Genomic DNA, 72,089 nt, shown 5'->3' with positions numbered 1-72,089 from the left:
AGTAAATGAGTTGGCTAAAATAAAGGGTATGGGAGGCTTATACTTTCCCTATTGGATTATGCATTTCTACTACACCTCAGACTTTCTCAATGGATTACATTTAAAATTTCTGTTATACTGTTATCATGAAACAGGCAAGAATGATTTTTCCAGCCTTAAGAAATCTTATGAACCTGAATCTTGATTGGATCTTGTGGTCAGGAAGGCCACTGGAGGCATATTTCTTCATTTTGTACTGTAAGAGAAGTGATTAATTTTTCTGATGTGTAATATCAGCAGTGAAATACTTTTAAATTTGAGGCTTACCTGGATCCTAATGAAGACTTGAAAGACTAAAATTTCGGCAGACATTCCTTTTTTTGACTATGTAATGTGATAGTGGTCATAGTACACAGCAAAAATAACTAATATTTTGTAGATTATTAACTGATCCAGATGGAAACCACACAGTTTGGGTTTTAAGGGGGAGTTAGCTGTAAAGTGAAAAAAAAGAAAAAAAATATCTGGTTATCTGCATGGTCAGAAAGCTGATGGCCAACCCATTGCTGCAGACATGTGAATCTAGAGCAACAGCTCTCTGGGGCTTACCAGGCAAACAAGCATTCTGTTTTAGCAGCATGCTTCGAGTGAGAAGCCAAGGGAAATAGAGACAAGACATCTGTCTCTTGGTAACTAAGCTAGACAGAGTGGAACTCCCTGTTCAACCAGAAAGGTTGTTACAGTTTGTACACTACCAGGGTAAACCAACTGCTGCCTAAAAAAACCTTTGTGAAACAGTAGATTTAAAATTCCCTCTAGCTTTAAACTACCACATGAAAGAGGAGGTACTTGTTAAAACCTAAGGTGCAGCTCTGTATCAAAGTTACTAGCCAGTCTTGAAAAGTTATTTAATTGCTCACTGCATTATCTTAATTTATACTTGATGCAAAACCACTCTTACAGATTGCATTGAATCATAGAAATCAGTTTTGTGTCCAGCCTGGCAATATTATTGTTTCTGTATGAAGAAATCAGCACAAACCCGCATGCCTTTCTGGGAAAAAATAAAGATAAGATTTACAGCAATATTTCTGTACAAATAATGTTTTTTTTTCATGCTCATTGTAGTCTTCAGCTCACCACTAAAGCATATTTTCAGCAGGGAAACGAGTAACTAAGCCTAGTTCACAAGTACAGAAATTCCTACTCTAGCAGAAAACACAATGCTGAATTAGTGTTCTTATTTTACATGTTTGTCTGGCTAATGTTTTCTAGATAATTAAGGAGTAGTCATACTGTTTCTGGAAATGAATATGAATGATCAACATTTCAACATTACCTGAATTTTTCCATACATGTTTTTATCCTTATTGTAGTTCCAGATATACAAATTTTTTTGCTAATGGCTTCTATTCCCTAATGTAAAATTTCTCAAAGAACAGTATTGGGCAATTGACCAACTAAGAAACTACCACAAAGAGTCCAGAGACTGTTAAAACTATGAACTCTTTTTTCATAAATTAGTAAATGTTTTAGAATTGAGAATAATTGCACATGGACTTGTGTAGGAAAAGAGAAACAACAATCAACGAATACTCATATGATTATTTTAAACATGCTTGATTAATCCGAGAAAGACACCAAACTTTTATTGGTATGCAGCCTGTTAAATATCACAACCTCTCTTTGAGTGTACTTGCTGCATAGCTATGGGCACTATTATTATGCTACTCAAACTGAGATTAAAGCCAGAAAATCAAAACATTTTACAGCAGATTAATTACTTCTGTCAAGCAGCTTTGGTACCAATTTTTTCCTGTATCTGTTTTGCCAAATATATGAAAAGACAGCTGAGTGAAAATAAGTAAAGAAAATGGTGCATGGAAACCAAGTTTTTTTGGTCTCAAATAAATAACTCTTTTAATGCTGATGTGTGCAGCAAATTCATCAATAATGCTGGAAGAAGGTTGGGGCAGAAAAACTACAGCAAATGAATGAGGGAAAAAGTAAGATAACCTGTAAACTCATAATTCTGGGAAAAAAGTCACCATCAAAAGATAAAAGAAAAGAAAAGCTAAAAGAAGATTAACACAGTACATCCTATGGCTGTAGAATAGAGAACAGGGTGGTAATGTTTTAACTTCAAGAAAAAATTACATTACAGTTAAATTTTGCTGTCTTATTATGACACATTTTAAGTCTGCAGGAAGTTCAGAATAAAACTGATGGTATGTGTAATGGAAAGAGGTGTTGACAATTAGGCAAAGATTACAAAAGTAAATATGTACACTTGTGATAGATGATGATTAGAGAAGGCAAAAGAGAAATAGCACCTGAAAGGTGTAAAGAGCAAAAAAAGTAGTCTTATTTACATTGTGACATAGAAATAATGTTCAGTGAAATAGAGAGGAATAATAAAATGTGACCTGACAGTTAGGAATCCCATTTTCAAAATAATAACCTTTAAATGGGATAAAGTCTTACTCATTCTCAAGCTAAAATTGTGTTAGTAATTATTACGGTCCAGAAGTAAAAACCTGGCTTCCCTAAAAACACTGGCATAGAGCACACTGACTCGACAGGTATCATTTGCCCAAAGTTTTGCTAACAGCAGGGTGTTCTAGAGGTAGATCCTGCTCTCTGTGCCCAAGATCTGTGCTGCAGATACTAGTAATTGCTGTGTCTGTAAAGATGCTAATTAAATTTTGGGTTTAGCCAAGAGAAGCCTATTGAAGTAAATGAAAAGATTCTGAATGAATGCTCATGAAAATTACACTAAGACTTAACTCTCAGTTTCTAGTTCTCTTGTGTCTGCTTTAGAAAATTCTATAGTGAGGCTAAATGGTGCCTTATAACTAAGAAGACTATAAAATCCAAAGGTTCCTGGAACAGTAAGTTCACAGTCAACATTTTTTATCGGAGGCATCCAGCATATGAATAACAGCATGGGGCTTCCAGGAACAGCTTTGAGCAAGACTCATTTTGCTGGGTTATTGCTTGCTTGCTAACAAGTGTACACTTCCCATAGAAGACATTTTCCTGTCCTGGTACATCACAAATTGCTTATGCTTGTAATTAGTGGGAAGCAATGTTCACTTCATGATTACTGTTCTCTTTCATATTTACACGTTGATCATATTTCATCCTACCTAGTATTGGTAAGGGACACTGTGTCTAGAGAATACTCCTTTCCTCCAGCATTCTGCTGTTTCATTTTTAATGTCAATCTAAAGATCTCATCCTGTGTTTATGTGGACAGGGTGGCAGAAACAAGAAACCCACAGAATAAGATCAATGTTTCTACAAATCACTGAAGGTGTCATGCAGACTCCGGTGTGAAGAAATGAGAGCAAGATTTCTATTACAAGGCCATAAGCGTTGCAATGCCAGCCAACATTGTGACTTTGCCATGTTGCTTCCAAAATACTTTAAATGAACCTAGAAAAGCCTCTAAGGGTAAGTCTAAACCCACAATATATAAATAAATATGATTATTTGGAGTAGTATGATTTTGTGAGTAGTACCTGAGTATCTCTGCTTTTCAATTTATTTTAGTCAAATTAGTTCAGAGTCATATCCACTATACTGCTGAATAAACTTAAACAGAGAATTTTTTGTGTCTTTCTCCATTTCAGTAGAAGCTTTAGTTATTCACTGTCCATCATTCAGTGAATAAAAGGTGGACAAAAGAATACATGAAGTAGTTTGAAGGGGTCTTGCTAACCTCTGCAACAGATTGAATCTGTGAGGTACTAACAACCCACAAAGTGTGATGTGCCATAGCCTGAAGGAATGAAGAAGGTAGCCTGTGCTGCTCTCATCTCAGGGTTAGGCAATGTTTAATTCAGTCAATGCCATTATGGTCTTCCTAGGGTCTGTTATGAGAAATGAAAAGTGTCTTGGTAAAAAAGGGCAAAACTGTACTTACAGAATATTTTTTTTTTCGTTTTGCCAGATTATTTTTACACCCTGAAATGCAAAATTATATTCACTATTGTATTTGAGGGGCCAATAGGGGTGGGTTCTCTGAGAAGCTGCTAGAAGCTTCCTCTATGTCTGAAAGAGTCAATGTCAGACAGGCCCAAGACAAATCCACTGCTGGTCAAGGCCAAGTCAGTCAGTTACGGTAGCAATGCCGCTGTGATAACATATTTAAGAAGAAACAAAAGTTATTGTGCAGAGGTAATTGTGGCCAAAGAAAGGAGTGAGAACAGGTGAGTGAAACAGCTCTGCAGACATCAAGGTCAGTGCAGAAGGAGAGTGACGAGGTGCCCCAGGAGCCAGAAGCAGAGATTTCTCTGCAACCTGTGGTTAACACCATGGTGAAGCAGCTGTGCCCCTGCAGCCCATGGAAGCCCACAGAGGACAAAATATCCACCTGCAGCCCATGGAGGAGCAGGTGGATGCCCAGAAGAAGGTTATGACCCCATGGAACCCCCCATGGAGCAGAGTCCTGGCAGGGATCTGTGAACCTGTGGAAAGAGGAGCCCATGCTAAAGCAGGTTTGTTGGAAGGACTTGTGGTCCCATAGGGGACCAATTTTGGAGCTTTTTCTTGAAGGACTGCATTCCGTGGAAGGTTCCCATGCTGGAGCTATTTACAAAGAACCGCAGTCCATGGGAGGGACTCACACTGAGGAAGTCTGCGTAGGACTGACCATATGCTGGAGTAGGGAGGAACTGCTCTACCTGAGGCAGAAATAGTAGAAGAAACGTGAAGAACTGAATATATCCCCCATTCCCCATCCTGTGTGCTGCTGTGAGGGGAGCAGGTAAAGAATCAGGAACAAAATTAATCCAGGGAAGGAGAGAAGGGTGGAGGAAGGTGTTTTCTAGGATTTATTTTTCTTATTATTCTGTTCTGACTTTGATTGCCAGTAATTCAACTAATTTCCTAAGCTGAGTCTGTTTGGTCGTAACAATAAATGGTGAGAGATGTCTCTCTGCCCTAGATTCAGCTCATGAAACTATGTTGAGGAATACATCTGGTGCAGGCAAGCTGCAGTTTGATCTCTGGGGGGAAGCTCAAGACAAGAGGCCATGAACTGCCAGTGTTTGGTTAACAAAAAGCATGAAGATGGGTGGTGCCAGCCAGGTGGATGGATGTAGGGAGATCCAGCAGGAGCTGTGAGCTGACAGCCTTGTGGGTAATAAAGGGGAAAAAACTGCGGGCACCAGTCAGGTCAATGGACACTGGGAGAAATGCAGGAGCAGAGGATTAGGAGGAAAAGCGAGACTTGAACGTGGTTTGGACTGTGAGGGGAAAAAAGCCTGGCGGTTCCTTTGTTAGGGGTCCCTCCTCAGAGGCACCAGCTCTGTTTCAGTTTAGCCTACAGGGTAAAGCTCATACAGATTTCTTGAGTTTTTTTCTAGCAGCCTAAATTGTAGACAGCCCTGGAGACCCCTGATTTGTTTCTCATAGATTTCAATTTTTATTTATGATAATAAATAGTAATTTTTTTTACATATGCACAAGTCAAGAAATTTTTGAGATCTTTTACCTGTAGGAAAAAAACAACTACAATAGGCTTGTATTTTAGAAGCTACTATGACTTTATATTTTCTAAGGATTAGACCAGGAATATGAAAACTCTGTCCAGTCTGTCTTTGCTAGACCATTTTTATTTGAATTTGAACAGGTTACTTGATCTTTGTGAACTCTAACTCCTAGTAGATACAGCAAGAATTATAGAATTCCTTTTCTTGCACCCTTTGACTGCTTTACTTATTTAGACTGCACTACTTTGGGGCTGAGGAATATTACTTGTTTCTTGCAGAGTGCTTCAGTAATGAAATATTAGTCACTTTTAAGTATTTTTAGGTTTTGCTTGCTCGATCTCCAAATCACACATTTCTATCCTTGCCTTCCATTGCCACCGCAAAATGAAAAACATTTGTTTGCTTTCTGCAAATAAATTCCTACAAACACTGTATGCCTTTCTCTGGGGTAACTTGAAAACCATCCAGACCTCCCCTTAAAAATGACCTTTGCTGTCTGCTTGGGGCAATCACCACAAGGACAAGTGGAATTCATGCAAGTTCCAAACCAAAACCCCAAACAGCTTGTGAATTGTGCTTAAAAATTGTGCTTAAAACAAAATTGTGGGCATCTGAGCTTTTTCCAGGGAGAACTCAGTATGGAGAAGTAGCTATTTTAGCACTGAAACTGCTGTGGAAAGAGTTCCATGCCACAGTGCAAACACTGATTTGAGTCTTCCAGCTATTAAGGGTCTGGTTTAATACCTAAAGCTGTATGAAACTGCATTTTCTGTTTTGTTCTAAAAAATCTCAGACAAACAAACCAACCCAAAAACCTTCCTTGATATCCTAAAATGTGTTCTTTTGTAGCCAAAGCTATGATTCCTCAAACAATGATAATATGTTGCCCAAGCACAGAAACTGTAGGTTTTAAAATATTTATCAAGCACTTTGAAAAAAATTGTATTCCATCAGACAAATTTTATCTAGCTTATTTAGATATTCATGATGGTATGAAATACTCAGTTTGTGATTGAAAATATATTCCTCTCTTGCTGTTAAAATCTTTGACTGCATAATTGAAGGCACAATACCCATGCTTGGATTCTAAGCAAAGGATTGAGAGTACTATCCTATCAAAGTGTATGATGGGAAATGGGCACATATCCTAGGAAAAGTCCTAGAAATTTTATTATTCTTGCTAATAACATTTTTTTTTCTGTATTTGGATGTTTTAATAGCCCTGCAGATTATTTATGCACTTGGATAGCTGAGTAGGTTTTCAGAAAATTCCTTGAGGTGAGGCACAAAATTATAATACTGGTGATTCACAGGGAAAACAGGGTTGATATAGAAATACAAACCAAGTTATAACACCAAGATAACTCTTATTTACAGATAGGTTTTCAGTAAAGATGAAACATTGTGTGAATTTTTCTTCCTTTTAAATATTTCATGAAAACAAAATGGTAAAGAATACCTATCATGCTATTTGGTTTCTTTGTTTACTCAACTGAAAGAAAGCTAAACTAATTCAGTTTACAACCTGTTCATTAATACATACTGGTAAAGAAAATAATTTAAAATTACCAAAAATAGCCTAAGGCTTTTCCTGCAGTATTTCTAATGGTAACTATTGAGTATTAAGAATCAGACAGAAAAGCAAAAGGCAGCTGTTTTTAAAATCCATAATTTCATTGGTAATCTGCCACTGAAAGAGTGCAGCACTCTAACCCTGATGTTTTAAAATTAAATACAGCATGCAAGTGTTAAGGTCTTCTGAGTCTTAATGTCTAAAAATTCTGGAGGCAGTTTGTGTTGTTTTTATTAGCTGTTGGCTAAGGGTCTATTTGGCTGCCAGAATTGTCTCAAGTAAGTGGCCTGAGATTTGTGGTACCAGCTTTTCCTTTTCTGATATCCTGGCTCTTCTATAGCAGCTTGAAATTAGAGGCAGAAGGAAAACTATGTCTTTTTACAAGGAATCAGTAAGTGCTCTTCCATGAGTACAATCCTGAGGAGCAAAATCTCACATCATCTCATGCAAATGTGCACAAGTCTGTAAAAACTCTGAAACCACATCTGTAGTGTAACATATATTTTAATTTAACCATTTACTTATGGAAGATAACACTAACTAATGTTTCTTGACACCAGCACTTTAATAAGCATTGTATAAAAAATATCTATTAATTCTTATAATGTACCTTTGAAGATAGTTACTTTTGAACAGCGAGCACTGACTCCAATTACCTAAATGTCCTGCTTGATATGGTAAATTTTAATCCTTTGATTTGAATTATCCTGAGCATTAGGGAAATGCATTTTATTAATGCAACTTTTTCAGCCAAAAATTAGGCCAGCTGGAATGGAGGTTTCATGTAGGCCACTTCTCTATGCACAAAGCTTGGTCTACATTTTTCCACCTTTAGATTGGATTATACTGTTTTTGAGACAGTCATAGCATTCTCTAATGGTGTAACAGTCAAACAGTTAAGGGGATTTTATTAATTCTGCAAGATTGTATAAGTGCACCTCAAAAAGAACATTTCCGTGTAACAAAAAGAAGCATTTACTCGTGACTTTAAATTGGCTTAAAAATTAAACTTTCCAGGGCAGTCAGCATGAAGTTAGTTCATGTTTTACCATCTTTTCCCTTTCATTTTATTTTTCTTCCATTATGCTGACTTAGAAACATAAATGTCTCTGTGACAAAGGAGTGAAGGATTTCAAAGCAACACTTCCATAAGTTATCAATGGCAACAGATTTGAGTTCTCGAATAATATAGGGTTGTTTGAAAGCAATATGTGTTAAAGGAGTAAATATGTGAGAATATGGGGTAACTTCTGAAAAGCCAAACTGAAGATGAGTTAGAAAAGACAAAATGGAAAGCTGATAGAAACTTTAATCTAACACTGAAGGGCACCACATGGATGTTGTGTTGTTTTTATAGACGTATTCATTTCTAGTTTGTATTTATAATGTCTGTTGAATGTTAAGCCTCAACCCATATTAAATTTTAAGTTATTTTCAGTTAACATATATTTTTAATTACTGATTCATAAATTGGGAAAAAATAGAGAAGGCAAAAAATTACAAAAAAACATTGAAGGAAACACCTCATAGTGGCAATTTTAGTGTGTAGACGTTCAGAGTGTTGTAACATTTTATCTTTTGCAGCTTACAGGGGCTAGGGATGAAGTCTGTAAAAGAATAACCTTTCCAGGAGAAGGGAGTATTCATGAACATATGCCCATGGTCCTACAATGTCAGTCATATTGTCTAGATGAAAATGCAAATTAGCATGCAAACCCATGTTTGCATGCTAAAGCTGTGCTGATGTTCAAAGTAGACTTTGTAATGGATAAACATTCAAAGAGTGTTTTCAGAAGCAAGGTGTGAAATTTATTAGGCATGGGTCTGGCCAGCAGTGAGCTGCCAGATGCCCTGTGTGGGAGGAGGCTATTTCCTCCTCTGTGCCACAATCAGCCATCTCTGACATGGATGGAGTGACCCATTTCATACCAAAATTACCATTAGCCAAAGAAGCATATTATACTTCTGCTCAAACAATTTTCAAACAGGGCAGAAGATGGCAGGGGGGCACAAAGGACACATGTGGAAGGGGACGTTGTGGGGAAACAGATGGAGGCACAATCATGGGAAAAAAAAAAAAATTCACTCTGCTGGGAGACTGCATCTCCTGAAGGTCTCATGTCAGAGCAGGGGAGCAGTAAGAAGCAAGGATCAATAGAAGAAAATTAGTAAGAAGCAAGAAAAGAAAGGAAAAATATCATTACATAATAATCCCAAAGTTCTACGCTGCCCACCACCTCACCAAGGGAATTGGGACGGATGAGGAGTAACTTTTGGTGGGCAAGTGAAGCTGACACATAGAAGAGAGGAAAAAAAATGTCAGCCATGCTAGATTATTGGGTTTAACCACATAATTGTTGGACATCATATTACAATTCCCAGACCTTGTTGCAATCCAACTCACAGCCCAAAACATTACAGCAGTTTTAATATTCATTTATCACAAAGTAAAAAATTTCTATAGCCACAAGGTTATCATCTCGTCTGCTGAAGCAGCAGGATTGGGCCATTGCTTATTAAGTCCCCCCATTGGCTGATCGCAGAGTCCTCTTACCTTGCACAAAGTCTCAAATTCCCCAGAGTAAAGTTTTCTTGAGCCATCAGCTGCAACCCAGCGTCTCATGTTTCCCAGTGATCCACAGCCACTGTGTGGGTGTCTTTGGGCAGTGCCTGTAGGCAGCCTCCATTTAATTAACACCACCTGCAGAAAAGAATCACTGCATGATACTTTGTACGCGAGATTAAATTCATAGGTGTCATATCACACTTTCACTGAAAATGCTGGGTAGTAGAATTATTTTAGGTCCAGGTATTTTTCTGTTTCCTACCACAAACTAGGAAAAGAGGAAAGGGGAAGTATAATTTAAAAGACAAAAAGATTCAAATCCTGGGCTTTCTTTAAAAAGAAACATGCTAATTATGTTTTTAATTATTTGGGTTGTTTTAATACAAAGCTGATATTAGAAAGAGATCTGTCAGTTTTAGCTTATCAGTGACTTTAACTGTAAAGCACAGAGTTGCATTCATCTATTAAAACCACTGTTTGAGATGACCATAACTGATGCTCTAATTAAAAAAAAAAAAAACAAAAACCTATAGAGTAGAAAACAAAATGGCTAGTTGATATTAAAAAAAAGAAACCCCAGCTTCACATGCTCCCATGATCTACCAGCTGCAAAATGAAAGTCTTGAAAAAATAGCACTGTTTTGCAAAGTTGCCTATGGGCTGTGTGTTTTAATATGACTTTACAAAGCAGTAGCATCTAAGTGGGCTAGAAAGATACTTAGTTTTATTTACTCTCAAGCTGTACCTCATAGTTTACTCCAGAGTATGTGGTCTGCTAATAAAAGAGAAAATGGATGATGCCAGAAACTTCTGTTTCAGTATTTAATAGATGCTTTAATGGAAGCTGATTATTGAGGAGGATGCTTGGAGAGTGCTTACAAAAAAGCTCCCAACAACAACAACAAAAGCACAGCTGATGCTTCCAGAGCAAGAAAAAGATATTTTTGTCACCAAAAAAGCCATATGAAATGTCATTAACTTGTCAGGTCCAGAAATCAGTTTGAAAATTACTTAGCTGTACTACGTTAAAGGCTATAAAACCACCTCTTTGGTGAATGTGTGAAATGGGCCTTACTTCAGCTGTGCAGCTGAGCTGGGCTGCAAATATTGGATCATATAAGGTCTCATGGAAAATGAAACTGCTGGCTGTTCTTGCTTCCCCAATGTCACATGCTATGGCATTTTCTTTAACATGAGCTCCAAGAGCTATACCTCACTCTGACAGAATTTTGTTTTGTAAACAGTTCAGAAATAAATTTAGTTCCCTTTGCACTTTGAAATCATATTCAGGAATTTCCTTCTGACAAGGTAGGCATGTTGCTGTGCTGGGACAAGAGAGGGTGTTCACATATCAAGAACAATTTTCATCCACCTAATATATTAAGAAAGGCTTTTTAAATAATTTTTATTTTTCTCTTTTGATGCAGGCAAACAAATCACTTTATTTACCTCAGCTGTTTTGATGTACTAGATGTACTAATTTTCTTGCCACTACCAGTCAATGGACAGTATCGTAAAGATATGACAAATTGTAATAAATGATACTATACTAATCGTGACACAAGATTGGGAATGGCTAAAATGGAGGAGTTGTACACAAATATAAGAGTATGTCAGAAAGAAAAGGAATATTTTACTCTACCAATTAAAACAAGATCAAGGATCAGAAATTAATCTAACATGATAATTTTTTCAGTGACAGAAATAGGAATCAAGGAAGAAATAAGCATTTTGCAGTGTCTGAATCAAAAATAGGACAGTATGGCTTTATTACATTTCAGGAGAATTTTTTGTCTTGAAGAAACGTGCCTTATAGATTAACCACTTATAAACCACTATGGTTAGCTGAACTGATTTGGGCAAATAATCACTACTGAATGAAAGCTTAAATTTGTAAAAGATTTGTGAAGCCACCTCTTTCCTCACGGAGCTCCAACTAACATTTCTGTTCTCTCTGTTGGAGTACCAAACCTACACCACAGATTTGACAGACTTGTGATGGTAGCTAGTTCTGAAAATTTACATGGTCAGGCACTTGCACTATATCATAGGTTTTGAATTGTACTATATCATAGGTTTTGAATGTGGTCAGTGGACAGCCTTTTCTTACATGAAATATACCATAAAGGAAGCAAATGTAATGGCTTTGATCATGCTAATAAAAGCAATATACACTGATTATCTTGATAATAAAAGGAAAAATTCAGCTTTTTAAAAATTCTGATATCTTAATGATTTTTTCCTCAAAAATAGGCAGAAAAAATCAATGATTGCAAATGGAGTAAAAGTTGATTACACTACATAATTACTACACATTATTATTGATAAAAATATATTCTCTAGACAGCATTTGTATATTGCATATTTTATTACCAAGAAACTTCAGTGATATTAAGAAACATACTATTACATTCTTCTCCAATACAAATGTTTTACTAATATGTTATTGATAAAGAAAGAGAAAGAAGGAATTCAACATTGTCAGCTGCAACATCTTATCCAGTATAACTTGGTGGAGATATATTGAACTGATACCATAAAATTTCTGAATACCTGGACATCCACAACCTAATCTTAGGTTAATCTTAGGCTCCAGATGTTTAGCACAACAGGAATTTAAAAACATCCTAGGTTCATGCTCTAGTTCAGAGGCTTCCTATAACTATTTTTTTTCCTGGATGAATTAATGTTAGTGAAAAATATTATCCAAGGCAGGGTGGTTTGATTTCCTGTGTGTTACATTCTATGAAGAAAGCACTAGTAGGTAAAAAAAATCATCATTATGTGTTCATGATAAAAAATCTGAATTACTGCAAAATTCTCAAGTTTCTTAAAGAGTTTCCTATAAATACCCCCAACCATATCCTTTGTAGCTGGTTAAATCTTTCTCTGACCCAGAATCTATGATCTCATGAGATGAAAATATATCTGTTAATAAAAATGAGTAGAATGTAGCATATAAATAAAAATGTAATGAAATTAACCTGTTAGAACTAATTTACATGGTATAAACACATTTAACACTGAGGCATGGAGAGAATATCTTTATCTTAGGGGTCTGAATGACCTTAAAATATCATGACTGTGAAAAACCTCTCAGATGTGCTGAACACAATTTTTGTCTGCCTCTTCTCATATTTTCAATAAATCTTTCTTCAAAGACCTAATAACTCTGTGCTCTCTTTTCTGGTTTTTGTCATGTGAAAAGTAGCAGCTGCTGTAGGAAAGATAAGCCAGTTCATATGGGTTTATTACAATGTAAATGAAATACTTTCAAAGAAGTACTAGGTAATTTTTCTTCTTGTTGTATAACCTCACAAAATTCCTGCCAAAACTTATTGCGAATTTGCAAGCAACATATTTTTTTCTCCAATGAGATATTTGAAATTAAAAGAATATGCTTTTTTTGCTCTCACAGTGATATGGCAGTGGTCATTTAGTAGATAGTGAATGAGTTAGGTGTGTCAAGTACAATAAAATAGCAGATCCGATGCTAATTATCAGCAAAAAGGTTCATCTCCACTAATAAGAAGACATAATCTTGTCACTCTGGTCACAAACTGTGCAGTTTGCTTTTTCTAATTTGATGCTCTGGAGAATCTTAGCTTTAGCTTTTGCTTGCCTTGTCCCTAAAGTTTTGGGATCTCAGTATTGCACCAAAATAAAATTTAGGGCATGGATGCAAGTAAATTGGTGTAATATTAAACAAATTTCACTGAATGCAAAATATTTTGAATTATTCTATTAAGAGTCAATAAAACTGACAGAAAAATGTTAAAAGAGTTGAACTGCAAGTAGTTCAATTTATTGGGCAATATCTCAGAGTTAACAAATTTAATTGAGTGAACTTTTCTTGAACCTCCCTGACATTTAAATTACCATAAGCAATAGTTCTGATGTAGATTTAAGCTGATTTTGATATCAGTATTCATTGTGGTTCTTTGTGTTCACTCTCTGTTGCATCCCGGAGTTTGGGTTTAGATTAGGGTTTTTAATTTATGTTAAAATAAGTTCTGTAATCCCGCGTTTCCCCCGCGTTGTTCCCCCCCGCGGTTTCTGGCCCCATGCCCCCTGCTGCCGGCTCTTACCCCTGTGCCGCTCCTGTAACCACCCTGCCATCCGGCCCCGGGAAACCCCGTGCTAGCCACACGATCCCGCTCAGCCCGCGGCTCGGTGCCCGCCCCTGCGGGGTTCTCTGGTTGGTCGCTGTTGCTGGCGTCACCGCCACGGCAGCCGCCCCTATTGGGCGGCAGGCCGTGGATCCTCTCGCCCCGCCCCTCCATAAAGCCCTATCCCGCCGGCAGCCAGGCGCCATTTTCTCCCATGCGAGTGCCGGGAGCGGTCGCGTCTTTCCATCGAACCGCGCCACGTGACCAATAAACCGTTCCTGCCAAGCACGGAGTAAATGGACAAATTCCTTCCTCTTTGCCGGGTCCCTAGCGCACGGTAACAGCGGTTGGCCAGCCCACGCACCCGAGACACGGAGCCGTGTCCGGGAACCCGCGGCAGCAAACCCCGGCAGCACGTGGAAGCTACGCCACAGCCGGGCTCCCAAGAGCCGCGTGCGGCCGGGGAGAGCAAAAACCCACGCTGCAACTCTCTACATTATAAATCACAGTCTATAAAAAAACCCACATTTAGCTGGGGTTTTTGTTTATGAGTAGAAAGGGTTTAAGAATGATTTTTATTTTTCATGATAGCTTTCAGGTTTAAAAGTTTGTTTGGCTTGTTTGTTTATTTTCCTTCCTACATTCCTTTTTCTTTCTGACTTGGAGGCAACCTTGTGATTCACAAACCTTCCCCTTAAAATCTTAATTTATATGTATGATTTTTTGCAAAATATTTTGACTTTGCTGAAACAGGGAAATGGCTGATAATAAGCCCAACCCATTTCTGACTGGGAACTCCCAACCTCAGAATCTAAACATCCTACCAAACTGAACTATGTGTCCAAATACGTATGGTTACAATACCTAGGAGAATGTGTAAATTTTAAAAAGTGGATTAATAATCTGTCATTTAAAAGCCTGTTTGCAATTGGCTTTCCTTTTTATTATTTTTTTTAAATTTTAATATTTTTCTGCATAGTGTTTCAGACAACTGTGACACCAAAGACAATCTGGAATAAAAATAGTAAAGTTTATTAACAAATTGAGACTGTAGTTCCACTAAAATGATAATGACTCTTACATCCTCTTAGTCCATGGTGGTGAGCCAAGTGAAACCACCAAACTGTGTCATTCCAGACTAAAAATAAAAGAGGTTTTATTGTTCCTAATATCCCACACGCTTTGGCTCCATTCAGATAACGTAATAAGGATGACACTAAAGAATAAGTTTATTTTTAGGAATCACTGTTTTTCACTTTAATATCAAGACCTTAATATTACATTAATAAAAATAATTATATAGTGCAAAATACTTAAATTCATATGAATAATTATTTTATTGGTATGAGTAGTATAGCAATGTACTGGTATTTCCATAGTAATGCACTTTTACAGAGAGTGACAGAATAGCTATTAAATTGTCTGTGTGAAACGTTGAAATAAAATATTCTTTTTCCACATTCTGTGAACTGAGGTTTAAAATAAGAACTTATAAAAGACCTTTTCAGAATATTTTTCTTGCCTACATCATAACAGTTTAGGGACCTTTAAAGGTAGTGATTATATATGACAGGAAGGGTTAATGTTCAAGTACTCCTTAGTCCATGGAAAGAAAAATGTTCTGTACTGCTCAGATATGGGTTTCTGTTAATGCCTACCTCAAAGCCCAGTGAACTTCATATAGTTACTTCAATTGGCTTTACAGGATGTAAATCAATGAAGATGAACAAAATAAAGAAGGGAGATTTTGATGGTACTTATTTTAAAAAATCACTCTATAGCTGTTACTTTGAAAGAAGCAACAGGAATTTACTTTGGAAATGGAGGACAGACAAAAATTTTCATGCCATTTGATTCTCAAACTAAAAAGGAAGTAAATTGTAATTTAGCCCTTTATTACTCTGAAAGAGTGGTTTCATGTTCTTCTGGATATTTTGGCTACAAAGTTCAGTCTTGTAAAGAAAACTGGAAATCAAAGGAGTCTGATTATTTGCCACACAGCCTCCAGATCCAGTAAAGATTTTCTGTTTCAGAAATCCTGCAGCAGTTTCTGCATTTGCTCATGGATATTGGATTTAAGGCAGCTATTTCAGTAATTTATCTACAGTGGAGCATCCTGGCATCTCTCCGATCCATCATAAATCCTATATTCTACTCTTGAAAACTCTATATCTTGATTTCTCAGACTTGCATTTCTAACCTGATGTCAGATACGTACTCTCAAAAACAAATACAAAACCTGAATAAAAATACTACCATGCAGATAAATACCAAGAGGGACTAGATTTTAAGTATCTTGCTGCAGCTCTTCAGTTCCTCTTAGGCAAAAAGGAAACATGAGATATTTTGCAAATTTTTTGTATGCCAACATTAATACTGTCTTTGAAGTGCCCGTTCCTGTGGTAAGCACATTTCTCTCTACTTACCACACATTTCCAAAAATGTGCTGTGAAGATTTCAGTTCAAAAGCATTTCAGGTTTTAGAACTGCATTCCTTATTTCTTACCCAGATGTCTGTGTCAGGGAACTGGCAAGGCTTTCACAATTCTTATTCTGATGGGCAAATAACACCCATAGCAATTTATTACTACTTACTAAGTTTCAATCTCTTTATTTCCTTCTCTGTTAAAAATAATTTTGTAATAATGATTTTTTCCTTCCCTAATTTCTTTCCTTTTCATGGATTTATTAGTGTGTAGCTTCAGAAGGCTTATCTGCCCTGTATTCTAACATCTCCTTAATATATCTTTAAGCTAGTTTAATTCTTTGCCTGCCTGCTATTCTCAATACACTTATTATCAATGATAGGTGTAATAGAAATAGTGTTACTTTTGAAAAATGGCCGGACATTTCATTACTGTCATTTTACTGAGAAATAGGAGGTCTTTTCATGCATATGAAAAATACTAGCAGAAATAAAAGATCAAAAGGGATAAAAAATCAAAGCAGTTTTTCTTCTTTTCAGATGCCAGATTGAGAGTTCTCAATGTACTTTAAACAATGATTTATTAGCCTTTAGAGATTAGAGAAGTTTGTGTCTTCCTAAGCATAAAGTTTTCTTATCCTCAAAATAAAAGGGCAATGGCATAATGTACTAATTATTCATGGCATTTATATGTTAATATGTTTCTATATAGAATTTCTTTTCATAGCTGTTTATAATTCCATGTATACTAATGAAATAGCTGCAATCCAAACAGCAGAGTAAAGTAAATTATAAATATAGTAAAAAATCTCATTTTGTTAATGAGAAGAAATGTATTTTTATCATAGCAACTAAAATACTGTTTTACCATATAATATTCAGTTTAATTCACTATTTCATTTTGGTATCTGTATCCATCAGATTAGGCTTAGTTCTTGGGAAAATGTCCTGCAAGACAAGATAACATCCACCACATAAGAAAAATGGAAAAAAATCACTGGTCTTTTTCTATACAGGCTACAGAGACCTCAGCCGCCCCAGTTCAGTCATATAATTAACCCTGGATTGGCTCTTCCATGTTTTTGGGTTGGTTTTTTTAAGTTGAAGGAGTTGGTTTTTTTTTTATTTTTTCCCCTCTATCTTTTCTAGGTTATCTCTTTCTCAGAGAGCTAAAGAGTGAGACAATACTTGAAAATTTTTAAATGGCAGAAAACGCTCATTAATATTTAGCTAAAAGACTAACTAGACAATTACTATTACAGGTCATTGAAGACTGAAAACTGGATGAACCAGAAGGCTTCTATTTGTTTGGATTTATCATCAAAGAAGAAATAAAAGAAAATTGAAGAATGAGAATATGGGCAGGAAAAAAACAGAACATTCCAGTCAATTAAATATCCTATGTTTCGTTTCCTAAACATACCTTTTACTTCACAAAAGCTTCTATGTCTGTTTTAACAATGGTACCTCTTTTCTAACAACATTTCTTTGGAAGTTGTATTCTATTAAGGCCTTTTCTTCTGGCTATTTCTGCCAGTAAAGAACAGAGACATTTGTTAGTGAATTTGTACTAGTTAAATTTTTGATATTATCACTGTTAAATAGGAGACAGTCACAAATTTTTATGAATTTTGAATTGAAATATTTGTCTGTGGATCATATATCAAGAACATTGTGACAATAAGAGATTCAAGTAAACTCTTGGAAAGCAGAATGTGATCTCTGCTTCTGCAGACTGAACATCAGTAATTATTGGAGAAAACATAAGGCCAGAACCTTAGCAGCTGTAAATCAGTAAAACTTCACTAAGCCCAACAGAACTACCTTAATTTACAGAAGCTGACTAGCAATATAGTTTTAGAAGATTTCATTTGCAAGACACACTCTGCCTAACAGCAGGTGTAAAGTACTTTCTACTGTTTAAGCTATTTGTGAGGAAAACGACAGACTGACTAGGAGGAAAGGATTTAGTCCAGTTCATGTGAAAAATATGGTGATTCATTTAAAATGCACTTAAAAAAATCTGCAGAGCACTTGAAAAGAACAATGACTTTTCAATTGCCAGTTGTGTGAGGGGCAGCTCATTATGCATTGGAAACAGAACTTCAATTTATATAAATGTTTCAGTGGTTCTACTTGTATAATGCTTGATCAGGTACTTTCACACTTGTGCTCAATATTGCAATACACTCCAAATTCTGCAACAGATACAGGAACATTATGAACTAACCCAAGCATACCACCAAATAAAGATTTTGGAATCATTGCATAAGCAATGTTCCATGACATTTTGCTTGAATTTTCAGACTATCCAGGCATAGAACCACAAAATAGCGCAGGTGAGATGCCTGTCTGTTACCAACCTCTAATATACCTCAAACTAAGATGCCATGTTGAACTCACAGCCTCATATGAAAACAAAAAAGTAGCATTAAATAACATATACTCATCATAAGGAGCAATATTGTTTCATTCAATAGTATAGCATTTCGTGTGATATCAAAGTAACTATAAAGTATGTATATTTTAAACGAGATAATGATCCAAAAGCCCTTTAAAACTACAATATTATAGTTTTAAACTACCATCTGGTTTAGTAAATTATTTCTCTGTACATGGTATTATTATATCAAATGGGGGATCACTTCTGCTAAGGTTCCCTATGTGTAACCATCTGTGGGAAAATATTGTATAGAACAGAAATTTGGGTTGGTACTATAAAAAAATATTAATTCCTCAGCTGATGACACACATTAAAAAACCTCCACATTTTCTTCTTATTTTGAACTCTCCTTGGCAATTCTAGAGCAATGACTGGATCTTCTTTAGAATTTAGTACAAATCCACTTTAGATTTAAGTCCCTTAGGCCCACCTTAATCATCTGAAACAATGAGTGTTCTTTTTCTTCCCTAGAAAGAACTAAAACTTTTCTTCTTTTGTCTTCTCATGTAGCTTTTAGCTTGATACTGCAGAACTCGTCTTTTTACATGGATTTGAAAGTTTAAGTAAAGGTGTTGGCAGCTGCATATGACTACTTGGAGGTGTAAAAATTGAATTCTTTAGTCCTTTTATCAAGTACATGAATTTTAGGGAAAGATATACATTATCATACATTAAGTGTAGCATAATATCTCTCTGAGAATATTTTTCAAGCTTTTTCAATCATTGCACTAAATCTCTGGTCTCTATTTATGTTTCTTCTCCATCACAATATTGGAGGACCTGGAGCTGGGTCCCTGGAATTATTACATAAAATAAAATGTAACACACTCTTCTTGTAGACTTGAGTTAAAAAGAATGTTGTTTTTTTCCCAGTTGTTCAGTTAGATACTTACCCATAAGAAAAGGTAAGTATCACATATTTTGTACTTCTGAGCCATAAAAATAGCTTTGATAAGATTTTAGAGATTCCATGTCCCATACAGGTTATGGAAAACAATATTCCATTTTAATAACATTATTTCACTTCTGTGTTTGTCAAAATTGTATTCTGTTGCTTAAGAATGGAAAGGTATCTCTCTGAATACAATTTAAAATTACTTTTACTGCAATGGCTTTAGCTGTATGGCAGTGAAACCTTTTCTATTAAATATTTCACTTTGTTCCTTAGTTTTGCTTTATTTCTTATGAAGAGCATTGTGTTCTTACAAGCAATTTGCCATGTCTCATTTCTTTCTTGTAAGTGACCTCTTTTTAACCAGCATTGTAGGCATGAAATGGCCACAGATAAATGAGTAAGAAAAATCTTTTCTTACAGTAAATTCAAATAGAACCATCCACTAGTGTGGAAGACTTAGAAAAAGAATCATAACACTCTTAAAATATTTCCCAGTTTTTAAAGATCAGCTTTACTGAGAATGATATTTTGTATGTCAGATTTGAAATATATAAAAAATTCAAGCACTTAATTTTTTTCCCCAGAATGAATGAATTCTTTTGGCACCAGGAAAAGAGTAAAACTAATATCTGTAGTTATTTCATTCACACCACAGTCTTTATGCATCCTTTCTTGAAATGGCTTCATAAAACAGAAAGTCATCATGAACAATTTTCTAATGATTAATAGTGGATAAAACGATCTATATAAAGATATGAACCATGTCTGAAAATACTGAACCTGCAGCTCTGTTAATTTTCACCACTCTTACTCATTGAGACATAAGTGTCCCAAGTCTGGTAACAGATGCCAGGAAAACTGTGTGTACTGTCTGATCTCACACCATTTGGGTTTCTGTGCATACATCAGATAACAGTTCAACCAAGGATACAATAATTATCCAGAATACTTTTGGAAAACAAAATACTTTTGTGTTTATAAGTGTGTCACAAACAGTGCCTCTTAATGTGAATTATTGCACTTTAGTTTTTCCCAAGGTGACCATGACATAAGTGTAACAAAAGAATGACTCCAGATGAAGTAGCAAACTTTGACAGAGCTTCAAAGGGAAGAATAGGGTGATAGGGAACATGATGTGATTTATCTATGACTAAAAAAAGTAATTTGAAACTCAAATCTTATTTATAAGTGAGTGATTACATTCAATTAATAATGATGTAGAATAATATTGCATTGATCAGCCTTAATAAGATACATAGAAGAAAAACATGGTTCACACATGATGTATTAAAAATCCTATGTTCATTATAAATAGACTATTACCATTTTTGCAGTTTTATTCAATACATGTTGAAATGTTTAGAAAATATATACTAGTTCATAGCGCTGCAAAATTTCTGTAATTGTTGCTTTTCTTCTGTGAAGAAATATGGTCAACTCATGAATTGATTTTAGGATGACTAGTAAGAATAAACCAACAAATAAGCAGAAAAAAAAAACCCATGATGATTTTACTTCCATTGAACTATTGAACTTTCTTATTTACTGAATGACTAAGAAATAAACATTTTACATCCTGAAAAAATTAATAAAAATACGGGTGTTGGAGTAGTGGTTGCTGCTGCCTATTTCTTGTCCCCAACCAGCCTCTCTTGTAGAAAAGCAAGTTGAGATAACCTTCAGGCAACGCAGTCAGACCCTCACTCAACACTCACCACAACTGGCTCAGCAATAGAGGCAAGAAAGGCTCTTTTTGCAGGGTTTTATTCCAGCAGAGGATATCACATGTGGCTGAAGGGAACCCAGCGAGGAAAAGAGAGAACAACCATATGGAGGGGGCAGCTTAAGAAGGGGAAGGGGTGGGGGTAGAGCTAAGGGCTGGACAGAGGGGTTTGGTCTCCAGGGAAAGGGGGGTGGCCACCAGGGATACCAATCCAGCCAGGGGACAGGGAAAGGAGAAGCCAGGGGAAGTTACACAGGGGAAGTTGGCGCAGAAGTCCATTTGGGAGTCTGCTTTTCCCTCCAGGAGGACTGACTCTATGGTAAGTAGTTACTGCCATTGCCAGGGCCGAGGACTTGGGAATTGACCGAGCTGGGAGAGTTCATGGGATGCTACAAATTAAGTCTATCATTTATGGATCTTTATATCTTTACATGTTTACATGATCCTGATTCAGGGATATTCTCTTTAATGATCGTCACATGAAGAACATATATTTACAGAAATCAGAGGTGGAAAAGAAAGACCATTGAGATAATTGCATTTATTGGCTTGCTAGTGCAGTAAGATGGATTAGGAAAGTACCAGTAAATTATACATGGAGAGTTTTCAGACACGTAGGATTTACCACATTTTAATAATTGAGTTTCCAGAGTGTTCCTGCTAGATGGCTCAGAAAACATTCCCTTTTGTTAAGGCAAGACTGTGTTCTCTGATCCAAATTTGGCTTTTTGACTAACTTGGGAAAAATAACCTTTTATTTACTTATTTGTCTATTTCAGTGCCTTTTGATATTTTTAAGTTAGATTGTTTGCTTTTTTTCATGGAAGCACCTCACATGGTCATCAGTCTTTCATACAAACAGTGACCTAAAGGACTGGGAAAAGTTTGCCTGAAAACCACCACTGTTTACAGACTATCTGTCTTCCCCTTTCACATTTTGTTTGGTTTCCTGTGAGTATATGCATGTTCTGAACACTTAGCCATTAATCAGACATTGTATCACCATACACCGTAATAACTTAGAACATATTATTTCTTAAAAAAAAAATATTTTCAGTAATTTTCTTAGATGTACATGGTGTTTGTACTTATGTCTATGGAGAACAGTGGCTATTTTTTCTTAAACATTTCTGCTTCAACAGTACATGTTAAAAAACATGTCTGAAAATTTGCTTTGGCTTTGAGTTCAGCAAACATGTGTCCAAAAGTGCTGAAGGTTAGACACATTTTAGACACAGCAGATTTACTGTGCATGCATAAAGCATCTGTGTGCAACATGTGGTCTCTTAGACATGATGGGTCATGAATGAACAAGTGAAGAGGTTATTTGTTTGGGATCCCTTTAAATTCTGAACAAATCAGCCAAGGGACTATTTCCTGCATAGACAAATGAAACAAGGAGATGGATGTACTGGAAGCTCTCCTCAAGATGTTATTGGAAGAGACATGCCAAGAATGAAGGTTTTTTTTTCCTTGAAGTCACATTTCTGGCTGGCTGTCATTGATTACATTTTTGTTATAAAGTAGTTATGAGGAAAGATGAGAATAAAGTCACACTAAGGGGGGAAAAGCTCATAATCCTTCAGTTATCAGGACAGCCTTAAGTGTAAAGAAAACAGTAAGATGACAATCATGGTTCTTAATACCTCTTACTAGATCTCAGTAATAATAGATGTTGAAACTTGTGACCAATAAAGATAAGAAATTCAAAATTGTACACAAATATTAAGAAAGCTATAGTATAGCTGTGAAGAATGTAGCCTTCTACATTCATTCATTTATCATAAAGTATATTTAGTACTTAATAATAGACATGGTCAGACAACTGTAAGGAATTTGGGGAGTAATAGTTAAACTGTGAAAGGCAAAGCTGGGATCCACTTCTCCATAAAGTAGAAGCTCTGGAAGGCAGAGTTTTGGTTTTCGTCTAATCCTTTTCTCTATGCTATTCCTTAAAAGAGTTAGATAATAATAAATGGCTATGATCTGAGATGATATCACTCTTCATAAAGTAAGTGAGAGGTCTATAACTACAAGGTAGAAATATATTGTGAAAGATGGCTACAGTCCCTTTAGAATAATCTTTTTAAAAAAGAGTGTAAAGATCCTTTATCCAAGACACCCCTTCAGAAAAAAGATGATCATCAATTCCCTCACATGTGAATGCATAGTAATAGAACAATCAGTAGTAGAAAATAATCAGAAGATTTCTATTAAGGGAAAAGAATTAATTAAAAGTGGCATATTTTTAGTTGCAAAAAAAAATACATGTTATCATAGCATATAGTAAGTCTAGTCACAAGGTACTTTGCAATTCAAAGTACTGTATTGTGTAAGCCCAATAAGGTCTTATAGGTTTAGCAAATATTGGTTACATACACTTCAGAATACTTTAAATTATATCTACTTCATATTTCCTTTCATTGGTGTCATCTCCCCCTTTGAAACACCTGTGGTTAAATACAAAAAACCCTCAAGTGGTTTATGTTCAACACAGTGAAGTCACCTGATGCTACAGGTGGTTTAAAAAGTATTGAGAAAAATTTGTGAGCATATGATTTAAATTAATTGCTGAATTAACACATCTAGTAATTTCAGTAAGAAAATTGAAAGAGAGAATCAGAAGACAAAATGACAACAATATATATAATAAATTCTGAAGTTTGAATAATATTTTAAAAAAATTGTTCATATTTTAAAGTATTTTGAGGTGGCTTTAAATTACACCTATTAAAACCCAATAAACCAGAACTGTTGCCTTAAGAAACAGACTGAACAAAAAAGAATAAAAAAAATTAGGCAGCAGTCAATTTAAAGATGCTCTGAGAAATTCCAATTAAAAGACTTAAACAGACAAAAAAGACCTAAATTAGAGGTATGATGCAAAGCATTAAGTAAGATGAAATGAACTGAAGATGTTGTTAAGACCAATTGATAAAATGTACTAGGACAATAAAGGAAAAAAAGTCTTGTTTTTCCTGTTAATGGAAAGGAGCTATAACAACTGTATAAACAATGTTTTCTTTCAGCTCTTACTTCATATACCAAATTTCACAGTTACTCAGATTCACCTCTGCCCCAAAAATAGCAAAAAATCACAGGCACATTACAGCATAAAAGATTAAGAAATTTTTCAATTCAGCACTTGAATCTCACAGCAAATAGGTGCAAATATATAAGCTAAGAAGAAGTAAATGCTAAATCATTGTTAAAGAATTAAACATAACTTTTCAGTGGTTACTTGAATCTAGGATTACTTGAGTCTAGGAGGTTTGCACTGTGATTTAAACATTGTTATCTTTTAGATCTGAAAAAAAAAATGATGAAAGGTTTCATTAAAAAAATGTGGGAAGTGTATGCTCCATTTCAGGTTTCAGGGAAATGAGTATCTACCAAAAAATTTCTCTATGACTGACCATTTTGTCTCTAGTCCTCTACTAGTCCTCTGCTGCATTCCTATGGCTAATCTCTTCTCCATCAAGAGTTGCCTTCTAATTTTTCACTCAATTTCTTCCCCATCCCACTTCATAATTCTCACATTACCATTGACTCCTGTCCCTCTTAAGGTGCTTCACTGCAGCTAGGCTCTTCATAGTTGACGTGAAACAGGGGAGGGCAGGAGGTTTTCACCAAGATTATTGTGTGGTTTTTGGTGCTTTCATTTCTTTCCTCTTGTCACTGGCAAGAAAGTGAATACATCTCTTGTCATATCATCAGAACTGTTAAACCTGTTTGTGGTTAAATAAAAAATACTGACAAGTATTCTAAGAGAAAGCTTCTACCAAAACCATCAGCTTTACAATATTATAGTTAATGAAAATGGTCTTGTAGTAGAAAGCCTCAAGCAACCTTAACTGTAGGTGGCACTACTGGCTGTGTCTATGGAAAAAAAAAAAAGTATGGGAAAGCTTCCAAAGGGCCTCATCCTACAAACCTGGCAAATACAGTTCCAATTCTATAGAGCATTCTCAAGAGTAAGGCTATACAGCTATATATTTATTAAAGTGCTTTAATTCTATATCCCATACATACAAAAGCAAGTGAATTACCTTGTTTATTATCGAGGAAATAAAAAATATACAAAATAATGTGCATTCGTATCTATACAAAATGAGTTAGAATGCAGCAGATGATCAGACTTAGATGAATTCTTCATAAATTTTTTTTTCCTAAAAACTTTGATCTTTCCCTCTAGGTTTATATCATCAATTTCAGACAGAAATAAGTCTAAAACTGTTCACAGTTAATGGTCTTATATTCAAGTGTGGTTTTTTTTCCCTTTTTATATATAATAGTTCCAGACAGAATAAAAAAGTGACAAAAAGAGATGAAAATACAAAGTTAAACTGGATACATTTAGCTCCTCCCATTTTGTATCAGTATCTTAATCCTATTGTGTATTTGGTCTGGTTTTTCATCTAAGCTATTTCTAATCTAATGCAAAAAGGTACAGGAAAAAACTTTATCAAATTTTGTATTGGATGTATATTTTCAGCAAGTGCCAATATTACCATTTTGTAGTGCAAAAATATTTGCTAGATACTTCAACTCTTTGCTCTACTTGCATCTGCTTCTGCTTTATGTATTGCCATAAAATAAACAATGTCTGGTATGGAAAAAGTAGCTTGCTGCCTGATTTTTAGCAACAAAGTGAGCAGATTGTTATTTTTTTCAACCTTTACTAGATGGAAAAAAGATCAGGCCAACCCAGGTCATACAACACTAAGATTTGTTCCAGATCAGCAAAGCCTTTTTTATTCAATTTAGTCCCATGTTAGAAATAATCATTACATTTTACATTATGCATTTCTAATTTCAAAGCTCATGCCATATACTTATTCTGTATAATCAAATCTAACTGCTGTTTTTCTGCACCAAGCTAGTGAATGAATCTTCTGTCAGTGAAGCCAGTATTTAAGTATTTATTTGAGAAATCTTCAGACCCATAATTTTAGAAATTTGATAAATCTGTAATTACAATGTGTAACTATATGTACATGTCACTAGCATTTATGAGCAAGAGCAAAAGAAATAATACACATCAAGCAGCAAAAGGGAACCCTGAAAGAGAATGGCATGTTCTGACAAGTTACTGTTTAGTTTTGACCAGAATGCCAAGGCTAATCTACTTCCAGACTGATTATAAATAAGATTATCAGTCCATGCTCACAGAATCTGCACTTTCCATGCAGCAAACTTTTATCTCATTTGATATTTTTTTTTTTTTTTTTTTTTTTGTTTTTTTCAAAATCAAGCAATACCCAGAAAGTCCTAAGCTTTTGCAGTGGGATTTTCATGGGATTCCATATCTTCATTGTTTTATTTTTAACTACCATGACAGGAAATTATTTTAACTCCATCTATACTCTACTTTGAAACTGCTATAAAATAATTATTCTGTTTAAAGATAAAGAAAATCAGCTCTAAAATACATATCGTAAACATTTCTTAAGTATGTAATTTTTAAAATTCAGAAAATGCCATCATATATTATAGAATTTTCAAGAGACAGAGAAATAAATTTTTGTGCTAAAAATAGTGATCATAACCTTTTATTTTAAATGCCAGGAGAAGGAGAATCTGGTTCTCTTATTTTTTTAATTTTTTAATTTTTTTTTTAATAATAACAAACATTAAACGTATCTTGTCTGATTTCTAAATGGCTTAAGAATTCTTAGCCTACATATAGATTTAGACACATTGCAAGGAGACATGAAAATAGCTGAGAGATGATTTGGAAAGTTTGAACAAATTCAGTGGACATAATCATTTGCCAAAGGACATCTGTTGGTATTTTTTTAATCCATATGTGAAAAAAAAGAAGAAAAAGAATTGGAAACAAACTGTTAAAACCCAAAAACCCCTGGTTGCTGTTATGTTAATGTTTCATAGTCCAGCTTGGAACTTGACACATTCTTTTTCTACAACAGGCATTTTCTACAAAAAGTATTTTGGTTTTTCTAGTTAAAATTCACATGGTACCAACATTGCTAATTAACAATCAGACATGTCCTCTCTATTCAATATATAAACATGGTTTTAATATTATTTATTCAAAGCAAACTTAATTTAAGAAAACTGGTGGTATTCCATCTTTTAACAGGAAAGAAAAACAGTTCATATTAATTATTCAAGAATGCAGTATTTTGCTTTGGTCAGAGATCTAAATTCCTCTATATTTCTTCCTCTAGTTCCAAAAATTAGAATTCTACTGGAAACCTTGATGCAACCTAAGCATACACATATGAGGTAGCTACTTTCTCTCAATATATTGAATACAGGGATATTGCAGAGCCCCTTCTATCCAGCAGATAACCTGTCCCTTGCTACAATACAGTGGGATGCTTATGCTTGGTTTCCCAAAGGGGCAGGGAGATGAAGAGGAGCGGGTGAATGGGCCTGATGGACAAAATGCCTGTTGGGAGACAGGGCATGAGGTGCTGCAATGCTTCAGGATGTGAGCCTCTCTGTAGGAGTGTTCCCCTGTTCTCACTGAGATTTTTAATTTGCACCAGTGTGAAATGAGTATTTAATAGTGTCGTGGTTTGACATGGAAGTGAATTTTTTCCAGGAAGTTGGGTCAAACCAATCAGTGGTCAGGTTTGGATATTGGCACCTGGAGTGACCACTGAAAGTATGGACACGCCTCTGAGAACACAGGGGGTTAAAAGCAAGAACTCCCAGAAGAACTCTCTCTTTTGGTTCCGGTCGTCAGAGAGTGCAGACCTCCCCTGCCCAGCCTTAGGCTGGGTGGGGGAGGGGAAGCCACGCGGCCTTGTCCAGGTAGGCCGAGGGGCTGGGGGTCTGGAGCCGAGCCAGCTCCTGGACGGAAGGGTGGAGAGGAGTGGAGATGCCTTTGTTTCCCCCCCGCCCCGCCCAAGAGGGAAAGAGACAGAGAGCCTGGCGGCACCTGGAAATTTGCCGGCAGAGGAGAAGAAGGGGGGGGAGGGGTGGTGCCCAGAGTGGGAGGCGGAACGCTGGACCGAGATATCAGCCGTCCAGGGAGTCTAAACGTTTAACCCTTTCCAGGAAATGAGGGCTTTTAAAAAGTATTACTCCTCGATTTGTAGTGGAAGAGAGACAGTCCGGGACTTGAGATGTTAGAAGAAGAAATATTTAAGTGGGAGGAGATGATGAAGTAGCTTTTGGCTGGACTTTTCTTGTTAGCCATAGACCGAACCAAAATCTCCTGCAATAGAGACTGCATTTTAGGGGGATGCAGTGGTGACCCAGGGAGACCTGTTTCAGCTTCGAACAGCACAAGAATGGCGAGAAACGAAGAAAGCTGAAGAGGGAATGGTGATACCCTCTGTCTTCGGGAAGAAGATGAGTCCTGTTTTTGGACCCTTCGGCCCCAGGGGAAAATGGGGGGGACTGTAGTCCCAGGATGAGAAACTGAACTGTTGTATTTTTTGGGTCCGTGGCAAAGCATCCTTAAAGGAGCCCTACGAGCAGTCTGTCCATGCACGGTGGTGAGAGCACTGTGACATGGAATGGAGAGTGTCACACTGGCAGATTTTTTTTTCCGGGCGGTTGCCATGTGGGACAGGGAAACACAGGGGGGCAGCTGTGTTTCCTGGGGGGTCTGTGGTGCAAGAGAGACTTCTCTCTCCCTTGATAGTTTAAGTATAGATTACCTGAAGGGTGGTAATTTGATCAAGAATCCCAGGTGATGTTTCATGGCTGGGTGTTTTTGGAATTGGGAGGAGGAGGGGTGGTTTAAAGGGTCTTCATCCTGGATTTAGTTTATGTGTTTTCTGTATTAGTAGTAGTTTAATAAAGTTTTTTTTCCTTTGTTATTAAGCTTGGGCCTGCTCTGCTCTGTTCCTGATAACATCTCACAGCATTTATTTAGGGAAGGTGCATTTTCATGGGGACGCTGGCATTGCGCCAGTGTCCAACCATGACAAATAGGTACAGAATTTAGCTACAGAAATTTTCCAAAGGAATATTTGCTGCTTATCTTTTCCCCATGGAGAATATGAATTATAGTACTAAAAATGAATAGTATGTTTATATACATTATCAATTTGAATCTGTACTTTGTAGTGCTGGTTTTATATTATATAATTGCAATCTATTAACAATCCTGCCACAAAGCAGGAACTAAACAGCCAAGTGCTGAATGCCTTGCTAGGGTAGAACAAATGTATTAATGTTCAGCAGTGTCTTCTCTTGCACAGATACAACAGTGTTTAATATTTACTCTTTTTAGGAGGCAATGTGAGCTACTGTCAAGCTATCAATTATTTATCAGTGGAATAAGAATTAAAGGACTGTCCTTTCTGCAAACAATGCAAACACATTATCTAGCTACCTTAAAACATCCTCATTTTCCCAATTTGTTTTGTATATTAATACATAGCACAAAAAAGCATGCTGGAAGATGGCATGGGCTGGCTTAGGGAAAAGGTAGACGAGTCAAGGTCTTTTACAGCAATCTACTCTGGTTGGACCATTGGGGAAGTTTTAAAATGTTTTTGTAAAGAACACCCAGAAATTAATTCACAGGAATGTCTTAGTTCAAGATTATAATCTGTTTATATTAATATTACAACATGTGAATTTGATTATATCTGTAGCATATAGGAAAAGTTTGTAGAAAAATTATGCTGTGAGTGTTATAAGGAGAGATTTGTCTAGGCAAAGTATAATAAAAATTTATTTGAAACAATGATCCTAGAGTCTGTTCAAATATTCAATCACTTTTTACATCTATGGGATTAATTTTTCTCAGAATCAATCCTTTGTCTTGCCAAATAGCAATCACCAGATATCCCCTAAACTTTCTCCTCCATGCATGTTTCTCTTCCTGCTTTTCATACATCTCAACTAGAGTTCTTCTGAGGTGTGCTGAGCTTCTATGGTGTCAGGAAGAGCTTGAAGTACATTCATGTTGGCATATTTGGTAGGAAAGACAATAGTCATAGGCTCACTCTTCTGCTAAAATTTACATCACTTTGTCTGGCTTTGCAGTAAGGAATTCCTCATATTTTCCTGCATGAGTATTGCTGTTATAAAATATCTTTTTTTTCTTCCTGAAACAAATAGTACAAGTGGGGAAAATTTATCTGCTTTGTGCTCTCTTTGATTCAGGAGTATCAAACATGATAGACAATATTGTCTCCCTTCTGTGTGTATAAGAGTGTGTATATATCTGTATATCCGTTTCCTTTTTCTAGAAATGACATCACAGAGCTGTTATGGAATATGAATCTGATAACATTTTTGCAAGAGATATTTTACCTCAGTGAACCAGAATACTGGAAGATGTATAATAATGTGCAAGTGTATTCTCTGTCAAAGTGCTAAATTAGGGACCATCATGTTGAGCAATTTTATTCAGATGCCATTGCAGGCGAGCAGAAACAAGACTGGGAAAGTACAATGATGAAGTTCAGGTGATGACTGAAATTTGTGCATCTGACTGCTTGTTAAGACTTGAATTTCAAGTGAATTCCAGAGAGTAACTTCTTAATTTTTTATTGAATTTTAACACTGTCAATACAGTATGTGAACTCTATAGTTTAAAACCTATAAAACTGAGATTTATAGTCAACATTTTTGATAATTCCTATCTTCCTAATCTGAATTGCTGGGATAGTCATGCTCAGTATTAAACCTTCAACTGATTTTCAGAAGGGAACAGCAAAGAACTTTGTACCATCATATGAAAAAAGGTTTGTATTTAAGTAAGATACCTAGAATTGTTATGTGCAAAAGATAAACTCTGACCACATACCAGGGAGGTCCACAGTCCCAGATAGGATCACAGCAGGAAGTTAGTGATTAATGATCTAGAGCCAAGTAATTTAGAGCCAAGTTTGTTACAAACTCAATAGATCTTAAAGCTAGGGACATCTTATCTAAGATTGATAAAATGGAGAAGAAACATTGGCAAACCAATGGCAGGAAGCTTTAAGAACACACCATGAATGAGGAAAGATATGTGGAAATTCTTAGATTATAATTCTGTAACAATCAAAACAGATTTGCAGAGCAGGAAGTGCATATAGTTTGAGGAAACAACAGAAAACAACATTACACATATTGAGATATTAGTGTGGCTATTCAATGTTTTATTCAAAATTTAATTAACTTGTCACAAGTGTAGGAGAACTGGATAAAAAACAAGAAAAAGCTAAACCCAACATAAAGCCTAAACCAGTAGCCAATGCAAACCCCTTTGAGTTTAAGCTGCAATTATTCCCTTTGGTACTATGAAATCCTTTCTATAAGTCACTTCTGCAAATTCACAGGGTGAGTTGAAGTCAAATCTAGAGTTAGAACATTGAATATCTTGGCTGTAGAACCTGTTGGACCACTAAGCTATTCATTTTTCTGAGAGGTCACAGGATTAGCTTCTCTAAAAAAATATACCATAATAGGGAATCAAACTGTTTAAATAAATTCTGATAACAGACAGGTTTTGTTTTTCAAAATAATTGCTGCATTTAAAAAACATGCTCTATTTTTTTTTTTATTTAACTAAAATTATGATAATGTTTGAAATATGACATGGAGAGGTAGAGGATTTTACTATTACACAGTGGATTTCTTTTCTACACCAATAGACTTTTCATCATATTTCATGCACCTTCCACTTGTGTCATTTGCACATTAGTAGGAGTGCTTTCTCACCCTTCAGCCCCTGCTTGGTTAAAGTAAAAACCTGGCTAAATTAAATGCCAAGAAGCACGCTGGCTGTTGAATTTCATCTGCATCCTGTATGGTATGTTAGCCAAGTAAGAGTTTTGTATCCAATACAATCAAATGTTCCCCATATTACCCACATATCTTAGAGTAATGGATTAGAGGTTATCAATTTATCTCTACTGGATCAAGCTTTTCTTAACTTATCAATGTTAAGTGGGAGAATACAACTGAAAAATGATTGAAAAATAACTATCAGTTATTGTCGCTTAAACACAATTTTTTTCCTATAAAGTGAAGCACTAGTTAGAGTTTGTTATACGGAGAATCTTTTACCTTCTTATCCTTTCATGTGTTTTTTTATATAAAAGCTTCTATCTTGTTTCAAGTTTGCTCTGTTAATAAATCAATTGATAACCTAAGTAATACAGGTTTTCTTATGAAGATTCAAACTGCATAGGGTCTTACATGGGATACTTGAAGTTAACCCAGATTTTAGAGATGGAATAGCCTTGCACAGTGCACTAGCTTGGAACTGAATAGTGCCAGGATTGGAACCCAAAGCACCTGCAGACCTGCTTTACTACATCTATACTTCAGCATCTGTACATCCATCCTTCAGTTCCATAAACTGCTGCTTTGTGCATGTTTGAGTGTCAGTATCTGATGGAAACCTTCCTGCATCTAAGAGCAGGATGCAAGCATTGTGGCAGTCCTAGAAATGTTTTCAGTTGGAGCACCATTCTGTCTTCATTTTACTGATTCATACTAAATGCTAATCTTTTCCTGCTGCAAGGAAAGGGTATGAAGAAGCAGCACTTGCTTCCTTATTAGGAGACAGTCTTGGCTAATGGAGCAGCATATTTGAATATTTTATAGGTAATTTATGAAACTCCTTAAAGCTTATTTGTGGAAATCACTTTTTTCAGTCTGCACACTAAAACTCACTCATCGTAACTGAGATATAGTCATACTGTCCTGCCTTAAGACACAAAAGCTTTTTTCTTTTTTCTTAAAATCTAATCAGTGCTGCTGTGGTATGAGAATGCCCTGCAGCTGACCACAGGTTCCTCACAGCTGCTGAAGTGGCAAGCCAGTTGTAATATGAAACTTTGCTATCTGTATGAGCAGAATAGGAAAAGACCAATGCCCAAATTTAACAATCGAGCCCCAGACACCATAAAGAAATTCAGGAAGTTCTTAGACTAATGTTTTTAAAGCATCAAGGGGAAATAACACTCCTGTCAGCACTTTGAAAACAAGTTCCTGATTCCCTTCATCTATCTTGAAAATGTTACTGTGGCTGAATCGGTTACCTGAAGACATGCCCAGACACTGAATGTTTTGTAAAATGTTGGTTTTTAGCTTGCCAATGCAGCAAAAGATCAATATGCAAATTCTCAGTTTAAATTAGACATACTAGACATACAAAACTACACAGAAATCCTGTACTGTTCAGAGATAAAATTCTCTGCATAATTAATAATGAAAGGATTTTTCACTGTAGACAAGCCACTAATGTAAAAAGGAAGATTTGCCTGTGTTTTTATGCCTTTTTTTCCACATATTCTCTGTTATCCTTTTTTTCTTTTTTTAAACCTTGAGCAGAAAAATAAAATTTAGGGCTAAGGAGAAAACCAGAATTATGGTAAAGAATGGCTCAGAACTAAAGTGTGTATCATGTATATATCAATACAAAATTAAAACAGTGTATAAACTTCATGTATAAATGAAAACACTAAATACCCTAAGAGTGTATATATTATAGTAGACCAAATTCTTCTATGAATGGCACTGTAGAGAGGATAATGTCTATAACGAAAGTGTTTTTGAAATACTGGTAGACCCTGGTTACAAGTCATCTGAATGAAAAAGGCCTCTTCCAGTGAGTACCAAAAAGTTTTTAAGCTTATTCTGAATATTGTTTATAGCAAAGTACATATTTTATGTTATTTTAAAAACAAATATGAGAGTTCGAGGACCAGTGTACATTATTGATGTTACCTATTAGCCCACAAAATGCTCCATCAAGCACTAAAGGAAGAGGAAAAACAAAATAAACTGAGTACTATTTTAATCATCAGCAACACTTTTCATTCCTTTTTTTTTTCTTGCAATCCAAATCCTACTTCACTTAGGCTGCAGCTAATGCTATTTCCTTGCTTTTCCTGGTTCTTCTGATGAATTTGTGTCTCTGTGGGAATAGCATTAATGATTATCTGCTGAATGAATTATCTTCCTGAAGTATTGATTCAGCAGTTCTGTTCTGTTTGCCATATTTAAATTATAGTATTTCCTGCAAAAGCAAGGAAGATAACTAAAAAATGAAGATGGTTTTGCTATCCTTAGATAATCCTTATATTAATGTTATATGAATCTTTAAGCACTAAGTAGAGATACTGTCTGAAATGGCAGGTAACTGAAAGTTCAACTAAAAGTTAAGTCACATATTAAAAGACCATCTTGCTTTTTTATTTTGCTGTGGTTTTTTTTCATTTGTTTGTTTTGTTGTTGTTTCTTTGTTTTGTTTTGGTTTTAATTATTATTGCTACTTTTAAGGAAAAAAACTGCACACCTCTTATTTTTCAGAAAGAAAAATTATTAAGTAATACCAGAATTTCCAATGTGGTAAATATTCAAAGCAGACAGCTTCTAACTAAAGAGCCCTAAAAAAAAATATGGAGTGTGTACACACAGTATTGGAATTTATGGTTAACTTACTTTTACAATGTTGACAGAAAAACTTGATTTTTCACCTCATAATCAAATTTGTGTTCTCCTTTGACTTTACAAAAGCAAAAGCTATTAGAAAGACTTTATCAGGTTAAGGAAAGAGGAAATTTGGCTACTGAATCTGAGAAATTCTATTAAGTGTAAAGTGATTATACAAATTTTATCAAAGTGCATGATCACATTCTTAGAAGGATTATTTCTGAGTGTTTAGAAGAGTTATGCATTTATTCTTCTGTTTTCCCATGAAATTAAAAGGGAATGTAATTACATAGATTATTTTTACAGTAACAGAATATGGAGGGATCTACATTTCAATAATTCCTGTTAAAAGGACTGCATTCACAGTATGAAAATAAACTTTTTTAAACTGAATTCATACATTCATCAGTTTTTTATTTGGATCCATCAGTAGCTTATTTGGAGAAATGAGGTATGAAATTGTTCTCCACTGCTGTTTTTCAAACTCCTTAAAATGATAAAACTAAGTTTTGAGGAAAGAGACTACTGTTTGTTTGGATTTTGCAGGAACTTATTGACTATAAAATGATCTTTAAAGAGATTGTCTGGAAGCATTGTTCTTAAGCTACTTATATGTCAAACTACTGACACTTAAACATAAATCTTCCACTACTTGATATAAATTTTTATACTGTAACTTCACTTTCTTGATCTGTATTGAAGTAGTTATTCCACAATACCTTCTCTGCTGAATATTCCCTAAAGAATATTAACTAATCTTTAGACACAAAGAATATTTTTATAATGATGAATCTATTTTACTGTTCAGAATTCTTGTGTGCTATACATAATTTGGAAAGTGATGCAGCTAATCCCCATTAATTATGTATTTTTAAAATTACTCTTTCAAAAAACCAGAAATGAGATAAATTTTCTGATGATTGAGTAAACACACTTCTGCTTGAAAAAAATTATTTCCCTGCTGTGGAAATAAATCTTTCTTTTTCATCATTGTCCCTACAACACTTGCTGTGTTATAAAATATTTGAGCCCAAATAATTTGTTGAAGTATTTAAACAAAAAATTAATTTACCTTCCGCAGAGCTGTGTCTGCTCAGATCAGTCTAAAATACAGCTGGGTTCTGGATGCCATTTGTATCTAATTCACGCAGATATTATCCATCCATATGTTTTTTAGTGGAAAAGTGAACTTTTAAAATTAGTTTAATATCATTTTCCTAGAGTTATATAGAAAGCGGTTTACAGACGAAAATTATTTTACTTGAAGGGAATGTGTTTGAGGTCACATCAGACCCAGATGTTGGAACAGCATAAGAGCTATGTGAAGTTGCAATGAAATTAACTTTCTGGCTATGACTCAATGCCAAGAGTGTACCCTGATGCAGAAAAACCCCAGTTAGTACCATTTTATTCCCTTCACCTGTACTCACATTCTGTGGCAACACCACATGCACAATTTCACTGGTTCCATATATTTGAGATCAGAACATATTGTGCAAATGAGTCTCAGTCACAAAGACTAGAAAGAGTGTGTTAAAACCAGTAAGCAGTTCCTAGTGCCTGTAGTGCCTGGTATCTCATCTACCAAGCCCAATCTTAAAGGACTAGACTCTTAGTGCAAATTAGGAACTCCATTAATCCTATATGGCAATGATTAATGAATTAAATAAACTGTTCTTTTAGGGTGTTCTTTAGAGTGATGAAAATTGGAAATAAAGAATTTAGTTCAGTCATTCCTCATCTACAATATCATTTCTACGGATTTCTACAATATCCCTTATCCAGTACCAGTTCACTCTTAAGAATTGTAACGTGCTATTGTCCTTCATCACTTAACCTCATGAATGAGCATGTGATGGTTTGTGTATAGAATATAGGGAATGGTATTCAGTCCCAGTGAAGCATAAGTGAAATTTTGTGAAGCTCTGCACTGTCTTGCACATGAAAAAAGAAATAAAAAAAAAAGTGTAGTGATTATTTAATTTCCATACTACTACTCAAAGAAAGGGAATTTAAATTCATTATTTAAATATGTGTGGAGCTCTTGTTCCCTATATGCATATAACTCATTCCCTGCACTCAGCAAAAATTAATACAGTCTGAAACATATGTACAAAATGATTGACTGAAGGAACAGGAGAGATTGAGAAAATTTGTAACATTAAGCTTAGTGATATTAAAACTGAAGTGATAACTAAAATAATTACTGTCAGTAAACACAAATGCACTAGGGAGGAACCTAAAGAATATTGCTGGCATGATAAGTAATGAGTATAGATGGCCTTAACAAATTAAGGATACCAATACAAAGCTTAGATGTTTTTGGGGAGTGAATATGGTGTTGATGTCTCTACATAGTCTTGGGTGTACTTAATAAATGAATACTTACCCAGAATATTAGGCAATTTCATTCAGTCATCCAGGTAACTTTTTAGTTCTATTTTCTCATTTCCTATTAAAAATTATTTATCTACTGAAAGCTATAATTTTCTTGTGCTTTCCTTCCACTAGAAGAGTATACATCAGTGGTGTGAAGCTGGACATTAGCACACCATCTATATGTAAGCAGAGCACTGGTTGTGCATTAAAGAACACATTAGAACACTTGAATATGGAGAAGGTCACCTTTCCAAGAGTTTAGAGAATATAATCAATTCTAATACATTAGGAAACTAGGTATTGTGTCTGACAGGATCATTGTCCTTAATGTAATTTGATAATATTATATACAGACCAGTTGTTCCTTCTGATCCTATGACTTGAACTTCCATTGATTTGTTCTATGGCATTTACCCAGTTAGTCTAAAGGAATTACAATCCACTTTGCCAGAGAAACCTCACTGAATTATAATATCATATACAAACCCAACCTGTCATTTAAAAAAAAAAAAATTCTTACCCTCACTTCTGTTATTTCCAGTTAAATATTCTGAATTACACGTCTGTGGATTCCTTAAATGCTATGGAATGACAGTTATGCCTTTGATAGAAAAATTGTAAGGTCAATTTTGAGATGATTTTGCATCCTCTGCATCACCAATAAAGTGTCAATCCTGCAGATTTTTGCACCTACTTGATTTGAAGGTAGTGATGTGTTTCCTCTCAGAATTCTCTACTGAGGACACATTTTCAGTTTTAAAAAATCAGGAAATAAATAGTTTGTGAAAATCCCTAGATTTCCTGACTTGATTCCACATTCTCCCACTCTCTTAACACTGGCTAAAAAAAAAAAAAAAAAAAAAAAAATCTGCTTTGTCTAATTCAGTTGCTTTAAAGAAGAAAAATCCCAAATATGTCAATCTAGTGAGGAACAGAGGTGTTTTTTGGTTTCTTTATCTCAAATCTACTAGTGTACAGTGAAATCTTCAGAAGATGCTTTGGGTTTCTCTTGCTTTGTAAACAGGGTACCCATGCAGTGCAGCTGTTATAAAACAGTAATATCTGTTTTCAGTTGAACTTTGTAAAGTTAAAACCTTACCAGCATGCTGCTTTTGGCACTGGTCTCTGCTCACAGACTGGATGTGGCTAATAAGACACGTGGCTAATAAGACTTTTTCGTGCAGCTTGCAAATCTGGTACGTTCTACAGTTCCTAATATTACCTTTGTAAAAATGTTACATTTTTATGGGCTCATGAGCATACTGCAAGTATTTTGCTTTTGAAATTCTTAGCTATTCTTCTAATTCAGCTGAGATGTGGTATACAACAGGTAATTGTGCCTCTGCTTCTGGCCAAGGTTAAGTTGCTTATCAGTGCTCTGTTTTCATGTCTTTCAGTTCACATTTTTTGCTGGGATAATAACAATCTTCTTTTGGAAGGCTAAACAAGACTGCCTAATTTATTCTGAATGTTTGCACAAGACTTTACTTCTTACTTTACTGTAAAAATGCAGAATTGTTATTTCCATTCATATGTTTCCCTTATTTATGCTTATGTTTGTAGAACTGTCCCCTACTTTATTATACTGTAAAGTTGTCTTGAAAATACTTGCTTTTTAAACCTTTATTCATTAGAATGCTACTGATCGATAGCATTTAATTATAAAAAGTGGCTTGAAGATTTTTCAGAAATGAGGCTTGTTTAGAAAAAAGTCTTAAAAATTTTTTCTTGTTGCTAGCTGCATAGTTTAGATGAGAAATTAGATCTGGATTGTGTTCATAAATGAGGATTTTTCAGTTTAAATAATATACATTTCTTATGTGCATTTGGGCTCCTATAAGAACAGGAAACTTTTTTACTTTATAAGCATATCAAAACCCTGAAGAACCAGACTATATCAACATAGGAGAAGGACGAGGGTCAAAATAAGCCTTTCATGTGCACCTGAATTTACTGGCCAGTTGCACTGAAGTTGAAGCTAGAACAGAAAATGTATGTTATGAAAATACTTTAGATTACTAAAGCTGTACTAATATTTAAGTTGTATTTAAGTGTTCCTCTTGCAGCTTCAGTGTTCTTTTATGAATGTGGACATGCAGAGAGAGGACATGCATGAACATTCTGCTCTTAGTGTGAATGCTGCAAAATCAACCCTTCAGTAACTTGCCATTGAGGCAAAAAAAGTTGATATGCAACTATCCCAAGTTATGGGTTTTCTGGAAAACCAATTTCATGCATGGTGGAGTTCTAATCCCAATATTTAGTTTTGAGCCCTTTGCTTCTGTTTGTATCAGGGGTAATCTAGCTTCTGATTTCTATTGCAAGACTTGATTGTTGCCTGATTAATTGGCAAAATTTTGGGGAAAACAAAAGTCAGATGTTTCCACACTTTAGTTTAGCTCTTGATCAGAGTATTCTTTTCCAAAGCTTTATTAAAAGTTAAACTCCATATTGTATTTTAAGGTTTGGATTTGGAAAATGTTGTTTTTTTTTTTCAAGAGGCATCTCTGAAATTAAACTTGACAGTAGCAAGAAAAAAACAACAGCACACTTAAAATCTTTATGAAAGTAGCAATGGCAGCTTTCTGGCACAATGGGTATTAGACCTGAAATGTTTCCATTTTCTCCAGAATTCCATTTGTGTGTCTTTTCAAGTTGGTCTCACTGAAGAAAGATGACCTAGGTGGAGGTGACTTACTGTGTAATAGACAGAAGACTGTAGAAGAGAATTGCTTTGAAAATTCCCATGCGCTGCTAGGTTTTTAATTAACTGTATCTGAGCAAAGTTTGAGTGAAACAAGTGCTGCTCTAGTGGTGTGCATTTTCATCTTTTCCGGAAAAATCACCAGATTCTCTTGTAGAGAAAAAGCTAACTTGATACTTGAACTGTGAAATATTTTATCTTCAGAAGTTTACTTTTCTTGTAACTTTAAACAGAGAAAATTCATATCTTAGGCTATTAAAAAATATTTAATACCTCTAATATTCTTGCAAGGTAATAAATGTTTAAATCAAAGTTCTCTGTCTGCATTCTTTTCCTAGAGTTAATCTGGATATTATTAAATATGCTGGGAAATCTGCCACTGCCTACCCACCGCCACATTAGCAGATATTTTCTTTTTCCCACCGTCTCATTAAAAAAACCAGACATTAGCATTTTAATGAAGGAACACCCTGGCACAGACAGAATCTTTCATCAATGTTTTGTGTGAATGTAGGTGGGAGGGAGTTGTGATCCTGGAGAACGTTACTTCCTGGTGATTTACCCTTGCATCCTGGGTTTGGGTTCAGATTAGGGGTTCTGATAAATGTTAGTTAGCCAGTTCTGTGTACCCCTGTGTACCCCCATGTTCCCCCCACGGTGGTCCGCTCTGGGTCTCTTACCATTGGAGCATCCCCATGCCAGTCCTCTAACCACCCCCCCGTCCACTCCTGAGAGTTCTGTGTCTGTTACCCCGTCCCTGCATTCCCTATTCCTCCCGGAGCCCTGTACACACCCCTGTCATGTCCCCATTGGTTGCCGCAGTCTATGTCGCTCCCCCGTTGTCTGTCCCCATTGGGCGAGGGGGGCTTCCGCCCGTGTCTGCCCGCCCCCTATAAAACCCCACGTGCCCTCGGTCCCGTCGCCATTTTGTCCACGCGGCGCCAGGGAGCGGCCGCTCTTCTCCATCACGGCTCCACGCAGCAATAAAAGCTCTCCAGCCAACTGCAAGGGCAGGGTGTGACTCCTTCTCCTCTTTGTCTCATCCCAGCACCGGCCACAGAGCACGGCCAGCCCCACCCCAGTGCGCGGAACACAACAGCGCCCGGGCCACGCAGCAGCCCCGGTCCCGCTGAGAAACAGCGCCCTAGCCGGGCTCTCCAGAGCTGCCCGGGACCGGGGAAATCAACACAACGCTGCAACTTACAAATGTTTTTAATTGATAAATCTTGTATGAAGAGTATGAGGCAACAGAAGTGGAAGAAGAAGAAGAAGAATGCAAGTTAGAAATATTAAGTATTTTGCCTGAAACTGGTTGAATCCCTATATATATACCTGTATCTATTGGTATAGATACCTCATGATTTTCTTCTGGTTCTGTTGGTGAGGGTGAGGTAAAAGATACAAATTCCATCAGCTTGGTATTAGGTTTTATGCTAAGTAATTAGAAGTAGCAAGAAACACTTCTTTCCAGTTAAAGGAAGAGAAGATCAACAAGATAGCAGAGATTATCAATTTCTCTCACTCTCAGTAAATCTTTTTTCCCCTGAGCAAGACATGCCAATAAAGAATTTTTCGCAGGTGTTTTCTGGCTGGTATTTTTTGCAATACAAGCCTATACTTCTGGCTGCAGCCTCCACTGGTGTAAGGGTTCAGCCTTCCTTTAAGGCAGTCAGGCACTGAGATCCAGAGCAGAGCTTGACTTTTAACAGTGTGTGATTTTAATATGCTAAATGAAAAATTCCTTTGACTGCATGAAATCTCTATTACTGCATTTTAGCTTCAGTCAGCACATTAGAAACAATGTCCAGGAAAAGGAGGGTATGTTGTTTCTGTAAATATGATACAGAAAATCATTATAGGTGCTTCTTCAGTGTGGGGTTTGTACATCAAAAATATTTCACTGGGCTATCCTAGTTTAACTTCAGTCAGTTCTGTGTCAACCACAGAATAAAGGAATGGCTGGGGTTGGGAGGGACTTCTGGAAATCATGTAGTCCAACCCCTCCGTTAATACAGATTCACCTACAGAAGGTTGCACAGGGTCACATACAGGTGAGTTTTAAATATCGCCAGAGAAGGAAATTCCATTACTTTGGGCAGCCTGTCGATCCTTTGGAAACTATGAAAGCTTAAAATTTTCTGGCCAGAAGACACAAGAACAGGAAAATACCTGTGAAATCTGGAAAAAATACTTTAGAGATAAGTTTCAAATTTTAAAGTTGGCAGAGCTCCTAGTGGGATCTTTATGGAGAAGTCAGTAGGCTCTCAGAGGTGTTTTCTAGTCTGCAGTTGACACAGCTACTGGGGCTGTTGAAATGTTCTTCACTCATTCAGTACTCTTATACAACCTTTAAGTACTCATACACCTTTTTGTGTGTGTTGTCAGGAAATTTGTTTTCACGATTTTCAAGTTAAGGATTTGGGTTGCTGAGATAATTTGAAGCAGTTTTCCTGATATCTCTGTTAGAAATTATATAAAAAATAAATTTTGCCATACTAACTTTGTCATACAGGCTTGAAAACATAACGAAAATAAAAGAGAATATATATATTGAAGACATTTACATTTAGTAATGTTCTGATGCTGATTTGCATTGTCAAAGTGATAGTTCCTTGTATGGCCTGCATCCTGTTGTTGTATCTGCCTTTTTTTGGCTTTTCTAGACTAGCTCTAACTCCTGGTAAAGAAATTTCTAAGCATAAAAGTGCTTAATTCTTTGTATCTGATTTTTGAGAGCTACCTAATTCATGCTAGTCCTCAACAATTACAAAGATAGAAATACTGTTTAATTCATTGCCACTGAAGACATTTAACCAAATGTTCATAAAAAGTAGCTGAGAATTTAAATAGGAAATGTAACACTTTATTGTATAATTCAGCTGAATCAGAAATTTTAAGATGATTTACAGCTCCAGGGTATTTAGTTAGTCTCATCATTATCATATTTGAATGGCCCTTTAAAGTAATGGGAGTTGAAATAGAGCAATTAATTGTTCCAGTGCAGCAAAATATGTATGAAAAAGTCACTGAATTTCTTTACTTATGCACATCCTCTTTGAAATGGTCCTTTAAATTGTTTTTAGTTTTCCAAATTACATTAAATTTACAGGTTTTTTTTTTTTTAATACAGAGATAATTAATATTCTAGCTTATTTCACATGTAGATATAGCAGCAGTACACTAATTAGTCTGAAGGTTACCAGAATTTACATGCAATCCTATTGTTTCATATACTTTTTCCTGCCTAAGAAATGCAGTTATTCTGAGTGGACCACTGGAGTCCCATACTGGTTTTGTTTCTTCTACTGTTAAAAATACTGTTAGTGCAATGTCAAAACAAGGAACAGTCAAAATAGGCTGTGATTTACATCTATATGGTGCAGCAGGAGTCGGATAGCACTGAATTATCCTAGCTTTTACCTTCATTCAGCACAGTATTCTTTGAGAATGAAAACTTTTGAAAGTATAAAATTCAAGACCACTACAGATTAAACATTTGTTTCAGTATGATGCATGATTTCAAAGGTTTCACTTGGATCCTTTCTCTTTCAATGTCTCCATGCACAAGTAATACTATGAAAAAAATAAAGCATAATGACAACCTTCTACCATAAATAGACATACAATTTGTTTCTACTTTTAATTGAGTCAAATGTAAGTATTGTGTGATTCATTTGAAGAGAAAATGTCAGGTGCTTTTGATGGCCATTAGGAAAAACTATGGTTTTACTAGGAAAAACAATAAGTGAAAATTTAAAATCACTTCATTAACTTCTTGCCTTGAAAAAAAAATCCTGAATGATTACATATGCTGAATGGATTAAAAAAACATAAATAGACATAAACAGAATCTTTCATTTATTTATTTTTAATTTCAGGAAAAGTTTCCAAAGAAAAAAATAAAGTTTTTCGATACAAAGATATATATATGAGGTTAGGTTTTAGAAGCATCTGACAGAAGATTTCAGTGAAATAAAAGTGTCTGCTGGTGTCAAATGGGACCATATAAAAATTGACATAAAAATTGTGAAGGGACCAATATATTCTCTAAACCTGTATGGAACAGGAATCTCAAAAGCAAATGGCAAAATTGTTGTTGATGTCCTATGTGGGAAAGATTTGATGAATGTTTCAGCTGGTGAATCAGAAACTTTGCTCATAAATAAGCAAACAGGGATGTAGGGGAAGACATAGTAGTTATGCTTGTGTTGTAAAAGGTGTGTGAAATATTTGTGGCCAAGGTAGAACATGGACTGAAACAAATCAGAGAAGATGCTTTTACAGTGAGGTTTTCCAGGTACCATTTGTATTGCATCAACAGATAACTGGGAAAAGATCAAAGTCAGTATTAGGTAGGAATGGCTATCAGCAGGTGATGGCTATGATGCCTGTATGCCACATCATTTATTTTGTTATAGGAAGAAGAAAAAAAGTAAATGGACTGATTAGTTTTTTTTTTAAGCTGAGTAAGGGAAAAGCAAAAAAAAAAAACCCAAACTACTAAAGAAAACATAGTTTACCTCACTTGTTTTTGGTTTTTTTTTTAAGTACCCTATTTTCTGTTATTTGCATGAAATTACAATGTTATTAATGAGAACATCTTTTGAATATTTTGGACAAACAAAAAAATAAGTAAATTTTGAAAATTAAAATCACAAGATTTTCAGGAAAAGGAAAAATGATAGACTGGGTTTTCATGTCAGTAGAATCAAGGTGTTAAGTCAGATCCGTTTAAAAAACAGATGACTCTTGATCAAAGGACAAGTGATGATACTAGGCAAAATTTGACTAGTTCCAAATAAGACAGACTAAGGCCTCTTTGTCACTATACTAATAAAAGTTTTTATAGCAACTGTAGCTTCAAAAAATTTTTTTACAGATGCTCAACGCACACACATACACACGCAAACCCCACTATGATAAAGGAAACAGAATTCAGATTAAATTAATGATCACTGTTATTTTATAAAAATATAAATAATCATATATGTTTCAAGGTTTTGTATTGGTTCAATTCCCCTATAATGCTGACAACACAAGATATTAAGTGTCAACTTATATACTCAGATTACACTATTGTTATTTATGTAGTAGTATTTTTGGAGAAATTCAGTTTGATACCAGAGCCAAAAAAAAGCAGTAATTCAATCTCATCTTTAAGTACCTCATGCAAAGAACTTATAAGGAAAAAATCCCTTTGCAAACTAAATTGTCAACTGCAGTATATAACTTATATTTTTAATTTTTTTGTTGCTGACTTCAATTTTTCAGATCAAAGCCTTATTTTATATTTTTTTTTAGTTTTAAAACTGCTTTAAGTAACTTTATTCACATAAAGCTGTCCATTTCCTCAGACGCAAGTGAAGAACTGAACTGAAATATCCCTGCCATGCTAATCAGAGCAATCTTCCAGGAGACATTCAGGCCAAAAGAGACACTGAATTCAGGTTTCTCATGGAAAGGACTTCCATTCCTAAGTGATTAAAGGGTACACACAATCTTCCTGGTTTCACTTTTAATCAGCTACTGCTGTGATTGCTGTCAAGCCAATTTTACAGCTGTAAAATGTTTTGAAAAACACTTGTTAAACACACATGAGAACATCAGCAGCATTCCACAATCCATATAAGCCTTTTGTATGAGGAATGTGAGGACTTGCTCAGGGGGGTGAGTTTTACACCTGTAAACATTCAGGACTACGAGTTTTCGTAACACTGTGTAAAAGAGAGAGATGCCCTGTGAAAGAAGGTTGTGTTGGAAGCTGAGGGGGAAGAGATGTGCTTTTGTGACATAATGTTTGGTAAGGTCACAAATTCAGGCTGATTTGCTTCAGTTTTATTGAAGCTTTGGTTAGATGCCTAAGCATGCTACTGGAATTGGCTGTAATCACCTTAGTCCTACTCTGGACAATTTCCTTTTGCAAGTAGAGAGCTTTGAAGATGGGGTATCTTAGTACAAAAGGTTTCATTGTTCCCTTTTGAAAAAGACAAAATGCTTAGTTGATATAAATAACACAAACAATATGGCTCAGACCATAAAAGTCAGTGACAGCTGTGCAATTAGTAGACATATAACAGTAAATGCAAATGCAGCTTGTACCAACCTACATATATCACAGTAATTAACAAGAGTCCTTTGTTTGAGTCATAAATGCAATAAAAGTGAAAATTTACAAATGTATGAGTTTCTTTTGTTTTGAAAAGAACCACTTTCAATACATAGTTTTGTGTATTCAGACTTATAATGCTCATTCTTCTACAGTTAAGTTTCTAGTGCATACATATAATTAGGGCATAATCTCATTGTGCCCATATTGTCAGGAGAACTTGAGGCTTCTTTCTCTGCTGCCTTGTATGGCCACAAAACAGGCCAACAGACTACCAAATTTTTACTTTCATAAACACTAAATCTTCAAAATTACATATTAGTCATGACACGTATCAGATTGCCAAAAATATATCAAAAGCAGAAAATGAAAATGCCCTACTGTTGAATTGGTAAAATGAATTTATATAGGGGAAATTATTTTCTAATGGTATGTTGTGTTGTTATATGCCAAGATTTATTCCAGGATATGCCAGAATATAATTTATTTTTGACATAGTCTTATTCTATCTTTGATGCACAAAACAAGAATGAAAATATACATGAATGACATCGCATTGCTCATGCTTCTTTTTGAATGAAATTCTACTTTTTGTTTTTCTGATTATGTGACAATGTGAAGCAATTCAATTGGACTTCAGTCTTACAGAATGTAAAATAACAGTAATCATACATATTAAAAATTTCGAGTTACTGTAAATTTAATGATGACTATTGTTCACCCTTGTGACACAGAAGTCAAAAAAAGCTGGAAAAAAAGTCAGAACTGTAATTTTCAGTATCATCCCATGAAATAAAAAAAGATGAGGGGAAATTTCCAGAATTAAAGCACTTAACAAATCTAATTACCTATAACAATGCTTCTATATATTTATTAGCACTGAATATGTCTTTTCCAGCTGAGCTATTGGAATATACTTAGTGTTAAAGGAAGTAATTGAAGATAAGCTAAATGTAAAGACTTCCCTGAGTTTCTCTCAAAGTGCAAAGAACACTTGCAACCTTGAGCTGGATATTTTCATTTTAGAGCCTGTTAATGAAGAAGTCCATATGTTCCTCTCATGAACTGGTCATGGATTTCTGTTCCTTTGAAAGTGTTTCTATGCTAATCTTTTTGAAGAACACAACCAGCCTTGCATCTGCTGGATGAGCACTTGCTTATCAATGGGCATCATGTACAGCAAATTAATCCAGTTTCAAGTTTTACTTTAATATCACAGTCCTGGACACAGACAACATGAGTTTAGTTTAGGTAATTCCCAGGGCAAACTGAAACTACAATTACTGTCAGTGATAGCATACTTTAAGCATCCCTGCTGGTACCAATAGCAAAAGGCATCCTCTGCTATATTGTGATTTGAGAATACATTGTGTTAAAATGGACAAAACTGCGGCGTGGGTTTTTGCTCTCCCCGGCCGCACGCGGCTCTTGGGAGCCCAGCTGTGGCGTAGCTTCCACGTGCTGCCGGGGTTTGCTGCCGCGGGTTCCCGGACACGGCTCCGTGTCTCGGGTGCGTGGGCTGGCCAACCGCTGTTACCGTGCGCTAGGTACCCGGCAAAGAGGAAGGAATTTGTCCATTTACTCCGTGCTTGGCAGGAACGGTTTATTGGTCACGAGGCGCGGTTCGATGGAAAGACGCGACCGCTCCCGGCGCTCGCATGGGAGAAAATGGCGTCTGACTGCTGGCGGGATAGGGCTTTATGGAGGGGCGGGGCGAGAGGATCCACGGCCTGCCGCCCAATAGGGGCGGCTGCCGTGGCGGTGATGTCAGCAACAGCGACCAACCAGAGAACCCCGCAGGGGCGGGCACTGAGCCAGGGCGGGCTGAGCGGGACCGTGTGGCTCGGGGCGGCCAGCACGGGGTTTCCTGGGGCCGGACAGCAGGGTGGTTACAGGAGCGGCACAGGGGTAAGAGCCGGCAGCAGGCAACATGGGGCCAGAAACCGCGGGGGGGAACAACGCGGGGGAAACGCGGGATTACAGAACTTGACTTATTTTAACATAAATTAAAAACCCTAATCTAAACCCAAACTCCGGGATGCAACAAAAACCCCTTGGAAATTAGTGCTGATTTATGTAATGTTTAGATTTATTTTCTCATCTATATTACTTAGAAAGTTTCTAACTTCTGGAAAACCAGTTATAAGTTGCTACAGACGTTTAAATTCTCAGGTAGACACATTTTATTCTATCATGGACTGCACTCATTAACTACCAGGTGTCTGTCAGTAGACTTGAATAGGTCTTTTCCATCCACACACACAGTTGTACTTTTAGGTACATGCTTTCAAGACAAAATATTTGTAAGGAATATTTGTTTTTCTTGCCCCTCAGCTAAAGGCTCTCAGAAGCTGTTAAAAAAATGCAAGTACTCTGCCTTCATCCTAATCAACTTCAAATACAAATGACTGAGGCAGCAGATTTTCTCAAGCATAAAGCACAGAAAATTGCTACAAAACCCTCTTCTGCTCTTTCAGCAATGCCACTGAATAAAAAAGAATAAATTGCATGGATGTTAAATACACTTTGCAGAACACTTTGTTTATTTATACAGTACAGTACTCTCTAGACAATTTAGAGTTTTCATTTGTGTAATTAACCTATTGATCCACACAAAAAAAAATTACACAAACAATAAATATCTCCTACTAGTTAGCTGTTTCAATGAATGTGGATATTGATTTCATTGTTTGAAATGCTGCACAAAAATTGTCTTAAAAAGAAATAAATAAAAATATCTGTCAGGCATCCAGGAAATCCTTCTCTCTTATCCTTTTATTAGCTCCCACCCTGCTTCAGTTTTTAATCAAACTTTGATTTTGACATATATTGGTGATTACACCAAAAGCCTAAGCTTTAGACACAGATCTGAAACATTTTAATTATGGAATCTCTCTCCAGTCTTCATCCCTTAGAAGTTTTCAGGTTTATTAGAAAACTAGTCTTTGAGATTACACAAGTTGTTTTATAGTTGTTGTCATAATGTCTTTAAAAATTGATTTTTATGTTCTTTTTCAAGAAGGTAGTAAAATCAGAGACACTTTGGCTACACATGCATTTTTGTAAACATAGTTAATAATTTTCAATGCTGTTACTAAAAATATACTTGTTGCATGATTCTGAAACAACTCTTCTGACGATCAGAAAAACAAATTTGTTGACAGCTTTAGCTTGTTGTCTCCTGGCTGTGGGCTAGCTCCTAGCTGGCTCTGACATCTGCTCTTCAGTGCTTGTGCAATTTTCCATGCATCTCTTCTGGGGGACAGCTTGATTTATACTTCCAGACATGATAAAAACAATATTTCTGCCTCTGTAAGGGTGGAAATCCACCATCCAAGACAGTAATGACACATGAATATAAGACATGTATGCTTTTGCTGGCCCTCCTGTCCTGTGAAATGGATGTATCATTTCTGAAATGACTGGTTATCTTGGATTGAGATAATTATATCATTTATGACATGTATGTACTCTTGGATAGCCCTAATGCAAAAAGGTTAGGTAAATGAAGTTATGTGATGACAGATGCACTCTTGTTAATTGATTGACTACTTTAAAGAAATTTGCAGCACTAAGTTGTTAAAATTGTTCTGCATGTTGCTATCAGAACTACTAGCCCTTAACTAATAAAAGAGCTTAGCAAAATGGTTCTCAATTATTTTTTTTCCATGTGGACTGCAATTTACTAAAAACTACACTCTAAGAGATCCCCTGTTCTCTTGTTAATAACATTTCTCTAAATTGCTTGCAAAACCTGCTTACATAGGAGAAAAAAATGGAAAGCAATTTTCTTCTTATTTCTTTTTGTTGCTGCTAAATCCCATGTAACCCAAAGACTAAGACTTGGGAGGAATGAAACTTTTAATCCAGCTTTGAAGCAGAATTTTGTGCCCAAAGAGGCATGAACTTGCTTATCTCATTAGTCTTAGTAGTTTGAAGATGTTGGCATCAATGCTATGGGGTTTTAAAAGTTTTTAATAATATTATATTTCATAAATGTTAAAGTAATACTTGATCAATATTGGAAATGAAGTATGAAACTTTCATACTGTTGTTGAAACCTTCATTCCTGTATTTTAATTGTCAGGCTGTAGTCATTCTGAGAGAGGAAAAAGCTGTTTTGTACTCCCTGCAACAGCTATCAGAGAAATGTCACAGCACAGGGTTGCCTGTGGAAGTAGTGTATTCATAGATCCCTGTATATACTCTTTCTATGAAGGATGGGAATTACTGTGGCTGTAAAGGAAACAGTGCTATTCCTAGCCCATGTCAGTCTTTCCTCAGCTCCAGGTATCTACTGATGTGTCTGGGGAAGGAAGTAGCTGGCATATCTCTGCTCTTTTGCCATCACTTTCACCTTTTTTGCCATCACTTTCACCATCAGATTGAATTGCAACATTTCTGGCCTGTGATATAGCCCTACAACTTGCTGGGTTTGTTGGAAACACTGTGACAGAAACACTTTTTGTTAGAAACAAGAACTGAAACAGTGAGGCTAGTACTTGTACCAAGTGTAATAAATAGTTGCCTGTGCTTGTGAAATTTCTTCATCCTCTCTAATAAAAGATCCAATCAAAATATATGCAAATTTACATATATATATATATATATATATATATATATATATATATATATATCTAAACGGATTTCTGAAGAGGAAGTTACACAAAGCTTGAACTTACAGTGGCTTTTTAGACTGTGTAATTGCTTTAAATATGGCAGCTGGTGCTTTTTAAACAGCTTTTAAATAACTAGACCTCTGGAAATTATCTTTCAGAGTGTGTGAGGGAGGGATTATTCAAGTAACCGTGAAATGGCCAATAATTTCTAATGCAAGTTTTGACCCACCCTCTGGGGAAGACAGGTTGCCTTTTGGGCAAGTGATTTTACCTGCCAATCATACAGATGTCATTCAAAAAGTGATCCTCCTCCTCAACCCCTAAGCTACCATGGGAATCATCATTTTCTGTCTGGTCAAAGCAGAAATATAAAACTCAAGCTACCTCTACAAAAAGCTGACTCTGTGGTGGGGAAGGAATTACTAGAATGTAAGGGAGGGAGTTGGTGCTTGAAAAGGCCTCAATATTTAAATGATACAAAGAACAAAAAAAAAAAAAACAAAAACAAAAACAAAAAAAAAAAAAAAAAAAAAAAAAAAAAAAAAAAAAACACCAGGAAAAAACTCCTTTATGAAACAATTTATAAAGTTGTCAGTCTGCTATCTTCTTGAAACAGCAGCAAATGAAGCACTATTTTTCCATGGCTCTTCACAGCAGTAGAGTCCAAATTGAGCCCTTATCTGGTCTAGCAGAACACAGTTTTAGAGGATTATTTCAGCACACCTTAAAACCTACTTTGACTTTGCTTTTCCTCTGCTGGACATTGTAGAGGCTCTGAATATCTAAAATCTCATGAGGCTCATGAGACAATGTTATTCCAGGGAAAAAGAAGGCTCTCTGTGCGTATACATTTGTCTGAACTGTTAAGAAAAACTATGTGTACAAGGACTGGTGCTGATGCAAATGTGAGAACTAAATGTGGAAAGGGACCTAGCCAAGGCAAACAGGATGGCACTGCCAGCTTACGCCCCTTCTTTATGTGATGGATGTGTATCTTTTTAGCCTACAGATATAAACTAAAATTCAGTTGCCCTCATATATATTCACAATCACGTTGATCTACACATAATAAATTTCTCACCATTTTTAAATCCTAAGCGCATATGCTTCACCTTCTTTGGCCTTGATCAACATATTTTTTCTATAAACAACTAAGAATATATTAAATTATATTAATATGATAAAGCTGTTTGTAAGCAAAAACAATACAATGAAACTCAAAATAAAAATAATAGAACTCATGGAATATATAATATTAAAGTTGGGATATTAGAAATAATCTTGTTTTGTTTGTTCTGTAATGTCATGAAATGTAATAATACGTGCCTTTTCATTAATGTTACCTAATACACAAACTCATACAATTGTCAAAAGTAGAGATGGGCAAATTTCATTAGCATCACAAAATTTCTATGAGTTAAGATTCTATATTAAACCTCACTAGTGCTTTTTGTTTTCAGAATTGCAACTAGAATTACCTATAGATGTGAACTTAAAATATAAAATAATGAAGACTTGGATAAATTGTCCCAGGTCTTTTTCTACCTATACTGCTGTAATGCTTTTGTTTTTTAGGAACAAATACTCTTTACTTAAATATAGTAACTCTGTGAATTTTACAGTTCTTTTTTTTTTTTTTTTGTCTTTAATCTTTCCTGAGGGCGTATTTATCTTTTCCACAGAGTAACAAAAGCATATTTTCACTATGTTACAAAACATAGAAAGAAACAAGTTGGAGAAAAATAAATCTCCTAAGAGCATAATTTTCAGACATGATTTTAGTTCATATTTAAAGACAACATCATATGGAGAAGTCTAATTTAAGGGAATGAAAGATAATTCTGAAGATGAACAACACACTAGACAGCACAAGCAACCACTAAGGTTGACAGATTCAAAGGACTGATGTCTTCATAGCCTTCTCCAAGGATGCAGAGCAAGACTGGTTGTCATTTGTTGTCACTGTGATGGAGGACTATCTTTTAAAGTAGAAGAAGAGCATAATAAAAAAGGATTAAGACATAATTCTAATGTAACTGTATCTTCCTTTCTTACACACATGATTCATGTTCCTAATTAATGCCAATTAGAGCTGAACTCAGTACCATACAGCGATTAATTCTTTTTTGGCATTGCAAAGAGTGCACATAAGGACATAACTACTATTTATGAATAGCACTATGCTAAAAGGTAATTTTTTAACATCAGTGTCAGCATTTCCTTCCCTTACTGAATTTTGAGAAGCAACACATCAGAGTCTTTCTACAATCACACTAGTTCAGATCTTATGCAAGAGGATTAATATTTTTACAAAACCTTGAATTCTTTTTTTCATACTGTGATGTTCATCTTCACATAGAGAAGCTTTTAAGACTTCTGACTCCTCATAATCTGCGAATCTTCACATGAAAGCCTTTATCAAAATTACTCATCTATGGGTCAAATTTAAGTTCACTTTCTGACCTTAAATCCATAGTTTGGATACCATATTTTAACTTGACTGAACTTTCATTTTCAGGAAAGCACTTAGAACTAAAAAGAGGATGGAAGTTCTCTCTTCACAAGAAGCCATATGGAGAAGCAAGAGTCAAGAGATACAAGGCACAGCACAAGAGGTTTCAAAAGTAATCATGAGAGAGGAATTTTTTTCAGAGAAAGCAGCCATTTATTTGAACAACCTTCCCACAGACATGGCAGAATCCCCATCACTGGAGGCTTTAAAGATGTGATTGGACATAGTGCTAGATAGTCTCCTCTGAGCTCCCTTTCCCATTAAAGGTTGGACCAGATGATCTTTCAAGGTCCCTTCCAAACTAGGCTATAATCTTATTAATACTTACAGAGTAGGTTGCTTTCATTTTGGGCTGTTGAAAGTCTTCCCAATTCTTTTCTCCTTGAAGTGTTGTGTCCAGTGTACCATCACCACACTAGTCTGATTAAGACAATGTGGTATTTGGTAGACAGGCCTGAGCAATGCCCTGAAACAGCCACAAGACATTAGGCTCAAGCTTGTAAATCTTGCTGGGCTGCTGTTACATATGCAGTTTTGATCAGCTCATATTTGACACGTCTCGGTCATGTCAGTCTGCAAAAGACTACACAGACAAGTTCTCAGAGTGCTTGCAATATGCATGACTGGAAGAGAGCTGTATTTTGTAGAGCAAATGATGCAAATACCTAGATGAGAGATTTCACCACCTGGATGGCAATCAGGCAAATGTGACGGTTTTGAAAACTTCTTGGATATGATAACTCAGAATATTGAATTTCAGACTAAACTTTGGATATAACTTGGGTTGTAGGTATAGATGGAAGATGTTATCTGTAAAAGTAAAACATGAGAAAATATGCATCAATTAGGAGTACATCCATTGTTTTGTCCTCTGCAGAAAAGTGGCATAAGACATAATATTTATGTCAGAAGAAGAAAACTGGTGAGATAACAATGCAACTGCTTAAAAACTTTGAATGATGAATAACAATACAGGTCAGAAGATAATGCCCAAAAATGAGAAGGGCTGTTCAAAAGGAATTAAGAGCCACCAACTTCAATGAGTGGATAATCAGATTTCAGGAAGATAACCAATGTCAAAGGCAATTGACTTAGTGGGAAGTATGGTGCTGAGTTTTGGGCTTCCAAAGGTTATTACAGACTGGATCAAGAGCAGCCTGGTAAAGTACAAGGGATAAAACTATTCTGAAAATAGTCCAAATGGACTTAAAGTGAGAAAAACTATCTATTGCTACAACAGACTACTTTTGTTTATGCATAGTAAGAAAAGTAGTAGGAGAAAAATAAAGATTAATGAGAAGGACAGAGTAGCCAGCAGCGTTCCTCCACACCTCTCCTGGAATCATAGAGTATGTCCCAATGGTGTAAATTATCATACTGCTACTAGCTTCAATCTTTTCTTCATTTTTCACATGTTAAGGATTTCTAAACCCATGAACGGTTATGGCTGAATAGGAAGCTAACTTTATTTTTCATGTCTATTTTGGTCTTAGCTGAATGCTGGAAGTCAAGGAGTAAACAAGAATGATCATCAATACCATAATTAGTATTCCTATATGTGGCATAACATTTTATTACATTCTGTGGGGGTTTTTGTTTGGTTTTTTTGGGGGGATTTTTGTTTGTTTAGGGTTTCTTTTTTTGCTTTTTTCTAGGATAATTCATCATTTACTTCAGTGAATTAAAGAAAAAAATCCCATCAAAACACAAACCATACAAAAATAAATCCTTCAAAGAAATGTATTTCTAGAAATCCAAGTGCACTGGATAAAGTCAATTTTCAGCACATACTGATTGCCAAAAACAAGATAGTAAGACTTAATATTATTTAAATAGCACATTGAGAACATAATTTTATGGAGGATTCAGTAGCAAATTGGCATATGGAAATAAAAGTAGCAACCATTGTTCATATGCTGACAGTTAATGATGAAAAACAGTTTGAGATGGGCAAGGCTTAGGAGTATACAGACACTCAACTTTGAGGGAAACCTCACAGTAATGTAGATGTTTCATGAGTATTTTCCCTTATCCAAGAAGCTATCCCTCCTCTTCCTTTCTATATCCACCACTTCTTCCTCTACACAGAGATCTCTTTTCTATGATTTTCTTTTTTTATGCTTATTCTGAATAAATATTTTTCAGCTTTCTGTGTCACTTTGTAAGGGAAAAATAGCTTTGGTGAAATGCCACCATGCACCAGTGCATAGAACCTGACCTGGTCTTCCCAGTAGCTGGCCTGGGATGTATGCATGTATGTGCATATATATATATATATATATATATATGTGTGTGTGTGTGTGTGTGTGTGTGTGTAGAACTCTGATATTCATCACAGATGAAATCACTGACTTGTCACTTTGATTAATTTCTAAGTTGAACTTTTATTAATTCAGATCCTTTAGGAAGAGAAGGAAAACAATGCTCTATATTGGATAGTCTGCTTATAAACAAAGACTCCAGAGACTTTCCATCAGAGAATAAAAAACGAAGCAAGCTAGCAAATAAAACATCTTACAATGAAATGCATTTGAGGATATACAGGTAGCAGCTCAGGCACGAATGATCAGTGTATCTGCACAGATGCCCATCCTCAAAGGCAAATCAGCAGGGTGCCAGCAGGGTGGCACTGTTTTCAAAAACACAGCTTCAGGACAATGACATGACCTATTTCACAGTCCATTACATGAGTCATTTATCCTTTTATGTCCATGGCATAGAGCTATATATACCTTATGTGTGACAAATGGAAATAAATTCCTTTTCTGAAAATAATTTCACAGTCAGTACAGTATCAGTGTTAAGAAACATGGTTTCTTGCAAGAGCTTGTTTGCACAGAATTTTTTCAAGCAAGTCTTGCATCAGAGTGGAAAGAGATGAGATGAACGAAAACCAGAAAGATTCTGAGGACTAGGAGTAGACAAAAAGAGAGATATAGGTAGAAATAATGTTTAAAGTATGGAAAAGAGTGAAAGAGATCTCTGAACTTCTTACAGAAAAAAATAATAATAGAAGTAGCACAGCGAAGAAAGATCAGAGCTTCTACAGATAATTAGCAAGGTAAAGAAGGCCTTCACAGATAAGTCATAAGAAAACAAAGTCATATTCTTCTGATAATCACACTTTAGGACTATTTTTTTTAGCTGTTGATTCTTTTTTCCTTATTTGTTAAATCTTCTAACACAATCCTAACCAAGTTGTGCTATTTATCAACGTTTCTCGCTTGAACAGAGGGGTTTGAAAGCCAAAAAGTCTCTCCTGCCTTATGCCTATAATAATATGCTGCTTTGTCCCCAGAATATGAAATCTGTGAAACATTTTATCTAGGCAATATTCTTTCTAGATATATGTGTTCTATGTTTCATACGATTTGCTGTATTACACACTGTATCAGAAATTATGAAGAACTAATAAATGACATGCATATAAATGAAACATTATTTAATGCAATTAAGATGTGTTAGCTTGATCTTATCTTCTCACATGTTTCACTTCACTGAGAAATGAAAATAAAAAGAAAAAAGACAATATGCCTCTTACCGAAAGTTGCTTGCTTGTTCTTACCTGGCTGATAGCAAAACTAGTTCTTCCATGTCATCAAAACATCCAGTTGAGGTCCTCAGTTAGAACATGAAAGATTGAAAAGGAGCTGCATAGCATTACCCTAAAACTTTGCTTCCACTGGAAAGTTATCTTTGGGAATGTTAAGTAAGGCAAACTCATCTCCAGGACTGAGAGTTTATTGCTGATTTTTCCCCTAAAGCTACCCAACAGATAGCAATCTGAAGCTGAATCACCTCAGCTGTGGAATAGATGGTGCTTGGCTGGAAGCAACAGCCGCTTGATAGCATGAGACTGTGATTTAGGGAAGCAAAGAAAAAACTAATCCCCTCCCTAACACTGACTTTTACAGTCTAACTTTTTCAGACTGAATATTGGAAGTTACGTACATAAATCCAAGAAACCTTGGAGTAAGTACCTCCTCCCACCTTCTTTTCCATTAAGATAGAAAGCTGTGTAGTGGCAGCACTTTATTGTCAAACAGCACTTTCAGTTGGCCTGATGTACCAGCTTATTGTGGGCATCTCCAAGGGCTCTTCTGTGAGCTTCTTGATGTTCCAATATGCATATTAGGAGTCCTATCCATCCCTTTGATAGGATCTTTGATAGAAAGATCCTATCAAAAGATCCTATAGAAAGATCTATCTTTGATAGAAAGATCTTTGTTTGATAGAATGATTTAATATAATAATAATTTGCAATGTAAGTTTTCTCCAAAAGAAAAGTTTTACTTTGTTGTTTTGTCAATTCAGATCCGCTCTAAAATAAATATTTAATAACATGAATATCATGTAATGTAACATGTACTATTTGCAAGTCTATTTCCAACTTTGTACTATTTCCAACTTTCATGGATACTGAATAACTGACTGTGATAATGTTTCTCAAAATTACTTATAAAACAGCCATAAGGAAAGAGTAAAAAAAAAAAAATCTTAAACTCTCAGTTACCTATCCTTACAAACTTCAGTTTGTTAGCTCTACTCACAATGCAACATTTAGTACAGATCCTCTTCTCAAAAGAGAGCTTTAAAAATAATGTGCTGAGACTTCATAGTGTGCCTCATCAACCCAATATATGGCAAGAGACTTAGAGATTTGCTGTGGTCTTTCTTCAGTGTATGTAAGCTATTGGCAGCATGCCCAGCTAATTTGAATCTGATTACTGGCATAAATTCACTTGGCTGGCAGAACCTTTTAATAAAGTAGTTCTGGTTCATTTGAGCCAAAAAGATGCTGATTTTTTTTTTTTTTTTTTTCACATTTTAAGGCACATAAAAAAAAGTGTATTTGAACAGAGTTTACCTGTGTGGGCAGCATACTGCTTGCATTGAACTGTCTTATCCACTGGTAATGTCCTTCTGCCTGATACTCACTGCAGTGTGAAAGGATTGTCTTGTATTTTATTAAGAGGTGGACTCTGAACTGAACCTGGTCTCCTGTTTTATTGCTGGCCCAGAGAGAACAGAATGCGTTCATCAGTATAAAAGTTAGTGTTTGCTGTATTGCCTTTCTCTGTCTTCTGAGATCCCTCTTTTAGACTAAGAAAGACGTGTCTAGAGGTTAAAAGACATGAGACAGTGAACAAACTGAACTTCAGATTTGAAAGATAATTTCAAATGAATTTTCTATTTTCCCTGTGGTGGTCTGCTGCAAATAAATCTTGGTCTAATGGCTGCATTTGCACTAGCCCTGGGTATAAGAGCTTAATAGACTTTTAGGGAATCTGGAGGCAGAAGAGACCATTAGATCATATAGCCTGACTGTCTGTATATCTCAGGTCATTGCATTTCATCAAGTTGCTATTACGTAAGATCTGATAACTTCTGTCAAAAAGTCTTCCAAAAAGAAAGACACATAATATTGCAAGACATCTGGATGTGCTGAATTTTATGTTAATAGTGTGTATCTACAACTAAACAGTGGAGGTAGATGTGGCTTTTCTTCCTCAGGAAATGACAGTTCCGATGTCATTACAATTATTTGAGCTAAAGGGTTTATTTCAACCATACTTTCTTTTGAGAAAAAAATGGCATTTGAATTTTCAAAATGGAAAAAAAAGTATTTTCTCTTTCGCTGACATGAAATAAAATATGAACTGAAATCATAGAATCATAGAATGGTTTGGATTAGAAGGGACCTTAAAGATCACTTAGTTCCAACAGAACTGAACATAATGTTCCAGGTGGGGTCTTATGTGGCCAGAAGAGTAGAACCACCTTCCTCCATCTACTGGTCATGGTTTTCTTGCAGTCCAGGATGTGATTGCCATGTCATATCAAGGTTCTCATCCACCAACACCCCATAGTCTTTCTCTTCAGGGCTGTTCTCAATCCATTTTTTTTTCTCTATATTTGTGTTAGGGATTTTCCTGACCCAGGTGCAGGACCTTGCATGTGACCTTGTTGAACTTCATGATGCTAGCACAGGCCCACCTCTCAAGTCCATTGTTGCATCCCGGGTTTGGGTTCAGATTAGAGGTTCTGATCTATGTTAATTAGCCAAGTTCTGTGTACTCCTTTGCACCCCCCATGTTTCCCCCTCCCCGTGGTGGTTCGCTCCAGGCTGCCTGCCATTGGAGCATACCCCCGTCACTCTGGTAACCACTCCCTGTCCACTCCTGAGAATTCTGTGTCTGTCACCCAGATCCTGCGACCCCGTTCGCCCCACAGTCCCGTGTCCACCCTTGTTGCGTCCCCGTTGGGCACCGTGGTCCACGTCATCGCCATAGCGCTTGTCCCCATTGGGCGGGGGGGTCCTGCTCCCTTCGCCCCCGCCCCTGATAAAACCCCGCATCTCCCGGGTCCTGGTTGCCATTTCCTCCACACGGGTGCTGGAAGCGCAGGCCACGGCCTCTCTGCCGCAGCTCTCCGCGGCCATTAAAACCTTCCTGCTTCCCTCGTGGGTGATTTGGACAATTCCTTCCCTCTTTGCCTCGTACCCTTGTATGGGCGACAGAACCCAGCAAGTCCCGACTGGCGCACCAAGGAAGCGGCGCCTGGGAGCAAGTGGCGAACCCAGTCCCCAGAGGGAGGCAGTGCCGTTAGGCATCGGAGCTGCCTGGAGCCAGGAGAAACAACGGAGAGCTGCAGTCTATCAAGGCTGACATCCCTTCCCTCTGGTGTGTCAGGTGGACAATGCACCTTGGTGTCAGCACACTTGCTGTGAATGAATTCAATCCCACCGTCCATATCACTGAGAAAGACATTAGACAATGGCAGTCTCAACACTGACCTCCAAGGAATGTCATTTGTCATAGATTTCAACAAAAATAAGGCATGTCAAAAGAACAACTCACAATTTTGATAGAGAGGAGAAATAATTCCAATTAAAAATTATTGTTCAGTCTAGGCTCCATTGGAAATCAAATCAGTTTATTTTGGAAATTTTCATCATGAAACCTGCTTCCTATTAGGTTTTTTTACTCAGCCAGATAGTCTTGAAAAACAGGGGCCATGGTCAGGGGCAACTACCTCTAGGTGGCCTTACTTGAACAAGGTATGACTGCAACATGACCTTCAGAAGTCCCTTCCAACCCTACCCATTCCGTCATTTGGATTCTGATCGTAAACTGGGCTACTTTAATTCAGTGGTAATAAAACCACCTCATATCAGTAAAAATATGTTGTAGAGAAATACCTATGCCTTAATTTAATTAGGCAAAATAATAGCTTAATTCTGAATTTCCTTGGATTAATTTAAAAAGAACTGTAGGCCATAAAACTCTGGGGTAACCTCTTCTAAGATATAAATATTCTTTAGATCTTTACAGATTAATGGATGGAGTATTTTGCTATCTAATAGTCCCATTCTTTTCTACCTTTTTCAAGTGCATGCCCCAAAGAGTTAATCTTGTCATTCCACTTTGCAAATATAGCTCAGAATATTTATTGAACGCTTTTGTTTGCATCGCTTATCAGTTTTATCAGATCATTCTTTCCTAGGACAATGGTTACTGCTAAAAATCTTTAACTTCTAATTGACATACAAAAATTACTTCTTTCCCTTAGCCTTATCCCAAGCAGAATTTCCTTTGATATGTTCAGCATCTCTAGTCATTTCGGTGCATGACACAAAATTACATGAATTGCAATGCATTTCCCCATTACTACATGCAGCTGTTTTTCTTTCCCTCAAATAGCTGTCTTGAATTCATAGCAGAAATAGGATGGACATTTAATTTATATCCTTTCTTAATTGTGAATCTGTACCTTTTCTGTTGTGAGCATAATATCATACACTCCAAAACAAATAAAATAAAATATACCTTACCTCATATTTAATTTCTCCATACTGCATAGTAATAAATCAACTACAATAGGACAAATTGCACCTTTCATATTTGTTGCATTATAGAAAATGCACATTCATTTTTATATGAATCTTCCACTACAATATTATGATAGGTTAAATATATTGGTACTCTCAAATGAGCAACCTATAAACTTGAACTTTCCCAATCTAAGATGGGAAGTACTTAGTTTACAAGGTAAACTGCCAGGGTTTTATTGGGAAATGGTTAGCACTCTGGAATATGAAATGTCTAAAGATCTTTAACAGCACAAATGACTCAATTGTATGGACAAGGATAATTATGTCCATTTTAGAACATCAAGAAGTAACTTCTACATCCTCATCATCAATAAAATCAATTATCATACCAATACAGCTTCCTGAAATGCTGTCTACATGTCTTCTGGGCTATTGTAGACTATATAATCTTGAGAGCTATTGCCTGAAGAGAACATAAAGTGAAAACTTTTCTAGGGACACTGTTTCCCTTATTGATGCTTATTCTCATATTGCTAATCAGATATAACCCAAGTAGTTTGAGTTGTCATGGCATAGGATACAAAGAGACTATCTCATATCCATTCATGTGAAAAAAATCAGTACATATTTTGGTAAGAAAAAATTAAGATATAAATTATAAATGCCTATATAGTTTAATTTGTTCTCAAGTCATGGCATTACTAATTGTTTTCTTGGCTTATCCTCTATTGAATATTTTTTCCTTTTGATGCAATGTGTATCAATGAGATAGCTCTCTTGGTTCTCAGTTACTGTAACAAATTTGTCTAATGTCTACTCTACTTATGCATATATTTGCATGTGAAACCCAAAGCAGAAATATAATTTTAAAAAATCCAGACTCAAAAGTCTTGGTGTATAATTAAACATATATTAACAAATTTTTGAGAGATTAGCTATTATGGGGCAATAGGACATTTGCTAACTATACTCAAAATACATTTTAGAAATCACACAGTATAATTCCCCGTATAAGTTGCTTTGCTCTGACATGATTCTGTCATTTCTCATTCAAATCTGAATCTTTTCTTTTCCCATCCTTCCACTGTCAGGAGTTTTTTAATTCAGGAACAGAGAAAATGAAAGATGTGTGTAGAGCTTTTCAAATGCATAGCACATAGTGATAATCTACTAGCAAAGACAGTGAAAGAGCACACAATTTTGGTTGACATGATAACTGTCAAGCTGCGGAGATGATATTTTTATTCAGAATATAAAAATAACCATGTCTTCCTTGTTGCTTCTTGGAATCACTCACCTATATAGCCTCTGAGCAGCCTGCAACACAGGAGTCCTGGATGTGTATTTGCAAATGGATTCTCAGGCTCCAGCTGATGGACTGGGTTGATCCAGCTTGATGGGCTACAGTGCCCCAGAAATGCAACTGTAATAACTGTTACATCATCTATTATACTAGAAGATTGACAGATAAAGGAAAGTGCACATAGATAATAAATGTTTCTGAAAAGTTTAAAAAGACTATGTATGAAATTTTTTGTCTAAATAATATGAACTGATATTTTTAGAGACATATATAAATTTAAATGCATTTATTGTTTACTAAACTGCATATTAAAATATAAAAGTTATTTTAAAATAAATATATAATCTAGTGTACCCATTAAAAAAGTCTGAGATGCAGTAATTATGTCCCAGCTGACACAAGTTAATTCAATAAAATAATCAGTTTTGCAAGTAACACTAGTATTACATAGTGCAAAATGTGCACCTCAAAACCTATTTGAACTGCTTATTTTTCAGAGAGAAAACCCCATGATTCATCTAAGGACTGAAAGTAAAAATGTATTTTTCGTACTTTGTTTTGAATCGTATCTCATTGGTTTGTTAAGCTATTATGAGTTTGTTTAATTGAAATGCAAGTATAACTTAAATATTTTGAAAAATGTGTTTTCTTTTACTAATGCATTACTTACATAACATTTTATAGAGATATAAAATAAAAAAATACTGAAAAAATGCTTTATTCTCTGCATGTAACATAAGTGAATCTGTCAGCTCCATTTCATCATGCAGTTATAAAAGGTATAACTACTTAATGGAGTTAATATATAGACATCTTTGACGGCCAATGGCTATTATTTATAGTTCATAGATTATAGTAAGAGCTTTTTTGTTTGGCCAAGGAATGCAAGTCTGAAAAAATTTTCATAACAACCTGCATTCATTGGCAAAGTTAGAGCTAATATCATGCTTGGTATGTGCTCATTAATTTCATCACTTTGAGTGGCACCTTGATGTTTACAGCCTCTGGAGGTGAGCTGGATGAGGTTATTTGCCCAAGACAGCAGTGTATACCAATGTCATTTTTTATGTATCGAAGAAGCAAGCCTCGAGCAGTTGAACAGAAGGAAGCACCAGGGACAAAACTGTTAAAGAAAATTAATTTTGTCTGCATTTCAGTCTTCAATGTGATAAAGGCAATGGAATGTTAAAAAGCTTAGTAATTAAGTCATTTGGTGATTCTTACATTAAAAAATTGACCTATAAAAATATATGGATACATGCTGGTTTCAGTCACTTAAATGTTTTAATCTGACAGCTAAATCTGTTTGCTACACTAAAGAGTGAGCTGAGGAATTACTGAAGACTGTGCATTAAAGCATACAAAGCTATTCATAGTTGCACACAGACCACTTCTGATCTATCATTGATGATCTCTATTTGCATGACTGTGTCTAACCATTGAAGGCAAAACCATTTGAAAGACTTATTTATTCATTAATCAATTTATTAATGATTGCCCAATTGAGTATGTCCTATATATACAACCTGTGTCAACATTTGTTTACTATTGCAAAACAAAATGACAACAAAGAGTGCCCTTCTATAGTTTTTGCTTTACTATAGATTTTATTGCAAAGGCAAATATGAAGCTCTAGATAACATCTGCACTTTCCTTAAGTCTTTCCTAATTTAGTGAGCTGTAGCTAAAACAGCCTTCTAAGGGATTTTGATTACTTTAAAGTTAACTGTGGTTCCTCAGTATGTCCTCCATCATAACACAAAGGAAATAAATTGGACTTAAATGTCCTGCAAACATCAAATTGTTAAGAGTTCACACATGCCCTTTTTGATCACTAGATACAACAGCGTCTCAATGGTCCCTCTGAGGCTGATTATGCTGAAGAAAAACATACACATGAAACATCCATGCCTATGAAGTAACAGAATACCCACATCTCTGTGCCACCACGTGCTCACTTTCTGCTTTCTTTTAATTTCTTCTGATTGAAATTTCATTTATGTAAAATATTAAGAACCACAGGCTATTGTGATAGCATAAAAATACCCCAACCTGAAGCAGATCAGCAGACTATGTACAAAAGAACAACCTATTTTTTTTTTTCTCTTTCTCTTCAACAATAATTTATTTATTTGTTTACAGGAATAATAATTAAAAAAACCCACTGGTTGTGTCTACCCTCATCTTTTCCATGTAACTAATTTTAGAGGATTGTGTATTCTTAGGATACACGTTCACATACTAATCAGTCCTGGAATTTAGTCCATACTAATGTCCTGGAAAGCACTGTTTCTAATAATAACCAAATGCATAATAATTTTTATTATTTAGAATTTGGTCATCAATATGTACATGTTTCCAAAATTTTTTGCTTCATTTTGAGTTTGTATATATGTACAGAAGAAAAGCAAGAGAGGAAGAAGAGAAGAAATATCATTCCTATCAGTCAGAATGTATTGTGGACACACACATTGCTAAACATGAAAATCTCCATGCTGGAATTGTAAGATCTGCCACATAGCAATTTTCTTGAAATACACCAATGAAAGGGACATTGACCCATTTTATCTGTGCAAAGGGCTACCTAAAGTGCTGTTGTTTTTTTTCCACTCATCATTTCCCATCATCTCCTCTCTTGCATGGACACATTACACTGAGGTGGCCAGTACAAAATCATGGTCTTCAGAAGTGTTCCTTTCTCTGATATCTCTCCATTTATATTAACACTTCTAGAAATATCAAGAAATAGAGAGCTGTCAGAAAAAAAAAAAAAATTAAAAAACCCCAGTGGAAAATAACCACTAAAAGAACAAAAAAACATGTGAAAACTATAAACAACCTCTTTCTGTTTTCTTTTGTGCCCAAGTTCTTCCCTTAATATTGTTCACTTATATAATTATACATTATTACTGCTTGCTCAAAGGGTCTTATGCTTTAAGGCACTTTCTCTCTGAAACCCATCTATTTGGTTTAGTTTATACTGTTATAACTGCAAGAGTGTGACTCAGAAAGGGGCTAAATGGAAATCAGTATTACATTTTTTATTTAAATAACTTTTTCTCCTGGATAATCAGAAGTATTTAATTCCAAAAAATTCCTTTATGGTTTAAAAATTCACCAAAAAAATGGATTGCCCACATACTCTCTCTTCTGAGTAATTTTTGTTTAATTTACTGAAAAAAGAACAAGTTTTACTATTTCCAGTCCTTAGAGTCAATAAATCCATATATTATTCCACCTCATTCATCTTGATGAAAAATAAGAACTAGAAGGTAAATTCTTACTCAATGACCAAATCCTCTTTGAAAGGATTTGTCCCCCTTAGAAATCAAGCAGTGTCTTACTATTTGATGACAATTCTACAGTATTTGTTCTGGGTATGTGGACAATGTCATTTATTCACCCAATGTCAGCTTCTACCTCAAAGTGTGACATTATTGTGTTTGATGACTATCATGATGATATGGGATTTGGTTGGTAATGTAGCAGACTTTATATTGCTTTAAATTTTAAATGTGTTGACTGTGAGCAAATGTTAGCCCAAGAATTTTATTGTGCAGAAAGAAAACGAAAGGTTCCTTGTGAAAGAAATAGGACTGCTTTGGGAATATTTTTTTTCCTTTTTTATATCTTCACACTGATCTTTGATGGCCCTTCCTTTTTTTTTTGGCTCTTGAAATTCCACATAAACAGTGTGTGATAGAAACATGTTGTACAAAATACAACATTCAGGAATTAGTTTTTCCTCTGAGGCAGAAGTATATTTTCAAATTTGTCACTACTGAGACTATTGAAACAAGTAGAACAGCACCAAATATGCTTTTAAGTGTATTTAACAAACAGGGGGGCACAGACTTCTTTGTTTCTTTTGTTTGTAAATAAAGCCAGCTAATGTAAGAAGCTATTTCCTAGTCTTGCAAGAGTAAAACCATGCTGGTATAATGTGCTGGTCAAGTTCAACACAGACCCATTTACAGCTACCCCTCAAGCTTTTTGAAAACCCATTTTATTAGTGAGAACCTTAATAAGCTGCCTAAATTGTAATCTTCTATTCATCCATAGTAACTGATGGGAGGAAGGAGATAACAACTTTTAGAAAGTTCTCAGAAGCTGAAATTCTGTCTGATGTCAAACTGGGGCATAGAAGTTACCAAGAACATCCAAAATGGGGTTTTGTTCCAGTTGTATGAGTTTAGTTATTTCGCTAGGTTGACAACCCCTCAGTAGGAACTGAATGGCTAACCTTATAGCTGAGAAAGGTCATTGCAGCAGAAATTTGCATTCATGTAAGGAATTACATAACGGTACTCAGTTAGAAATTTTATAACTATTTTGGTTTTTTAATTTCAAAGAAATTTTCCACTATTTTCACATGACTTTATGCAGAAAGATAGGAGTAAGTAGTACAAACTTCAAAAAAATCCTGGGAAATCAGACCTTGGGAAAAAACTTCAAAATTATTATGCTGTTATTTTTAATTTAACATTCTTCTAAAGAAAAGAATAGTTTGAAAGTTTTAGTAAAAGCTAATTGCTTGCTGGACAGAATTATCAAAGGTGTAGCCAATAGGCTGTTGCAAATAATTACTTAATTCATATCCAGAGTACTGAGACCAGTTTTGTATTCCTGGGTATGAGACATTTCGTCACATAGAGTGCAGCTTGTTTATTGGTAGTATTCATAGTACATATTTTTTTATGTGTACTCCTTTATGCAATCCTATTTAGACAGAATTTGTTCTTTACATCAATTTTTTTTGTGGGCTTTTGTTTTCTTTTGGATTTGTTTTCAGATACTGTCTGTAGCAAATGACAAAAAATTGTGACATATGTGAAGACACAGGTAACATATACTGTAAATAACTTATGGTTATATAAAACATGCAGCTTATGGACTAACATCAAATTTGTTGCCCAACATTTAACATTACCATGCATATTTATGTCTGAAAAGTAGTTTCAACTATTCATCTGATTTCAACATAAAGCCCATGTAATTTGCAATAAAACAAATGAATAAGTTTTAGTAAGTTCTATATATTTGAAATAAACTTACCTGGACACAAAACCTTTCTCTGTGTGTGCCATAGAAGATGAATGCATTGGCCTCTAAAACTGTACTGCCAACATTAAATATTAGGGTCTAGGTACAAGAAAAAAATACGTGAAGTATTTTAGTCTGTGATCTTCATATTTTAGTCCATGATCTGTAGTCAAGATCAGTTTCTAGACCAATCTCTAATATTTTGTCTGGTTGAAAATATCTCATATGATGGTGTAGTTATCGTTTCTACTGTGTACAGTAATAAAATAATTTGATGGGGTATTTCCCTTTTAACCATCACTCATTTGCTTCACGGAGGCTGTTTTGAAAAGCTACAGATTTGTAGCTTTACAAAAATAAGATGATGCTTTCAGAATATGCTATAAAAATAAATTCATGCATATCTATCAACATACCTATATTTTTGTTGCTGCTGTTCTTTCTTTCCATTCTTTTTTTCCTTCCCAAATGTATGCACATTGACCTGCTCATGAAGCGACTCTTCCTTCCTGAGAGAACCAGTGGCCAGTTTTTAAGGGGGCTGAAGGAGTACTGTAGCATAGAAACACTACGAACTCTCCCTTTCTGTGCATGAGCAGATTAGATATATTAATTTTGTAGTTGCTTTTAGAGATATCAAAATACTCCAAGTGCATGAAATAATAGCTTTACCTCTTTATTTTCCTTTCCTTTTCTTTGACTCATTGAGAAAAATCTGAGTCTATCCAAATGACGGCTTCAGCTGCAGAATTATTCTATTTGCATAATATCAATGAGTATTTTAGATTAACTTGGTTCTTTTCTTTCTTACATTTATATGCAGGTTTCCCATTCTGGAAAAATTGTTTAGCCTTCTATTTGACTAGTAATTTGGGAGCTATGCTGCCATCAGTTTTGTGTAAATGAAATTCTTAATTTCTACCCTAGTTTTTGTTGGCCAAGCCTTATCATCAATGTATAAAATTCTAATTTTTTTTTTGTATTTCAAATAATTAATACTTCCTTTAAAAAAAGGAAACACAGGCTACTGCTATGGAATTAGAATTCTTTAAGTCTCCTCCTTTTCTAATCAGTCTGGGGGTTTTATGCCATCTTCCCTCACCCCTGTATCACTACTTTGTCACTGTCAAAAGTTGCTTTTTACTTGGCACTGGTGAGACTTTGGCTTGGACTACTGTGTCCAGTTTTCTTTGGAAGACACTTAAAACAAACAAACAAACAAACAAACAGTGGCAGAGATCCAGAATCAGAAAACTTAGAGTTTTAGAAAGCATTATGTTGTATATTCAACTGAAAGAGGTAATTGTTCATACAAAAGGTCCTGAAGGAAGATATAATGATGTGCCACTACACAGAAAAAAAGGACAGATCTTCTATTTCTACTGAAAAAAATCACTGAATGGATAAGGAAAAAATGCATTATAAAGGGTGAATTTGTCATGAAGAAGGCCTTCACTGGAAAATTAAAGTAGACTTTCTGTTTATGAATATATATCTATATATTTATTTTGAGCATGTTAAATTAAAAAAATCATGTAAAAGTTTGTTCTGGGAGGTACTGAAAAACACCTGGAGGACAGCTCAGTCATTGATCACAGCCAATGTGCCTTCATGACTGGAAGACTCTGTTTGTCAAGCCTTATTTCCTTCAACAACACAATAACTCAGCTAGGAAAGCTAGTAGATGTAATCTTTTTGGACTTCTGCAAAGATTTTTATATGGTCTCATGCAATGTCCTTCTGTACAAAACATCCAGCACACAACTGGACAATGGTGTTACACGGTGGGTGAGGAACTGGCTCACATGTGGAGTACAAAGGGTTACAGTGAATGGGGTGACATCAGGCTGAAAACTGCCACTAGGGGTTCTGCAGGGCTCCATCTTAGGCCCAGCTCTCTTCAGCATCTTCATTAACACCTTGGACACAGGACTCACAGGAATATGAAGATTCCACAGCACTGTGGAAAGGGATGGGAAGGTCCTGGTTGATGGCAAGGTGAACGCGAGTCAGCAGTGCCCTGGCAGCCAGGAGGGCCAGGCATGTCCTGGGGTGCATCAGGCACAGCACCACCATCAGGGCAAGGGGGGTGAAATATGGTAGATAGGTATCTTTCTGCTTCAGCGACATGCTATTTTGCTATTTTATAGTCCATTAGAAGTAACCAAGATAGTAAACTCAAAGACTTTTACATATGTATATTTAGTGCTCTGCTGAGGATATTTTGTACACAACTGATGGCAGTTTTGCACTGCAGGGTCAAAGAAAAAGGAAAAAAAAGTCTGTCAGATTTTAGGGTAGTAGGAAATATGAAGTGTTATAGAATTACTGGACCCTATGCAAAAGGAATAGCAGGCTAATATGAGAAGAAGAAATGAAACAAAAATAATTGATCCAGTATGATACCTTGAAAGTCAGTATTCAATTTAAAGTCAGTATTCAATTTATTTACTTTAAATTGTTTCTTTACTTTGAGCGACATTTTTTGGGAGGATTAAAAGTGAGGAAATCTATAATTCAGCATTTAGCAAATGCTATAGAGTTATCCTGAGACTTATAGACATATAGCAATCCATTTGACAAGTACTTGCAGTTTCCACTTCATTGCACAAAAATGATAAACAGTGAATTCACAAAGATGTTTCCTGATATTTTGTTAACTAACAAGCTACAAACAAAACAAAACAAAATCTCTTCAAGCCTGATTGCTACTGCCACGTCTTGCTAGTAATTGTATTGTTTGTGAGTACTACATACACATGCATGAGTTACACACATATTAAATAAAATCACCTTTAACCATACTTTCAGATAGAATCAGTACATAAATGTTTGTACACTCTTCTTTAAATGAAATATATTTTATAAATAAAATGCAGGTTTTTGTAAAATCAAATAGAAACTCATGAAACTGAGTGCTATCACTAGCTTTAGATCTCCTCTGAAAATGTCTCCCTTGAATCTTAAATATCTATTAACTGTCATGCTTTTGTTTCATATCTACTTATTTGTTGGACGGACTTGTGAAGTGCTTTGATATAAGTTTTTTCAATGCACTATACAAAAGAGCCTGAAGAATCATGTTCTTCCTTAAGAGAGGCAGATAGAAATTGCTGAAATTTCCCCAGGCACATGGTTTGCAGTAAAATGTTTTACGAGTCTGTAAACATCAATCACTGACACAAGAAGCTGGGGCTTTCCCCCTCATACCCCAGATTTTTTTAATTCTAAAGCTGTTTACCAAGAGTAAACATAACATTATGTATTTCCTTCAATTTTCCCCCATTTTTTGGTTTTGGTATTGCTCCATCTTTTTTTTTTCTTTTTTTTATTTTCTTTTTTTTTTTTTTCTTAAAAAGATGGTTTCTGGACTAGAGCACAGTCTTTAGTGTGCACTAGATAAAAATGTAAGGGTTCTAAAGTTCAGCTGAAGTGAATCAATCAGAAAAGCATTAGAGGAAAACAATAGTAAACCTAGGAATAATACATCACTTGCAACAATATAGGTTTTAATGACAGTTTTAAAATTTATGCTTAAAATTAAAAGAAATTGATTCTTTCTGATTAGTAGCAGATGATTAAGGTAATTAAATAAGATTAAAAATGCTATTTAACAAAAAGGGATTGGCCAGATTCAGAATCAAAATAGGTTTTTTTGTACCCTTAAGATATAATTTGAACCTGCAGATAAGCCTTTGTTTTGTTTTAAGCTTTTCTTTCTGACACCTGTGCTGGTCTCAAAAGAAATTACTGGGCTTTAGTTTTCAACCAGACTGAAGCAAATCTACATGTAGATGAAGTTTTCATCCAGAACACAAGGCCTAGAGGTTTCATTCTGCATAATGCAGGTGCATAAAGCACCTGAAGCTTTGAAATTACATCATGCAGAGAGTAGAATGTGCTCTAAATCAGTCTTTACCTTATTACATTTACTGGAGTGGAAGCAGAGGCTTCTAACGCAGTCAATGTGAGTACTTCACCCTAGACTTAGATCTTTTCATACTGGAGTTGTCTTCTTATTTAGAGGACTTCAGTGGTTAAGATTTACTCTTCTCTGCTTCCACAAATATATGTATATAATATATACAGTTTTTTGAGGTAGATTTAAATTTACCCATGTACAGTGTGTATCTGTTTTGGCTCAGAGAAGCTGTTTCTCCCAAACAATCTTCCACTTGTGCCTTTTATCTTCCAAGGAGGGAAAACTTTTCTGCTGCAATAACTTTCTTTCCTGAGCAAACACAGCTGGTCACTGTCCTGAGGCGTGGCATTGGTGCTGGGCTGGGTCTGCTTCTCTGGCTGGTCTACTTGGGCAGCCAGGTAGCACAATAAGGAGAGTAACTCTGCTGGTAATTGCTCCTCATGCGGGGAAATATCCGGACAGATTTATACATAACAAGGTTTCTATGGACTCTTAGTGTTAATTTGCATTTCCAAATAGAAGCCCAGTACACATCAAAATATTTTTTAAATAATAGTGAAGTTGCTTTCTAATTAGAAACATATCAGTATTACTGTTGTTTCTAACTCTCAAGTACTCAATTTATTCTCTGAGACTGTTATTTCTCCAAGATTTCCTTTTATCTTTCTGTATTTTGCCACCTAAAGAAATCTTCCTTTTCACTTCATGCCTTTAGCACTTCCACAGTTCAAAATCCAGTGTTAAAAATGTGAGATTATGCCTCCAGGACATAAGTAAAGGACAAGATTAATGCAATATAATGAAATTAAAGGATATTTCTCGTGTAAAACATGAAAGAAAAGAGCTTTATCTATTAATCTATTTATGAACAAATGTGTGTTTCAGCCATATAAAATTACTTTAGACCATTTTTTTTTCTGGAAAATTCATTAATTTTCTTCCTTAAGAGAAAAACAAAGATTTTTTTTTTTTTTTTTTTTAAAGGTGGAGATTACAAACCTTTATTCTTTTAGATTAATATATGTTAGGGAGTAGATACTACAGACCTGAGAGACAAAACAGCTGCTACTACTGGGAGGAACACAGAGAGT

This window comes from Vidua macroura, chromosome 4, assembly GCF_024509145.1.
Source record: "Vidua macroura isolate BioBank_ID:100142 chromosome 4, ASM2450914v1, whole genome shotgun sequence".
Taxonomy (NCBI): domain Eukaryota; kingdom Metazoa; phylum Chordata; class Aves; order Passeriformes; family Viduidae; genus Vidua; species Vidua macroura.
Note: the sequence above shows the minus strand (reverse complement) of the source record.